This window comes from Alosa pseudoharengus, unplaced genomic scaffold (genome assembly GCF_046254945.1).
Source record: "Alosa pseudoharengus isolate Yale_2024_CS ecotype anadromous, Long Island Sound unplaced genomic scaffold, YU_APseudo_1.1 YU_APseudo_1.1_scf_10, whole genome shotgun sequence".
NCBI classification, from domain to species: Eukaryota; Metazoa; Chordata; class Actinopteri; order Clupeiformes; family Clupeidae; genus Alosa; species Alosa pseudoharengus.
In genome coordinates, this window is record NW_027468565.1 from 7,162,388 (window position 1) to 7,234,476 (window position 72,089).

Here is a 72,089-nt window from a genome sequence, read left to right on the forward strand (position 1 = left end):
TCTGCCTGCAGTAATCATTTGTCATTGATTTTAATCATGTTTGAAATTGCCGTTGCAGAAGGGTAATGCATTCTTTGTAACACACTGTGGTGGGAAAATAGCCTCTTTGTGTTGTTGACAGATTATTTACGTTTGCCTCAGATGTAAATAGATACCAAAGTAGTGGTGTAAATAACCAGTGTGATATGGGACACTGGGACTTGTACTCCATTGTGGAAATGGGGCTAATTTTACACACAAGATGTCATGCACGGTGTCTGCTGCTGGCACTGAGAACAAAAATTCTGAAGAGAAAATTTTAGGACATATATTTCCTATTTGCGGGACATAAATTACTCTGCTTCAATCGTGGTTCCCAATTTTCCAGACTGTCTTTTTTTTTTGTCTGTCCACTATAAGCCATCGAGATTTCACAAGATATTCAGCTTCACAGAGCACAGTGCATTGTGTGCAGTCTATACAGGACACATTTGGTGCAGAGATGTTTGCTGGCTCACGGTGGCTGTGTACTCTCTACAAGAGAGTGAATCAATGAACCAGGGAGAGGGGATGAGGGAGGGGAGGAGAGGAGAGGGAGAAAGAAAGAAAAGCAACTACAAATAAATGAACACCTGTTTCTCTGGCAGCAGAGTTGTTGGGGTCTTGTTTTCTATTCTTGAAAAACCCAATTGTCAGAACTTGTCAAAACAAAACTCCCATCGTATTGAATGCATCTGACTGCCAGGGTGCTTTGCTGTTGATGAAACGTGTGACATGACTAGCTATGGGCTTTTGCTATGCACAATTAAGGCTTGTGGTTCCTCTTTAATAAATGGCCAAAAATCTCAGTTCATCTGTCTCTGACAAGGCGATTTAAGGCACATCAATGAAAAACATAATCCACTTATTTCCATTGTAGATTAATGTGAGGTGGTTGTCACTTCAGGTCTATACTTTGACTAATTTCTGCTTAACACCCTGCTCATGGGAGTCACTCCACTGTACATTTTCCATCATATGCACAGTTTCAAGCATTGATTCATGTCCTAAAATTGAATCTCAATTTGATATGTGAGGTGGTTAGATAAGGCATTATAATTGGCCGTTAGGTAACAAACTAAAACTACCTTTAGATGAATTTTGTAACACACACGTTTTTTAGATACTCCCATAAATCACATGGACCTAAGGCTTAATTCTCTGCAATGATGAATGAATGCTGAATAACGTGTCATTACAGGAGGAAGAGAACCATCTCCTTGGTGTCCTTGTCTGACTGTCAGGTTAAAGTGAATTGAACTTCCTCTCCCATCTGAGGCACACTTTGATTATTTCTATCTGAGACAGAGAAAAATGGCATGAGGAAGATAGAAAATGGCATGACATTGAAGACAATGTCATCACAGGGTCACAGTGATTTTCAAGGTTATATTTAATTGGGTCAGGAAGGAGTCATCCCCACATATACAGTTAAAGACACATTCCTTAAATAATTTAATTTGTTCAATTCCAATAAATCTAAATAAGATTTGGACATAGACTTATTCTCATTTCATACTTTTCCCCTTAGTGCCATTAAAATTCAAATGAGGTCGACATGTCAAACAGGTCTCTACACAGACACACAGTAGACCATAGGGACTCTGTTAAGCCAACTCTACTGGCAAAGTCAAGAGATGAATAGCCACCAATGCCTGCTATCACTGTGTATGTTTCCCCATTGCAATCAATAATTACCCTGTTTGAATAAACACTTAAAATTGCACACAGGAAAATCTGGAGTGCACAATGCAATACAACTTAATACAATCTACCGGTAGGCTATGTTCATTTAACAATTGCGTGAGACCATGCTCTCACAAAATGCACCCTGCAGGCAGTTCATATCTTTCTTTGTGATAGTGTCGTAAAACCTTGTGCAACACCAGATAGAAATGGGACAGCATTAGGCCTGTTGCGATAACTATTTTTGCTGGATGATATATTGTCTCAGAAAATTTTGTGTAAACAACATTATTGTCATCTTAGACCATTTTTCCCATCTGCACAATAATGTAATCACAAGTCCTCTGCAACTGCAGTTTTTCGTTCCCAGGTCAGAAAACTGGATGTGATGATGTTTCTTAAAGCAACACCAAAGCACTTTTCCTCTGTCGCATGCTATTTGTTTATCCAGCACCGGTTTTGGAAATAATGATGTCCACAGACAAGATAGAGTGTGTTGCATGATTTTATGAAAGTATGATGTATTGCTACATTAGAACCAAGTCAAATGTGTAGCTTCCTATGTCTCATTCCATCGAACTACAGATTCGCTACCCGATCTGGCAAACTTACATAGTGCGGTTATAGCCGATAGAGGGTCGCAAAGCGAATGCAGAAGTGCCGTTCATCCTGTTACGAGTTGATGAACCACTGAAATGATTTTGGAAACATTATTTCAAGGTACAAAAAACTCTTTGGTGTTGCTTTAAGTTAGCTCACTTAAGAATGTTTTATTGTCATACTTTCTTACTCCTCAGACACTGAAAACACAGCAAAACGGTCTTTGCCGAAGTCAAGATTAGCAGGATGCAGAGATACTATTTTAAACACCAATAGGTGATACAGCTTGTGCATATCTGCAACAACAAAATAAAAATACTTTGGAGACGATGAGGCGCACGACCACAGTACACTAAGGCCTTTAAGTTAGTCGTTGCAGACACCACTTTAAACACAAATGAGCAACAATTATGTTGAATATGATGCAATGATGCTATATTGGACAATTGTGAGGTCTGCAGAAGTTATTGTCGATACAAGTTTTATTTATTGTGCGATAAGGCAATAACGCAATTATTGTAAGGCCTAGGCAGCAGTGCTTAAGATATTGATGCATTGGTTTAATGTACATTCAATAATGTACACACACACACACAGACACACACACACACACAAACGTTCATTAAGAGACACACACACACGCACAAACACACAAACATACACATGCACATACACAGATGCCCCTGCACTCTCACACATAAAGCATGACACTTGTTCGTGGTCAAACTCAAGGTATAATTTTCTGAAAAATAATTTATTCTGCAGAATAAAATAAAAAGATATTTGCCATACAAAAAAGTATAAGAAAAAGGATACTGTCTACCATTTTACTGCAGAGAAATGTTTAGTTTGTAAAACAAAGTGAGTGTGCTATCAAGCCTTAAAGATGTATTCAAAACAAATATTATGTTCATGAATACAGTGACTGCCTGATGAAAACTAGTTTTATATCCCAAAGACAGTTATGTACCTTTAATACTGCTGCAGCAGACTCACCTATGGCTGTAACTCAACTGTAGTTTGCAAATAACTTGCAAGATTTAAAGAGAAAAGACACTTTCTCACTAAGTTACAGAAATTTACCACAAAAATGTCATAATTTCCTTTTACCTGAAAAGGGCTAAACATATTGTATGTATACACAGAACTGTGACGCCATTAAAATGACATCTTTCATTCCATTCAAATTATACTCAAATACATTTCTATTCTGCTGGACACATACTCTGTTGGAAATACAATCTACTCCAACCTTTCTCTTCTGAAGAATAAAAAAATATATACACACTTCTATTCCCATTGATCTCTCCACCACATGTGTCACTGCGCCAAAATATCCTCTAATAAACCAATGTTAATCTCAATAGCCATAAATTAATAATAAATGACATTTTTTTTGCTTTTACAATACAATATGTCTTCCCGCTCATCTGCCAAAACAGCAATATATTAATCATTTCTTTTTTTTTTTTTCTGGACAACCGTTTACAATTAAGACATACTAAGGTTCAATAAACTATGTAAAATATGAGCATACGGAAATTGCAGGCAGAAACCAACATAGAGATCCTTGATAACTCCATTATGTAATGCTAAAACGAACGTTAGCTGATACAGGTATCTGTTTAGAACAATGCAATGACAGATATGAATTGTAGGACGGAAAGAACATAATAATTGCTAAAAGTAAAAAAAAAAAAAAACAGAAAACACACTGTGACTTGGCCTCAAAGTTGCATACTGCGCAGACTAAGACACAGGAAACAAAGGCTGCTACTTTGTTATGTGTGTACAGAGGTCCAGTATAGCATTTGCCTATGTAAATGTTTCCATTTTTATGAAAGAAAGTGACACTGAAATAAAAACAGTAAGACAGTAACTCTAATTTGACACTTTTGTTGTAACCTTTAAGCACAGATGAACATGTTCTTCTAGAATTGACTGTTGTAGTCAAAATAAAGAAGAAGAAAAATGGCTTGTGACCGATCAGCTAGCTATGAGCCGAGGATCAAAACCAAACAGTACAGTAGATGTCTACCACAAAGAATCACGACAGAATTTACTGGAACTGAACAACACTCCTGCTGATATCACCCTTACAGAACAATATGGACCCTATTGAATGACTTGATGGATTCATAGCAAAAAAGTGCAGTAACAGTCTTCTCTTGCAGGGTCCTGAACCATAATGTAATTTTTTTTAAATAATCAAGATTTTGCCATGAAAACAAAAACAAACCATCTATCCTTTAAAAAGGAAAAGAAAAAAAGAACATGAATCAAGACATCAAGATAATGAATGAAAATCAAGGATGTAGCTTGTATCCGGTTTAGTCCTGCACCCCATCCCCAAACCCCGACTATAAAACGGACTCCATGTTCTCACACCACTCATGGTCCTCTAGGTTGTAAATAAACTTTGTCCTGCTGCCTGTGCCATCCTTGGCCAGGCCGTCCATGTTGACGTTGGAGTTGTTGAACATGTCGGTGGGGCTCGGGTAGCCCTCGCAGTTCTTGATGTATTTCCTGTAGTTGTGGCGCAGGCACTGCCACGTTGTTGTGTACAGCAGGAAGGCGATCACCTTGAGGACAATCGCCATGCTCACGTATAGGCGCCGGTAGGACACATTGTCGTACAGCAGGCAGGCACCCCGGGATTCGCACTCCGTGCTCCAAAAAAGGCAGGTTGAGTCGATCCCGGCGCCGAAGATCAGAGGAGGCGGGATAAAGCCTGTAGTAAACATGCAAAGGTCAGAACGTCAAAACAACATGGGTGACCACCAGGGCAAAGTACTGTGCCCATTATGGAATATATTGTGGAGAGAGTCCAACTTGGATTTGAAGACCCAACTCAAGGTCTTCAATTTTTAATGGTGTTTCTCTGGAAAATATCCAAACTGAATTCTAAATAAGGTTTTGACTTCCCACATTTAAAAGAGGATTTTTTAATAGCAATGATCCAAAGATTGTACTTGATATCTTGTGCACTGGCATTACATAAACAAGGACATGAGGACATAAAGGATATGAGGACATAAAGGATTTGGTAACACTTTACTTGACGGGTGAGTTCATAACACATTCATAGCAGCTGTCATAAACTGCACATAAAGCATTCATGACTGTTTCATGAGACATGACTCAACATTCATACCAAACCTTTCATGAATGTGGAAGACAGAACGACAAGAGCTTGTCAAAATAAAAGTCCAAAGTTGCAAAGCAGCATTTCTGTTTTTGGTCCAAACCTCTTACCTGATCATGTCACATCTGAGTCAATGGGCTACTCCAGTGCCAAAAAGACAGAACATGGTCAAGCAAATAATTTTTGTTTCATAAAAATATATTTGTTTTATGATGTAACCTTTGCAGATGATTTCTCATCTTTTGCTACTGGGAATGTCCAACTGTTCCAGGTTACACAAATACGGGTCAGCTGAATGTAGGCTAGTTTACCTCCCAGTGTTAAACTCAGTGATTACAGTAAAGTGACATTCGATGTAGACTTCATAAGATATTCATGAAATATTTACAAAGATACACAAATACGATGTTGGACTTTTATTTTGACAAGTTGTCGTCGTTCTGTCTTCCATATTCATAAAAGGTTTGGTATGAATGTTGAGTCATGTCTCATGTGCAGTTTATAACAGCTGCTATGAATGTGCTATGAACTCACCCGTCAAGTAAAGTGTTACCAAGGATTTTTTAAATGCAGATGATGTCAGCTCACCCAGTAGTCGCAGCAACAGGAATAACACTCCAAGGGCATATGACTTCAGGTCTGGGCTCACCGTCCTAGAAGAGAGGTGGAGATTAAAACAAACCTGCCTTTTCATCAATCCCACAGCCTGCTACTTCCAGTACAGTTACACAGAAAGGAGGATTGCATTGCACATGTGAGTGAGACTCATACAATTATAGAGAAAGAGTGTTGGTGGTGGGTGTTGAGGGGGAACGAGCACAGGAGCAGAGAACATCTTTGATTAGAAGCATCTTGACCTGTAGAATGTCACTAACTACAATGGCAGTGCTGAAGTCTATGCATGATGAACATTGCTTGTTCTCTGACAGACACAGCAAGAGAGAGAGAGAGAGAGAGAGAGAGAGAGAGAGAGGGAAAGAGAGAGAGAGAGGAATCCTCAAAGGATATAGGAAGACACAGGGAACAATCCAAGCAAAGAACAGTGCTTGACATTTTGTTACAATATGACAGCTGGTTTGATGCATTGGGGAAAACCTTCTTTTAATGAAAATGGCTATTCAGAATGTCAAGCAAGCTTCATTTTCACACTGTATTCCAAAGATGTGTCATTCAAAAAAATGTCATGGGTTATGGGTTCCTATCAACACTTACACATCATTTGCAAATCTATGTAAATGGCTTGGCTGTGAGGACTACATTTTTACGTACCATACACTAAGGCTCAAATGACCCAACATAACTCATAACTAAAATTCTACGGATTTCATTGAATTTCATTGTCATTCAAATGAATGTGTGGAACTGTCAAATCCTATCATGGCCAGATCAGAGCCAGATCAGAGCCAGGTCAGATTCCCAGTGAGACAGAGCTTGAGAGTAGTGCTGGATACCTTATAAGGATGATAACGGAGGGCGTCTGGGCCATGGCTCCGATCATGCTGCATGCACAGATGACGCAGAGGAAGGTGAGGAAGGCCTCCTTGCAGCCTGGACTGGGGCATTTCCCTGGAACCGCCGTGGCCAATTCGCTGTCACTAGAGACGCACGAGCACCCCGACAGGTTCTGGAAAATTCCAACCCATAAGACACGCAGTTAGGCACACTGTAAGGCACATCAGGAATGCACATTTCTCAGTATTGGTCAGTGTGGTCTCAAAAAAGGTGTACAGTTGGTTTCAGATTAATGCAACACCACAAAGTGGATTATAATTCGAAATATCACAATAATTCAAGCTAAAACTGAGATGACTCAAATCAATGGTTTAGCACCATTGTACACCCCTCCCTGCTGAATTACAATGATCCCGTATGATACTTGTACGCAACAAGTGCACTGTGCACACATGTTCCATGAAGACGAACATGAGGAGAATGCCTTCTCTTCATCTGTGACTAGCATCAATATTAAACAGCTTCAACCAAAACAAACAAACAAAGAAACAAACAAAAACTAAGCAAACACAGACAAGACAAAAAAAAACATGAAAATCTCTCTCTCTCTCTCTCTCTAAAATTGCCACAGGTGTCTGCCTTCGGAAGCAAATAAAAGACCCTGGAATTTCGTCTGTGAAAAGGTCACTTGTCGGCCTCTCTAGAATCTCAGGCTGATAAGGCCCATGGAAGGTTCCAGTAAAATGCCTGTTGCTCTTGCTGACTGTGATATGTAAGGGATAACGGCCGCCAAGGTGTCCTGTTATACGGAATTAATGGACGAGGGCGAGGGGCAAAAAACTCCCCAACGCGCAGCGGAGGCAGCTTTACAGTGGCAACCAGGCGATAAGCGGGATAACGGGATAACTCGGGCGGAGGCAACTCCCCTCTGCTGCGCGTTGGGGAGTTTTTTGCCCCTCGCCCTCGTCCATTAATTCCGTATAACTGTACACACCTCGAAGGCCGTTATCCCGCTTATCGCCTGGTTGCCACTGTAAAGCAAAGGAAACACCGGTTCCGTTTAGCTTGTTGTACAACTTTTGTTGGCCCTATAACAGCGATAGCATGGACAGTTAGCTTGTTCACAGTTGATTCCATTGTTGCGAAGCCTGCAACCGGCAGACACACAGCTGTACCTCTCAGTCAAACCAAACATGCATTTGTTTATTTTGTCTTGTGTACTATACTGTATACTTTTCCTATTTTCTTTTTTTATATATATATTTAGTTAAGTTTGTGTTTGATAGTTTGTAGTTGACTATTTTATCATTATTATTATTATTATTATTACTATTATTATTATTATTGTTATCATTACTATTGTTTTGTTGTTTTGCTTTGTTTTGTTTGTTTGTCTGTAGAGCACTTTGTGCTTTGTGCTTGAAAAGTGCTATATAAATAAATTTTATTATTTTATTTTTATTATTATTATAAAATTCAGGGCAATTCAGGGCCCTTCAGGGCGAAGCAAGACCAGTCCAGTTCACCCTGTCGGGACATATTTTCCCAATAATGACCGGCGTTCTATACATTATCCCTTACTTAATGGGACCCAAAACAGTTTGGGGTATAAAGCAAAGATGTAATATATCTAAAGATGTAATGGCTAAAATGATGATGATGATGATGATGTGTAGAATAATACATAATGTGTGTACATATAGTGTGTGTGTGTGTGTGTGTGTGTGTGTGTGTGTGTGTGTGTGTGCATGTGAATCCACCAAGGACACCATATTGCACCATGCCATTAAAAGCTCATTAGACAGAACACTGTGTCCTCCTCCCATGATTCATAGTCTATGGTGGCGCCTCATTGTAATGGCTCAAGCATATGCAGCACCGTAGACAAACCTCCATCTCTATCCATCACAGATGTGCAAAGAGAGAGAGAGAGAGAGAGAGAGAGAGAGAGAGAGAGAGAGAGGGTAATGACCTGAGACAGAGGGGGAGGAAGCCCTTTCTTGGGTGAGACTTTGGTGCACCCGGCGAAGCAGGACGATAGGTACGTGACGCCGTTGGAGCCACACACAGGACTAATGGATGAGGTGAGGCAGTTACAGTTACTGAGGCAGGCAGGCTCTGGTTTCTGACCCACGTTCAAGGTTCTGGAGGAACAGACGCAGAGAGAGAGAGAGGAAGGGGTTATATCAGCATGATATCCAAAAACAAAACCCTCAGTCATGAGGCATGAGATAGATATGAAAGTAGGTTGTAAGTAGGTTGTAAGTAAGTTGTTAAGTAGGCAAATTCACAATCCCCATGTGCCCACACATCATAATGTGCCAGCTTGTCCTGGCACAACTGCTGTGTAAATGTGCTAACTGTCAGCCCTGGTCCAAAAAACAAACAAAAAACAAACAAGGACACTGCCTGTCCTTACTCGTTGCCATAGGCGACAGTCACCCCGGCGACAGGTACTGTGTCACAGCCCAGGAAGAGGAATGACACGTAGCAGGCAGTGGAGATGAGGTTGACCAGCATGGCCATACGGATGGCCCCTAAGGCCGACAGATTCAGCTTCTTCACCAGGAGCCCTCCGAGGAAAATCCCCAAACAGGCACACGGAATGGCAGTCATACCTGAGACACAACACAACACAACACTTGTTTCAGACATCCAGTCAACACTCATACTTGATACGTGACATTTGTGATAATGTCAGGTGTATTGTACAGTATTGTGACAACAACATTTTATGAAAATCTGCCTTTCTCCCCAGTTAGCGGGGGTGAGTTAGCAGTTCTGGAAACACCAAACTCCCCTCTAAAGGAAGGGACTTTATGCAGAGTAATTAGCTGGCTGATCAAGGTGAGTGATATGTGTTTTCTAAAGTGACAGAACCCACACCAAACTGATAGAAAGATATTTCAATGAGGAAAAAGACTTTAAAATTGCATATAGGCCTTGACGCTGGTTTCATGAGTGTGTCTTGACCTGAATGACGAGTCTTTGTGCCGGCTTACCAAGCAGCTGATTGGCTGAGCTTGTGGTGAGGTTGAACTGCTGTTCCAGGTACTTCCCCAGGAAGGCAGCGAAGCCGGCCACCACTGCTATCTCCATACACGCCGCCAGGATGATGCAGGTGAACACGGGGTTGGACAGGAGGTGCTTTGTCACCTTGGGGATAACTAGACAGAGAGAGAGAGGTACGTCAGGTGAAAGCCAAAGTATGGGTGCTTTTTAGTACTCAATGCCCATTTTGTTCATTAAGACGGGGATCACATCAGCCAGCGGCAAGCGGCAGCGGCAAACTTAATGCAACGCTCAGACCATAATAAGTTTTATCTCGTTCCTAAGCAACACAAACGGTTTGTCAATTGAATACGCTCGTGTTGCACTTTGAAAGTTGAACCAACGCTCAGCTTGTTCAACGCTAGCGTTACGCCAGCATTGCCACCGTTCCGCTGCCGAACCATAGAGAACAATAGGAAACCTGCCACTTGCCGCTGGCTAATGTGATCCCCCACTAAGGCTCATACAGTACATGTCATATATGTTCTAAAGACATTTAGAATTTCTCCATCTGCCTCCATCTGCCTCCACAAAGGCATCTAAGACAAATTGCTGCTATGCCACTTTACTTCTCCTAGCCAGATATTACCCCAGTGACAAAAAGACAGACAAACAAATGCAGTTCAGCTTCTGACAGTATCATTGCAGTCGCAGTACACTGACATGTGACAATCTGTCCACGATGTGACAGCGTCACAGATAAAAACACTCCTCAAGATGGGCTTCGCTACACTCTGTCATTCAGGCTTTAAAAGGACACTGAAGTTAGTTGTTTATCCTAAAGACTGCAGATACTTCAAAATAAGAAAACTGTCTTCTGCCATTCTGCCTGTGTGTTGGTCTGTTAATTTCCAACATGAACATTAGTGTGACATGGTCATTTACTTTCAGACTCCCTCAGGAGGTCCATCATCATCACACTTTCCTTCACCGCAGTGATTCTCTGCGTCTGGGCTCAATTTAATTCTCCTGCTGTGCATGGGTAGCATGCGTCTAATTGGCCTCCCACACTTTCCCCTCTAAATTTAGACTTTTACAAGAGCCACATGTGACAGCCAGTGATGTCCATGGCTTTCCAACACTAAAGTTTGTGACTGTTTTCCATTCTTGTAAAAGCTCTTTTCCCCTGTAAAGATGTGGCTGTGAGACAAAGGATGAGGCCAGAGTCACATATGCCCTCACTACATTTTCTTCAGTTAAATGTGTAAGGCAGGGTAATGTTTTCCTCCAACTGTGTGGTCACTTCATTTGGGCAGACAAACTTCAAAAGTGATCTACAGAAAGTAAAACTACTTTCATAACTGCTGTCATTACCCCACAAGTCCTCTTTCTCTTGCTCTGTTGCTCCAGATTTCCAATTCAACACCACATTGTTCCCCAAACAAGAATCATCCAAATGAGCTAATCAGCATGGGCAATACAAACTCCTGCAGTGGACTTCATAAATCATAATAACTTCATAAATCTGGGGAGGCTCTGTTACAGCTGTTACAACTGCTACAGCGCGAGCCCAGCATCATTCATCATCAGCTAGCAGCGCACTCTGCTGTGGGGCTCTGGGCCAGAACTCAACCTGATCTGAGCCAGAACTCAACCTGATCTGAGCCATTGCTAGAACTCAACCTGATCTGAGCCAGACCCGTCGACTTTCTAGAAAGGTTGGAGCCAAACAGGGTGCTATTTGAAAGGCCAGCAAAACCTTAGCCCTACAACCAGCTTGTGAAGGATGGAGAACGGTAGCTAACAAGACACATGAGACCAGTGGAGAGGTTAATACTACTACTTGTAATCCAGCAGACAGAGAAGAGAAGGCATAGCACGGAAAAAAGGAATACTGCCCAAGTCACTGGACAGACCTATTTAATGTTTCAGTGACTCTGCCAATTTTTCTCTTGGGCCCATTTTGATTTGGTTGATTTTAGGCAACAGCTACTCATTATTTCATTGATGATTTTCACTACAATGTTCTCTACTTTTTTGAGTGGCTTACTACTAATCTTAAGCACATCTCGTAACAGCATGCATTTCTACAAGGGATAAATTATACTAATTAATTGATTGAGTAATAATAAGCTCCTTAAGAGTGCAGGAGTGGGCATGTTTTCAAAATGGTGGAGCAGGAGTGGCAGGAGACAAACACCTCTGAGCTGCTGGCAGCAGGAGGGGCTATTGCTGTTGTCTTGGTGTCCGGCAGCGACCCCGTTGCTCGGTTTGTGCTGGTCATAGTCCTGCGACATGCTGGGCGAGAGCATGGCCTGCTCGCTCTCGGCCCTGGGCTCCCCATCGTGCGTGGGTAGGGACTGGGGGAAGCCGAACATGAAGAGTGCAGAGAAGAAGAGTAAGGCACCGCACAGGAGGAAGCCCCCCCACCACGCTCCGATCCAGCGAGGGTCATCAGGGGTGATGCCCAGCTTGCCTGGAGGGGACAGAAGACAAGGACACAATCACACACAAATACGCACGAACAGCCAGAGAGACAAATAGAGAGAGAGAGAGAGAGAGAGATAATGTACGTGTGTGTGTATGTGTGTGTGTCTGTGTGTGTGAGAGAGAGAGAGTGGGGAAGATAATGTATGTGTGTGTGTGTATGTGTGTGTGTGAGAGAAAGAGAGAGAGCGGGGGAGATAATGTATGTGTGTTCGTGTGTGTGTGTGTGTGTGAGAGAGAGAGAGAGAATAGGCAAAGATTACGAGTGAACACAGACTCCCTCTTCATGCTGAGAATATTCATAGCCCCCATAACAAAGTATACGGCTAATCTGCATAAGACTTAACATGGACACAAAGTGAATTTTCATCCTCTCCACACTGAGGGAACACAAAGAATTTGGTGGACTCGTCTCATGCATTTATCCAACCTAATTGTCAGAGACAAACACTCACTCTGTGGACCTCATCCAGCTGATTTTCCACTCTAATCTCTCTCTGGCTTTTAGAGCAGACTCATAAATGGAAGAGGGGCCACTACTCAGTCATCCGCTGCGTTAATTGGCAAATGCATAATCAAACATGCACAGCATGACAGGACTAGGAACATTTAGAGCAACCTAAACATAACCTGGCCAGGCCTTTAAGTAACATGAGGGATGATCTTGAGCTAACATGTCTAAGACAAATTATGTATGCCAGATGCCTTTGAAAAAATAATGGCATGTAAATAATGGAACTATTATTGTAATGAGTGAAACATAAGAAGCCGTATCCACATGAGAGCAGTCAGCAGAACAGACAGGCTGTCAAGGCATCGGCGGGTGTAATTGAAGGGGTATTAGTTGTGCCTTGCTGTGATGCTTCAGCGTGCTGTGAATTGATGCGCAGGCGAGGGAGAGGCTGGGGAACTCACTGGTGTCGATGAAGATGGCGTCCACATAGAACTTTGTGCAGACGGACCCCAGGATGAAGCCGCAGGCTGGCCCAAACACCAAGGTGGAGAACAGGATACCTGCAGGACCACAGGGGAAAGGAAACGGAACATGGATTACTAAGAGAGCAAGATGGACTGTTGTTAAAGAGAGAAAATAGAGCGACAGTGTTTGTGTGTGTGTGTGTGTGTGTGTGTGTGTGTGTGTGTGTGTGTGTGTGTGTGTGTGTGAGAGAGAGAGTGAGAGAGAGAGAGAATAAGAAGAAGAAAATAAGAGCTTTGCCCGCAGCGCATCATCACACTTTCAATAAGCTGCAAATGATGAACAAACCACGTGTGACAGAGGAAGATTCTGTTAACGTAGTGCATTTGCAATGGGATCACTATGGGAGGAATGTTTTTGACACTGCATGAAAAGAGAACAGTATAAACACTGTATGTGTGTCTAGCAGTGTTTCCCATACATTGACTTTTTTGTAGCGGCCCACCACAATATCAACATTGACCACCACACAATGATTTTCTATGTTGTACTAATCTATATGGGATGAAATCCTGTATATGATATCCTAAATAAGAAGCAGTATCCCTACGCTAACGTTAGAATACTGTTGGGTTGTCGAGATTAGCACACTGTAACATTACAGCTATTTCTCAATATTGACTTCTCGTGCAAGGCAAGTATAACTATAGGCTATTCATTTTATTGACTCCGACACAGAATGTTTGAATGTTTGCTCAATACTCAATACCCCAACCCCCCCCCCCCCCCCCCCCCCCCCCCCCTTTACCTACCACCACAAATACATTTCAATTCTGTGGAAAACAGTGTGCAGGTGCAGTGTTGTGCCAGTTCACAGCTTTTCTGAACTAGTTCAAGTTCAGTTCATACATGCTCAAAGTGAACAGTTCACGTTCAAAGTTCACAATTTTAATTCTGAACTAGTTCAGTTCATTTGACTTTTTTCGTGAGATATTCAAATAAATACTTTTTTTCACACTACGAGCTAGAAATCACTATACGTTCTTTGTAGCTGCTCATTGTAGACATTTGCTCATGACACTGCAATTGTGGGTTTCTTACCAGGTGATGAAACTTGCAGCAGTACAGACAAGGTAGACCAGTCTCCGTGCCATCACTTCCATTAGCCATTTTTTTTTTAAATTGCAGCGCTTTCTCTCACTCTCGTCATTGGTCTGTCTCTCTCTCTCTCTCTCCTCCAGCCCTCCGCGCTCTCGTCGTTGCCTGCTAGGCTGCTACGCGGCGTTGCTATGCCTACCGCTCTGCTGCAATTCATCACGTAACGTAACGTTGTGCGGAAGCCAGTATGCTATTCAACTATTCTCAGCCGGACACTACGTTGCCCGCAATGCATTGCGCACAAAACCATTTCTGTCTGGTGATACATGATTTAAGCGGCACCAGCGAGAATACAGGAGGGAGGAACTTTCTCTCGTTGCGTTTCAAAAGAGAAAACAGATGTCACTCAGTTTTCAATGGAAAACAAATTACAACGTTCATTTACAGTGATGTAAATGACACATAATGTGAACTAATTCACGTTCAAGTTCTTTAAATGTGTTGCGTTCAGTTCAACGTTCACGAAAAAATGAGCGTGTTCAATGAACGCGTTCTTTTGAACTCGTTCACGCACAACACTGTCCAGGTGTAGCTTATATGTTTGTACATGGCTAAAGTGTAGGCTAGGATTTTCTTTTCAGACAGCAGCAGGGTGTTAGCTGCAGCCGACCACAAGACAAGGAAATAAGTGGTACTTAAAATAAATATGACTATTATTGTTATTATGTTATTACTTTATTTTCTTCTCCAGCTCACTCACAATGCCCCTGAGATTCTGGTTCCTATAGGCATGATAATGCTTCCTTTCTCGAACACACAGAGTAAAGAAAAAGAAGGTGAAGAAGGAGAAACAACCACAGAAGGTCGACTCAAACAGATAATGATATGACCAACACACCACTTCCCTGTTGCAAAATCTTCGAAGGTGAAGACTGCCAACATACTGATACGCTAGCTTCTGCTGCCACCTTCTGTTCAGACCTTTTCAGTAACATAGTGCAACGTTGATGCAGGCAGGTTGTGGACAACAACTCGCGCCTAATAAAATAATCAGACTTTAAAGGCTAGAGCGGAAGTAAGACAGGGAGAAAATGAGAGGGGAAAGTGTGTGTGTGTGTGTGTAGGTGTGTGTGTGTGTGTGAGGGAGGGTTTTGAACACTTCCAGAGATGCAATAATGAGTTCCTATTCAGCCACTAGGGGGCAGTATCTGTCAATGAAAAAAATCAAGCCTCCCCTCATTTCATGTGCACTTCTCTTATTTAAGACTGATACAAAGTCACCAAACTCAAGAAGGTGAAAATGACAATACAGTGTACAGGATTATGTCAATGGTTGTGTCGTGGGTCCCAAATTAAATGATTCAACAATAGAAATCATTAGAAATGTGGGTAGCCCAGAGTGTGCCCACCGTGGCCCAGCAACTAAGATCTGAACACAACCCTGACCTTAGAGGAGACTTGGCGGAGTCTTATCTCTGTCTCACAGTGCCCCATGAAAAACAACAATCAAACATGACCTTAAGATCAGTTTATGTATGACAGAGCCAACATTTCAACCACTGATGGGCAAAAGACCAAAATGCAGCTTTTGACCACTACAAACACTGACACCTCAACCTTAGAATATCTCAGCTCCTGTCCAAATGACTGAAGACTACCAGCCGAGTGAGACTGCTCTCTGAGACATTGTGCGGCCTCATGTGACACAAACACAGACCTCCAATCAAATGTGCCGGACATCTAGGGCAGAAAATGTGTCCACAAATCCCCATTAATGCGTCGGTGTCCAAAAGCATGACAGCGGCCCAGTAAAGAGCCACACGCCGGCCATGGCTTCCCGCAGAGATTACGCCGGCTTCATTCACTTCACTCTCATCATCCCTTCTGGGCCAAAGCTCTCATTAAACTACACACCATATTGCTATTGTTCTGTACTGTACTCAGGATGTGTGTGCAGTGTGTGTGTGTGTGTGTGTGTGTCTCTGTGTGTGTGTGTATGTCTCTCTGTGTGTGTGTGTGTGTGTGTGTGTGTGTGTGTGTGTGTGTGTGTGTGTGTGTGTGTGTGTGTGTGTGTGTGGAGTGGGGAGATCTGTTGATAGTGGTTTGGGTGTGAATGGGCTTCTTCTTCCTCTTCTTCCTTTACCCTCTTGTATGACCGTAATAAACGTTAGTCAGACTATCTAAAGACGTCTAAACAAGACTGTTGCATGAAACACACCCATTACTGTTTTAAGTACGTCAGAAAGCTGAATAAAACCACAGAATTGGTGAGAGAAATATTGTGATGAAATCTTTGACGTTTTGGGGAATATCTGGTTGTGGGGTGGGGGGGTGGGGGGGTGAGAGAGCAGAGCAACCGGCACCTTGGCAACAGTAACATCCCCTCACACTGCCTGCTCCGCAGCTCCGCTTGGTCAGAGGGAGATGGGCGATGCTAAAATGATGTCCCAGTGAACTATAACCATGTGTGTGTGTGTGTGTGAGAGAAAGCTAGAGAGAGTGTGTATGAAAGGATGTCATACTGACACCCCCCCCCCCCCCCCCCCCAACCACCCCAAAACACACACAAGTGTGTAAGTAGGGTGAGAGTGTGGAGTAAAATGCCATATGATGACTCACCACTGATGCAGCACCCTAGCCACTTTCCCAAGCCTACTCTACCACTCTGACCCAACTGCAGTAAAAGGAGATGTAATCGTGTGTGTGTGTACTGAATCTCTGTCTTTCTCTCTGTCTGTTGTGTGCATGTACTGTATATGTGAGTATGCGTATAGGGTGTAAGTGTGTGTATACTGTATGTGTGTGTGTGTGTATGTGTATGTGTGTGTGCAAGCGTGCATGTGTGTGTATGTGTGTGTGTGCAGAAGGTATGGGGAGGGGTAAGTCATGTCTCTATGTGAGATTCACTGGGTCCATATTACTCCCCCTGCGGGCTGTGGGTCGTGGCTGGCAGTGGGGCAGAGAGGGGGGGGGGCATGTTCGCTATGGCAGATGTTCCTCATGTGCCTGCAGCAGCCAGTTAATGAGAGCGCAGGGAAAAATGAGTCAGTTTTCAAGCACACACTAAAATACCATGCCCACTGATCAAAGCCACTCTACATCACACAATGTGTGTGTGAGAAAGGGAGACAGAGAGTCTTTCTCTCTCTTTGTGTGTGTGTGTGTGTGTGTGTGTGTGTGTGTGTGTGTGTGTGTGAGTGTTTATGTGTGCATGCGTGCCTGTTAGAGATAGAGAGAAGGGTAGAGAGACTTTGCATTTGTGTGTGTAGTGCATTTGTGTGTGTGTGTGTGTGTGTGTGTGTGTGTGTTTAAAAATGTGAAAGACAGATCCAATATGTGTATGAGAGAGAGAGACGTGCGAAGGGAGATGTGTGGTTTGGTGTATGTGTGTTGACAACCGAGGTATGCTTCCTGACTTCACCACCCACCTTAAATGCAATATTTAGGGGTTGGAGGGGATAGGCAAGCATTGTCTACTCATTCAAACACCCACTTACACCCAACCACAGACACACACCCACACGCACATACACACACATACACACACACACACACACACACACATGTACATGCCTGTGTATACCCATGCACACACACCCACACAAACATAGTAGTACACACACAACACACACACACAACACACACACACACACACACACACACATACACAGCTGCACACACATACTGTACACACACACACACACACATGTACATGCATGTACACCCATGCAAACATACCCACACAAACATAGTAGTACACACACAACACAACACACACACACACACACACACACACACACACACACACACACACACACACACACACACACACACACACACACACACACACACACACACACACACACACTGCAGGAAATAGGAATGTGATGCCTCTGTGGGATGATGCTGGCGCGTTGGCCACAGCGTGCTGGATTCCACACAGATTGGACAGTCTCCTCTCCTCTCCTGTCCTGTCCTGTCCTGAGGGCCAGGCAGAGGAGACTCACAGCACTACACTAATGGTGTGAGAGAGATAGAGAGATAGAGAGAGAGAGACAGGAAATGATACTGTAGATAGCCTAAAAAGAGAGAAAGAAAGACATAGTGAGAGAAAAAGAGAGACAGAAAGCAAGAACCAAGAAGCAAGAGGGAAAAGACAGAGGAAGAGGGAGTTAGTGATAGAGAGACAGAAAGAGAGAGACAGAGAGAAAGAGAGATAGGGCTCTATCTTGCGTCCCAGCGCAATTGACTTTGTATACTCGCGCTTTTGTCTTCCTATTTTGCAGTCAGCGCATATTGGAATTTTCCCTCCACAGGTGCCTAAATACATGCCTGTAAATTAGGGAATTCGATTGCGCCCATGGGGGCGGTTCAGCGAAAAGACGGGGCGTGTTCCGGCGCAAACGTTCACTTTTGATATTTTGCAGTTTCAGAAAACAATTCCGCCACAGACCAGGAACTCCCTGGTCTAAAGTCTGTGGCGCAAATGCAGATGCTATTTTAAGGGCGCATGCATGACCACAGGCCTGCATGAATGAATGCGTTGCACACCATTTGTCCATTTCCCGGTTTTGTTCGTGAATTTCATCAAGCCAGTACCTTTCCGGCAATAAGACTCCTACAGCAAAGATGGCAACATTTCCGGAAAGGTACTGGCTTGATGAAATTCATTCTGGACTCTCTATTCGACCACATAAAGACCTCGGGATACTTCGGTTTGGCTTTAGGGACACTCTACTCACTACCACGTAAGTGTTATGTTGTTTGGAACTGTAGAAGAGGTATAAAAATAGCGTTTTGTAGCGGCGAAATTGAAATGCCCTGCTCACTTCCAGGCTACGAGTTGTGTGACTGAAAACGGTACAATCGAACTTTCTCAAAACACATCCGAATGACATGATTTTGATGTCAACTCAACGTATGTACCCCCAAAAGTGCATTTTACTCCGGATAATTCCTTTAACAGAAAATATTGTAAATAGCCTACTGTCATGCAGTTAATGGGATACTGTGCAGAGTTGAAAGTTAGGTCAACTTGGAAACTGTTTCTCGTTGTTGAGTTTGCTGAGGGTAAGGAGCCCTTGCTTGACCGCCTGTGCTGCACAACGCACACGTCGCTCCTCTCATTTATACATCGTAGTTCCCATTTCTGTAAACCATACATAATTTCAAAGAAAAATATTACCACTCAAGGGAAATCAGTGTGGTGTCCATTAAGATGTGAAAAAATAAGCATATATCTAGCGTGCACATTTTCACGAATCACGGATGTATTGATGACATAAATTAGGAAATATTAGAGGACTTAAGGAGACGTGATGTTGAATTGCATGCCGATGCCATTTAACCCAAATGCCCCAGCGGCAGCACGGGAGAGTATGTTAGATTACATTGTTGCAAAAATATCACCATGCATTCATAACCTCGTGATTCAGTGAGAGTGATCCCAAAACATCGGAAAGTATGTCTTTGTGACAATTCTGCATTACATTTTGTCAAGAGGAAAAATCAATAGCTAACTGTTCCCAACTGAACAGTGATTATAGCGCTGTAAATGCTCCTGGCTGCGCCTGGCAAATACGCCACCATAATAGCAATCAGCTATGGAACAAGCGTGCCTGCTGTTAAAGGGAATGTGAGATGACTCTCTGATTGGTTTATTGCACTTTACGCCCAAACCACACCCATGAATAATGTAGCTACTACAGACCACCCCATTTTAGATTTGCGTCGGGCGCAACAGTCAATTATCCCGCCGGTAAAATAGCATCAGCGCCCAAGATCCGCCCACAAAGTCACTTGCGTTTTGCGCAAACACACTTCCATTTCAGACCATTAAAATAGAGCCCATAGAGTGTTGGGCTCTGCTACAAGGCTCACCATCTTTTCTGTTGCTCCCTCTCTCCTGCATGCGGCTGATGACTCACTAATCCACATCAGAGCGGTGCGGGCAGGGCAGAGCAGAGCAGGCCAAGCCAGAGCAGGCCAGGGAAGGGCAGGGCCAATGTAAGGTCAGACCTGAGGACCTCTGGGCATGCCAGCGCAGACTTCTACTCCACACCGCTCTACTCTGCCTTGATGCAGCAGAGGAGGGTGGAGATCGGTAGGGGTGGTGGAGGCGGGAGGCTGGATTAGACTAATAATAGCACTGTAACCTATACAGGCGCAGAGTGAAGTGATAATCTTATTTACCTGCTGTCTTTGTTGTGCTGGAGTCTATCGGGGGGCTTAGCGATTTAGTCTTTTAGCAGACGCTTCTTGCCAAGTAAGTGAATTATGCAGCAGAGGTAGATGCATGTGGTGAATGAACATTGACTGGACCACATGTGCCACACTGGGGACAGAACCTCTGACCTTAAGGGCCTGTGTCCACCAAATGCGTTTTTTACACCGATGGCGGCTATTTTCTATACAAATTCTATGAGGTTCAGCATTCACAGTGCTCAGCGCCCTGCCGCCCTCGGTGGAAAAAAGCCCTCGTCGCTGACCGTTTTTTTCCGCAGCGCTCAGAGTGCTGAGAGTTGAAATCTGCTCAACTTTTAGAACATCAATGTCACTTCACTCTTGCTTTTTGGTAACCTAGCAACAATAAACACTTGACCAAAGCGCTCTGAAAAATGAGGTTGAGGGCGCTGTCAGCGCAAAAAATGCGTTTGGTGGACACAGGCCCTAAAGGCCCATTCACACCAAGAACGATAACGATAACGATAACGATAATGATAACTATAACCATAACGATAAAAGCGTTCATACTGAACAACGATAAACAAAGTCTCTCCTTGTGTTAATGAATGTGACGGCTAAAATTCGATGGGTTCTGATTGTCTATAAGCATTTTATCGTTGTGAAAATCGCTCTGAAAGTGATCCCCAACGATATCGTTCTTCATGTCGTTATCGTTATAGTTTATGTGTGAACGTCATCATTCATATTAACGAGAACGATATTTATTTATAGTTATCGTTATTGTTATCGTTCTTGGTGTGAATGGGCCTTAACTCTGCAGGCGCCATTAGCAAAGGATAGGCTATACTTCGGGTCACTACAAAACTACTCAAGTCAGTTGTTTGACTGAATACATTTTTATTGAGGGCCTTTATTGGTGTCCACTTATTTTCTGTGTAGTCTACTACAAACAAAGCTGACGGACTGTCCTGCAGAACACCCATAGATATATATACTGACTAGCCTTGACTACTGCTGTTCATTGGAACGAATGCGTCAATCGAGACGCCATCTTGCCGCGGTGATCCACTCTAGGCAAAGATCTAACGAAAATAAAATCACCATAAATCGTCAAAATCTCAAGCAATTATCTGAGATTTTTATTGGGTTGTTCCAACTGACAGGCATGTATTTATGGTCGAGTCTAGAGAAAACTAAGCTTTTGACGATAATAAAGATACATTTTACCCGTCTAGCCCCATAGACTCCCATTCATTTTGCACTAGCTAGCGGCGGCCCCTAGAGGAACAATGAATGAACTGCAACCAGGTTCGACAATGAAAGGATATACTGGCTCTCTGTAGACAGGCTCTGGTTGAGGCCACACACGTCTCGTTGACTCATGTAAGTTGTAATCTCACCAGAAGTTGCTGTAGATCTGTAGAACATTTACTTCCGTGCTTTACATACATTTACTTTTATAATCATGGGTTAATGCTTTGGGCGAACGAGATGTAGCTTAATTCACAAATGAAAAAGCCATGAGAAAGGTGATTTTCTGACGTTTCAACAACGAAACCGAGTTTGCCATCATTGTGAGTTCCGAAATTTGTCGCTAATCGCTAAAAAGGTTTTCTATTGCTGGGGATGGCCAAACGTCGCTAAATAGGTAACACTGACAATACAGGAGAACTAGTTTAGAGCTTCAGATCCCCGCTCCAAGATGGCAGCGGTGTTGACGCATGCTGAGAAGCAGAAGGCGACATCTAGTCCGTACAGTATATATATCTATGCAGAACACCAAGATGATATAAAAATATAGGAGTGTTCCAGCATTGACATGAGTTTATGTAAGAGTGGTCTTCATGGAACAAATCTGTGCTCAAAAATAGATAGGATAGAGGATAGAGATGCTTGTTTAAAAAAAAAAAAAAAGTTTTTCGACAGGGCTGGACAATAAACGTCTTCCTCTGCTCATGACAGGCTGAGGCCTCATGGGAGCCAGCTGTGGAGTTTCCATGTCAACTACACTCGCTTGTGCACTCGTCGGGCATTGGTGGGCGTGTTTCAGAGTGTTTCTTGAGAGACGGCATAATGTTGACTGCTCATAGCAACAACACCATCACCACAGGAAACGTCAGAGAGGAAACTACCATCGTGCAATTACCTTACAGGGAATGACACTCGGGTAGGGTACACATACACACACACACACACACACACACACACACAACCACTCTGCAACTCAGCAGTGGAGAAAACATTCCACCAACACGCAGTTTCCTTGACAACAACAAATATACCCTGTCCTGTTACAGCACAGAGTGAAGCTCAGAGAAGTATTGATACTCTGAAGTACAACACTGACAAGCTTGTTTTCTTACTTACAGCTCTTTACACAAAGGGGCTACAGTAGTTCTCTTTTTTCATGTTTCACAAGCAGAAAACTGTTAATTTGTAAAAGATAGATAGATAGATAGATAGATAGATAGATAGATAGATAGATAGATAGATAGATACTTTATTGATCCCCAGGGGAAAAGATAATGTCTTGATCAGGAACTGGGAGGTGTATCAAACTCATCAACTTTCTTGTTGTCAACTTCATGGCCTGAAACACGTTCAGAACAAATTGGACTATAAACAACACACTTGGAACACTTTTGTTTTCAAGAGTTTGAGTTTGAGTTTGAGAGCAGAGCCTCGTTGTTTACAAAGCCTTTTTGACTCCAGGTCTGGCTCTGACACGTCCATCCTTCCTTCGCTCTGTCAATACAGAGAGTGTTGACAGGCTAGAGTAAACACAAAGCTCCTGAGCCAAAGTCTGCGGGGCTCCGACCACATTCCTCATCTCCAGCAGATGTAATGAAGGAAGTGCCAGCTCGACAGACTGGCGACGGTGCTAGACTTCAAACTAAACCAGCAGCATTGCAATGACATGATGTTGTTAGAACACAAACCTGTGTCACATTCTTATGATTTCTCATCGTGTGACTGTGAGTTCCTCCTCACCGACCTCGACTTGGATTCTAAAACTCCTGTCTGAGATTGAGGAGTCTAGTGCTGTTCCAGAGAGCCATATCACCTCTCTCTCTCACGCGCGCGTGTGTGTTGTGACGGTGCAGAATGCTAACCGTGCGTTAACACTTTTAAGGAAAGCTTTTTAAGGAAAGCAGTCTGACAGTTTTGGATACCACTCCCCTCTCTCCACCCCCCCCCCCCCTCCTCTGACAGGGAATGGGCATCTGTCCTCCTAGCTGTCGGTGAGTGTCTCAGCTTCAGAGAGCGAAAGAGGCCAACACTCAAGTCAAGGGGAAGGGGAAAGAGTATTTTTAGAGTCAAGCATGCAGCAGGAAGATGACCAGGCACACACAGCTCTGGACATAAACAGATTACCGGTACACATTATTGTATTTTTGAAGGTATCTGATATAACAAATATTCGTAACTAATTTTGGCTGACTGCCAATGTCAGTATCAGCAAATACATGTACATCTCATTTATTTAATTGAAAACATGAAGTCTCATCTGTACTCTATGAATTATCTATTACTCTTATTGTAATACAGACAAAACATGTCCTTTGATGTCTTTTATTTGGACTAGATGTAAAATATACCACTTTTTTTATTAATATTTTAATAATAATAGAGTCTAACTGTTATCCTACTAGTATTATGCTTCCCTGAGACCTTACTGACCAGGCAAATGGGCAGAAATATGCATCTATTAATGGCAATAATTAGTTTGTTTTTACTGATGTCATGACAATATTCTCAGCATTCTTATACCCTGTGTGTGTTACAAAGGCATGCTGCAACAAGCGTTTTGGACACACACACACCTACATTGTAGGTTTCTTCCTCTCTGTATCCCTCTCTTCCCTTCACCTCTGTATTTCTCAGTACCTCTCTCTCTCCATCTTTCTCTCATCTATTTGTTTCCTGCTCCCTTACTGGGGCAGCAGACAGAAGACAGCTCTCACCCCCCCTCCAACTCAATCAGGCTAGTGGTGGAGCAGCAGTGCTATTTGGGCTGTTTGACTGTCCTCCTAAGTGAAGTAGAGCATACATGCCTGCTGGTGTGATGTGGCTCTCCAACACAAGCACCCTCCCCAGCCCAGCACTCTCTCTATCTCTCTCTCTCACACACACACACTCGTTCGTTCTAAAGTGTCCCATCTCTTCATGGCCTTAGGCTGCTGTTCTGCAGGTACAATCTTACATCGCAGCAGCCCAGCACACAAACACACTCACCTACCCCCCCCACACACACACACACTGCTCTACTTTTCTCTACCTATCTCTACTTTTTTGCCGGTATAACCCCCCCTACCCCTCACCCCTCACCCAACCACACACACAGAGAACTGCATTGTTTTCTTTCTTGTGGGTGATGCTGAGAAGCATTAATGGTCATCACTGCTCAGAACCATTGACAGCGGTCAAACCACAACCTTCCTGAGAATGAGCACATAGTTCTCTGAAACTACACTGGCCTACATTGCCAGCCTTGGTGACTTGGTGACCTGAGAACAATCTGAAGGGGCTGTTACATACTTGTTTGTAAACATTTATTATTAACGTATAAGCATAAGTATATATACTCTTTTGATCCTGTGAGGGAAATTTGGTCTCTGCATTTATCCCAATCCGTCAATTAGTGAAACACACACAGCACACAGTGTACACACAGTGAGGTGAAGCACACACTAATCCCGGCGCAGTGAGCTGCCTGCATCAACAGCGGCGCTCGGGGAGCAGTGAGGGGTTAGGTGCCTTGCTCAAGGGCACTTCAGCCGTGCCTACTGGTCGGGGTTCGAACCAGCAACCCTCTGGTTACAGTTCAGAAGTGCTAACCAGTAGGCCACGGCTGCCCACGTGGATGACACTACAACACTACCTCTTTGCGAAACAGTAATAAATAAATACATTAAAATTTAAAATACAGTAAAATACATTAGAAATACATTCAGACAATAAATATATTGATACAATAACAATATAAAGCTCTAAATGAGCACTGATGATGCTTGCTGGAATGAATGAGAGAGGGATCGTACAGCATTACAACCATGGCACTAAGAAATGTATTGTACTTTTCCATCCAATCATTATGATGCAGGTAATTAAATAAAAATGCTGAGCAAATGCAATGGCTAGCGTTTTCCATTTTATGACAAAAAATCTTCATTACAGCCAAGAGGGCGGCAGCAAGAAAACGGCTGTGCTGGTAAATGTCTATGATATCCTCTCTAATTGCATCTGAATTCTGCGTCTCTCTCTCTCTCATCATTATAGAGTGGACACTAAACAAACTCATTTCTTGCAGGACATCAAGAAGACTTAAAGTATCCTGTCCTCTGCACAGAACATTGTAGAGACAATTTGATCATAAAAGTCTTTCTGTGTTGCCTGTCTCCTCAGTAATGTGTTTAAAGACCAGGCTGGTTGGTATATTGGTACAACAGAGCAGAATGACATCCACTCAGTGTGGTCTGTCCCCTAAGTCAAGCTAATTATCCTCTACATCTGTTCTCTGATCTATTCTATTACAGGGTCAAACACTGCACGTGGATTGTGTGTGTTTGTGTGTGTGTTGGGAAAGAATCCTGTGAATGTATCCTGTTTCCATGGACCATTCAAGCCACATTTTCCAGTAGTGCTGGCGGCACACTATGTGAGCCTGTGTGAGACAGCACGACTGCCTAAATTGTCTACTACTCTTTGCCATGTTCATCTCACAGTGTTGCGATGGTAGGGTCCCAGCTGCAACAGGCAGTGAGTTATTGCAGGCCTTCTCAGCCCAGGCAAAACAAATCCATACTGGTCACTTTTGTGGCCAGCAGGTTCAAGTGGATAAGCGGTTTCTCTCTCCAGCCACATGTCAATGAAGCAGCGGTCAGGGACCATCAATCTTTCGTGTCCTTCCCCTCTCTCTCTCTCTCTCTCTCTCTCTCTCTCTCTCTCTCTCTCTCTCTCTCTCTCTCTCTCTCTCTCTCTCTCTCTCTCTCTCTCTCTCTCTCTCTCTCTCTCTCTCTCTCTCTCTCTCTCTCTCTCAGAGGCAGACGGTAAAGTTTAATACACCTCCAAATTAGGAGTAAAATGGGATGTTTAAGGTTACGATGTTACACTTGCCTCAGGTAATGTGTATTCAGTAAAGCACAGCACAGGGACTGAAAGAGCTGTCTTTTAATAGATGTCTCTCTCCGAGTCCCACAGCTCCGAAGCGCACAGGTGAAGATGTAGGCCATTCCAGCTCCATCCCAGCCGGGGACGGCGCAGTAATGGGGCTCATAAAAGGCAACCAATGACCTTGTGTCGCTCGCTCCGTGTAATATAGATCACTGTTACATCGAGGGAAACCTCCAGAGGAACCATTTCAAAGCAAAGTGGCCTTTCAGTGCCGGCATATGGCTCTGTAGGCATACATGAATTCCTGCTTATCTATTGAACCCGGAACGAGTTAACTGTTCATTTTCAGTCCTTCTTTTGTTTGGGTCTCAGGTTTCTGATGCATGATCAACAAAGCCAGTGCAAAAATAGAAGGATAAATCCAATTTACAGATACTGATGCAACTAACGATTACTTTCATAGTCAATTAATCTGCCGATTATTTTCTTGATAAATCAATTAGTTGTTTGATCGATAAAATGTCAGAAAATTGTGAACAATGCTGCTCATTGTTCCCTAAAGCCCAACATTACAAATGCCTTCAAATGTTTTCAAAAGCCTAGTCCACATCAAAGACATTTAGTTTACTGTTATAGAAGATAAAGTAAAGCTGAAAATATTCACGTTTAAGAAGTTAAAATCAGAGAATTCAAGTTTTTTTCTTTAAAAATGAAACAAACTGATTAACCAATTAACAAAATAGTTGGCAATTAATTCAATGGTTGACAACTAACCGATTGTAAATAATTAATGCTCCCACATGCCACATGATAGCTATAGTTCATGCACGAGGACTTTGATTGTTTGAGATTTTGCACTTTCCACTTGGTCTGCCCTGCCCTTTAAATTAGGGCCAAATGTGCTATTCCCTGTGTGCTTCACTATCAACATTAGACCATATTCAAATTACAATCAGTCATTTCATCTCCAGACATCCACTCAATGGAAATACACAGTGACCTGAGACCCGAGTCACCCGAGTGAAACTGAAAGTAAACTGATGTGGTTCTTTCAAAAATCCCCAGTCTCACATCTTCCTCCCCTTGCCCCGGAGATTCCTTGCAACCTTGTCATTAATCCCACGCAAGCTTGCTAAGCACATCAGGGTGACTAATCCCTGGGCCCGAGCTTATCGAGCACATGGAGACGCACCTAATTGGCCCTGGCCACAAAATGACTCCCCTCATCCCTTTGGCGCAAATCTGCTGGGCACCTGGAGCCGCTTGGAGATGCTCCTCCAACCAACCGAGCGGCGGGTTAACCGTGGGCGAAACCGCAGGTGTCGGGAGAGAGAGCGATCGTGGGGATAAACAGCAGATTTGGGGCACCTGCCCACACGCCAATGACGCCACATGTCAGACCGCAGCAGGTAGCCTACTTTCTGCGAATGTGGGCTCACACAGGCACATCCATTTATCAACTCCTGCAGAGGTAAAGTTAACAGGAGGAGATGGGGGTTGGGGGAGAGGGGTTCGCTACAAAAACTTCAACCTCAAATTTTATGAAAGGTAATGAGTGCAGCAGTGGAAGAGCAGTACTGCTGACAGCAACCAGGCGCGGGAACACGATAGCCAACACCAAAACAATCGCAGGCGATAAATCCAATGTCCTATTCAAACAATGCCCTTTTTATCCTCACTGTGCAGCAATAAAACATTTTCGTGACAGGCCTCCAACCTTACAAGTCTAAGGGGAGACTTTCTGGAGTGAATGCGGTGGAAAAAGGCCCTCACAGGCGTGAAAGGTGGGGGTGTTGGTGGTATGGGTGGTGGGGTGTTGAGAGTGCGGGGGTGTTGAGGGTGTGAGGTCCGCTGCACTCGCTCTTTGCACGGACTGTTCTCGGCATGTCGACACGGAGGTAACTGACAGCGAATAACATCCGAGCTGACAGGTTATGAATCGGATGGGACAGTTCGGGGTGGTGCGTGCCGCGAGAGCAGCCAAGGCTGCTGCCGGGCGTGTGAGGAAGGGATGGGTGCGGAGAGCTGACTTAGCCATGTGCTGTGTGAGGTGATGCAGCCGCTACACATTACGTTGTGTTTTTTTCCCCAGATACGTCTAAAACAATGACCACTCTGACTTCAGCCAGTACATTTCCTGCAGCTAATATCTCAGATGTTTACAATACAGGCACTTAAGAGCAAAGGGAGAGCTTTTTCTTGACAGGACAATAGCGTGGGACTGGTTTTATATATTTTTTAAATGTCTTTTGGAACATTTGACCTCCACTTGAAACAGCTAGCCAACACCCCTAATCAGAGGGGCCAAACAATGAATGTGACCAGAAGACTGCAGAAATTAATGGGGTGCTTTTTTACAATTGTTCCAGAATTCCCCAGCCATTTTGATCAAAAGCAAAGATTTGACAACTTGACTCCTATGGTTTCCTGCTAGAAATAATGATATTTTCTTCATCAACAAAATGCTGACCAGTGTTATCAGAAGGAGTGTTATCATTTGGGAGGCTAAGTACAAACGTAGCAGTGAATTCTGTGCTTTTGAAGCCTGTGGTGCTTTTGAACTTGCAGTTCAAAATGTGAACTTGCAGTTTTATACAATGTGCTTTTACAATCGTGTGAGCTCTTCTCATCACAGGGTGGCTAAGTTAAACCAGGCCAACTAAAACACTCCATCCCTCTCCCCAAAGTTACATGTATCTTTGATGCTGGGTGTACACAGGTTTGAGCTGATAGACACAATCTATCCATTCACCACATGTACTGTGGTCAAGTCAAAGACCCTGCTTGAAAGCTGACATTCAAAACTCAAAAATGTCATTGATTTATAGATTATTGTTGACTTTTCTGATATGTAAGGGAAAAAAACAACTCTGTGGAGGGAAAGAGTGTAAAGCTAAGTCCCAGTCTGGACAAAGGTGGCATTTGAGCCTAGCCTGTGTTTGTCTCCACAAATACACGTTTTATCCCCTTAGCTTTGTGTGCGGCCTTCGGACCTGGACATCCTCTCGGAGTTAATGCCGCGAGGTCAGGCAGGCTTTCACTTTCTGCCCGCGCGCGTTAAAACCGTGTGGCTTACACAGGCAGCGGCCGACGCCCTCCCACTTCCTTCAGACTTCCTGCTAAGCAGAAGCGGGAGCCAGTTGACAGTTGGAGCTGTCACCACACACCTCCGGGGGGGTGGCAGGGGCACACTTACATTATATAATTCACAAGCAGCTGTCTGACCCTTCGTGTGAGGGTGTGTGTGTGTGTGTGTATTTTCACTTTCTGTGTGTGTGTGTGTGTGTGTGTGAGTGAGTGAGTGTGTGTGTGTGTGTGTGTGTGAGGGTGTGTGAGGGTGTGTGTATTTCACTTTCTGTGTGTGTGTGTGAGTGCAAATTTCCCTTTCTGTGTGTGAGTGTATGTGTGTGTCTTTTAATAGAAAGTGACTTTCTGCTTCGGACAGCTGGAGCCATTCTGGACGTTCAATAATTTCTAATGTGATCATTTATTAATTTAAAAAAGGTAGTGTGGCGATCACATGGTGATGATGTCACTGATGATGTAACTTGTTGTCACTGAATAGTGACAGGCTATGAGCTTTCCCACTCTTTCTTTCTTTCTTTATCTCTCTCTCTCTCTCACACACCCACACACACACACACACACACACACACACACACACACACACACACACACACACACACACACACACACATACACACACACACAGAGGCAATAACAACTGAATACACATCTGCACAAACAGTCTGATGGCCAAACTGGAGGACTCCCCACCTTTCCCTTGTGAAGTGAGTGGTGAGTGGTCCAGGGGGGATCTGGTGTGTGACAGTGCTCTCCTCTCCCTGAGCCAAACACCAGAGGAAATCCAGCGGCGTAATTGCAAATCCAATGAGGAGGCTTCGCCACAGCGGAAGGTTAGGGTCAAGCACACAAACTCAGCTCGCATTAGCAAAATAACATCTGATGTTGCCAGGAAGGGATAAGAGCCTCCCTCATCTCTCTATACCTACCCCCCCTCTCCTCCTCCTCCTTCTCCTCCCTCGCTTCTTCCTCTCTGGCCTACCACGGAGAGCAAAGCCATCTGACAGTAACAGCGCACTTCATCAGACATCGATTTCCAATGGCTACCTCTCACTTCCAACAAACCTACGCGCAAACAAGCAACATGGCTGCCCTAACCACTGATCAAACCTATGCAAATGGACAAGACTGGACTGGGCTCGGTCTGGGCAGCAGGCCACGCGGCCGGCATCTGGGTCCACTCTCTCTCTCTCTCTGGGGATTCGCCCTTTATGACAAAAAAGGGGAAAACTATATGAAGTGCTTAGTTCCTGAGAGGCCCCAGGACAAGACGCTTTGCTGATGTCAAACATTATCCGTTTCCAGCGCTGAGCCAAGGCAGAGTTAAAATAGATAAAGTAACTCACACGGACGACCACGGAGCAGCATAGACTTCCTCCCTCAACACTGGCTTATCGTTCTAATTTAACATTAACATTAGCACTGCCGAGTGAGGCATGAATCGCCCCAATCCAACATACTGACAATACACATATACCCAGAGGGGGAGAGAGAGGGGTAGCGAGAGAGAAAGAAAGCATGCAATGATGATAGTACTCTGCTAAAATGAAGATGACATGCTCAAACACGCAACCTTGTGTCCTTGACAAGGCATGTGGGGAGGAAGGTCTTTCTAATGGGTTAGGGAAATCCAACAGTGTACACCACAATGTCAACACACACACACCCACTCTCCTACACACACACACACACACACACACACACACACACACAAACACACACACACACACACACACACACACAGACACACACAGACACACACACACACACACACACACACAGACACACACACACACACACACACACACACACACACACACACATACAAACACACCTCTGACACACACACACACACACACACACAGACACACACACACACACGCACACACAGACACACACACACACACAGTTCCTCCTCTGCTGTAATCTTCCCCTCCTACTTCAACTCCGTGTCCTCTCTCATAGGTGCTGTGTGCCAGTAATAAGGGGTTATTTTAACGGCACTTTCAGCACGGAGCTTTACTGAAAACTGCCCCCAAGGGCAGGTCTAGTAAGAGCTGTCTGAGCATGGCGTCTCTGAGTCTACAGACACTACTGCCATATATAACACAGTAGTATAATTACCTCACACATTAACAAAGAGGAACTGACAAATATTAATATGACAAAACGGAGCCTTCCTCTTTTTACAAAAACATACAGAAGTATTACACATGCAAGATAAAACGCACAATACTCTACACACTGTATATGGATTTATTTAGGGTTTTTTCCCTTGGTCTTTAAGGTACTGAAAGAAAATATTTTGTATGTCAATAAAAAACAGAGAGAATACATATATAAAGAGATCAGAGTGTGTGGCTACTCTGTTTTGAATTTGATAACCTCCAGGCCAGCACCCATACTTGAGTGTACATTCATCCTCCTCGCTTTTGCATGTCAGAAACAAACACACCTTGATCTGTTCAGGCAGTGTTATTACTGTAAGTTATTTTTGGAATTATAGAGAAGTGAGGAATGGAAAGCCGCTTCAGCCCAGTTTCTTTTTAGTATCCAGCTTATTTCCTGTTGTGATTAAGACCCAGGATGTGGGCTATTAGATAAGACGACCATCCAGTTCACTAGGACCATCAGTAGATTTGCCCTCTACACAAGCTCAAAACAGACACATCCACATTGGACTCGAAATAGGTCCAGGTAAATGGACCATTGGACCATTAGCAATCCAGACTAGAAACAATAACTGGTGGAATCTAAATGCATGGGCTAAAAAACACACATAGAACTAAAAAGAATGAATAGACACACACACAAACAAACAAATTCAGGCCGACCACGTCAGCAGTGTTTAAAACTGACGTATACTAAGACTGCTCTTGGGGTAATTAGGGTCTGCTTGTTAATAAACTCTCTTTCATAAGCCTAGGTGATGTCAGGCCTCCATATTGACCTAAATAACAGAGCAAAGCCACATGCCGCTAAAGTAGCTTCTCAACTCAAACTGTCAACTGCCATTACTGCAAAGATCATCCTTCTTCAACCTACCTTCGGCGCTAACTTTTCAGGTCAGGCAAACACGTGGTGCAAAAATGGGACTTGAAAACACACAAGAACTCACAAGGACAGCTTACCCAAAGAACCTGTTTTCATCCCACCAACCAAAACATTCAGCATAACTCATATTCCGCACTTAGGACTGGGAGTTTGCATTTGAATAATAAATACCTCAGCTGTTTCAATGACAGAGTTCATTTAAATTAAAATTTTGAACAAAGAAAGTAGAATTAAGATACAGGGTTTTAGGGTGTCCAAAACAAGAGAATTATTGAATTACTATTTACCATGCCTGTTTCTGGAGGACATAAAAAAAACATTAGATTCCTTTTGTTTTGACTTTTGATTGGGACAGCCAAGGGCTGGATCGTTGAGTAATTCAAATAGACATAATTGTAAAAGAGGTTTATCTTGGTGTCTTTCGGCAAGATGAGGGCAATGTGATTTTTTTTTAAATACTACAATTTATATCATATAATAACAATAACTGCGTCATAAAATAATCAGACACATCATCAATAATTTGTTTGTTTTGATTGGCTTGATTACCTCCTCTTCCATATCTGACATGGAGCCAAGCTGTCTTGAGAATGTCTACTCAGTGTACTTCCCTTATACGGATAAAAGAACCTCAAGCTAAGACAGTACACGGTGTTGCTGTGGAACAGTACCATAGGAATAGATCAAGAATAGAACTGGGAACAAGAATACAACAGGCAGCAAAGATCTGAGCTCCTCCTCCTCCTCCTCCTCTAGCCCTGAGAGCTGTGTCGTATTGAGTTATGTCCCAGGTCAGTCTACACTTCCACAGGGCAGTGACCCACACCACAGCTTCAGTGCCAGGCTGGGCACAGGGCCCCAGCTTCTAAATGCATCGCAGTAGCAGTGTGGTGCATCCCTGCTATTTTAATCCCCACTCTGCACTTCCACTGCACACCTGGCTACACACTGACTGCACTAGAATGCATACGCACGCACACACACACACACACACACACACACACACACACACTATCACACACACACACACACATACACACACACACACACACACACACACACACACACACACAGCCAACACTTTCAGCTGTGCCTCTCTCCCGTCATCTCATAGGGAATAATGGCCTGGGACAGGGGACAAAACACTCATGAATATGCCATTATTGCTATTGTTTTGTGCAGTCAGCCTTGCTTTCCCTCAGCTTTTGCGCTCGAGCCAGCAGCACAGACACCCGTGCCATAGTGCCATAGTGCCATAGTGCCATAGTCAGCGCTCCGTGATGTTACTGCCCTCTCACAATTAAACTCACCATGAAATGACTGGCTGCTGCACATCTCATCTCATAACAACTACTACAGCTGATTATCACTGAAAGCGCTACAGTAGCATATTGGCTATCCCCCTCCAAAGAATTGACAGCCTTTAATATGTCGATGCTTATGTAAACGTCACTTTGGCTGGACATGATTAAAAAAAAGCACAACTCCACAACATTGTACAGCAAGATAGGCAAGGTTAAGAGATGGCAGGTGGTAACACAAAACTAAACACTCCTTGCATCTGTAAACATACTCCTTTCCTCGGCAGATGAATTCCAATAAATCTTCATGTATCATTTACAACAGAGCATACTGGTGGAATCAAACCGAAAACTCAGATGCACACAAAAGCCCAGATAATTGCAGAGTTTCAACAAGAGCTCACTAGGTATACCTTTATTGAGTCAGAGGAAAAGATAGATGATCCACAGAAAAATGAGAAGAGTGACTATCGAAAAACAAAGTAGGATGTTTCATGCAATTTACAATTACAAGAAAAATCAGGCTTGACAGACATTAGCCTTTTAGGCCTACTTCCCACAACAGCTTGAGAGGCGCAATAAATCTCATCCGCAGTTTAGGAGGTATGATTAAAAAAGTCATCAACATTCAAGAAAAGCAATCTTGTTTGGGTGTAAGTTCCACAATTTCCTTTTTCCCAATGCAATGTGCCTCTGTGTGGATTTAAAGGCCTTAAGCTCAGTGGGGCTTAACTCTCTGTTTGGCGAAGATAGAACTTGACACTAAAAATACGGCCCCGACTTAACCTTCAACGGGGACCATTTAAGGACAAAAGATCTCTAGGGAGAGACAGGCCAGGCCAGTCCTCTCCCCCCATCCCCATCCCTCATCCTCCCCCCCAAACAAATCTGAGATATGGATCTGTGACGAGTAGCGCTTTCCCAGCCTGCATCCAGTGGACCGGAGAGCCTGGAACGGCTGAGAAAGCACAGACCCCAACGGTAACGGCAAGCACGCCCTTGCAGGCAGATGTTCCCCTGACACAGCAAAAAATAAAATAATAAACAAACAAGAGAGATGTTTACACATGGTCCACTGTCATGACATGATTATGTGACCATGCAGTTTGTATTATACAGTACCAACGCAGAGAGAAGAAGAAATGGTCAGATCTGAAATGAGAAAACAGCAGCAAGAGCAAAACAGACTCACTGAGCAGTCTTATTAATACTTGGCAGTTACAACTCAAATATGAAAGTCTTTAAAAAGAATGTGTTAGAAACAACACAAACTGTGTTGTCCCTATCTGGACATAGAGATGTGTTAAAAACAACACATGTTATTTTCAAAACATTCGTTTTAGGAGTGTGGAGACTTAATAATGCTACTGAAGAGCCTGTACAGTAAAACTGTAAAAAACATTCTCACACATTGTAAAAAAGCTCAATATACCCACAAACTAAATACGTCTATCTTTAAGCAGACATAGATACTGTATGCAGATAGGGCAAACCAAACATGTCACCAGTTATTTGGGACTAATGCATGCTGGGGCACTGGTCTGCTTACTATTTTCAGAGCAAATACAGCCCTATATGGTCTTTGTATGTGCTGTAGGCTGATGGTTTGCAATTATTTTAATAATGGTGCATCCACTATGGTAATGATAGTGTTTCAGCGTAGCAGGGTCGCATAAACAGGTCTGATGTGTTTGCAAACAGCCCAAGCAGTGATGTGGAACAACTATGTCGGTTGCCTTCCTGCCTACTCAGGCTGGCTAGGGTTTGGGGGGGGGGGGGGTTGGGAAAGGAGTGGGGAGAGTAAAATGTCAGGGAGTGAAAGAACTGGGATGAGAGGGGGTGAACAACATAACTGAAAAATGAATGAAAGCGGGAAGTCAAGAAAAATGACAAAAAAAGGCAAAGCAAATGAGGCAGGATGACAGGGAGATGCAATCTGGTCTGGTCTGGCTCCTGCTCCCTAGCCTCCTGCTGGGCCCCCTGAGTTCTCAGCGTGGCTTTCCATTCCTGGAGAGGCCCTGGCTGAGCGCAGAGCGCAGAACACAGAGCCAGGCACTGGCCACAAAGCTGAGAGCGCCTGGGACAGTCAGGGCCCCACGACCGCAGTGCTCTCCAGCTCAAGTGCTCCCAGCTGCACTTCTCAAAGGAAAGGAGAGGAGAGGAGAGAGGGGGAAGAGAGAAGGAGGAGAGGAAAGGAGAGGGGGGGAAGAGGGGAGAGGAAAGGAAGCAAGATGAGAGGAGAGTCGTGGGGAGGAGAGGAGAGAAAAAAGAAGAGGAGAGTAGTAGAGAAGAGATAAGGAGTGAAGAGGAGAGGAGAGAAGAGAGGGGGGGGGGGGAGCAGGCGACGATCTGGCTGCAGCTGCCACCGGCTGCCTCTCCTTCAGCAGGTGGTCTGGCCTAATTGCCAGGGCAGGCAGGCGGGCGGCTGTGCCAGTGGCGCGTGTCCAGACCCTTCCCGGATGCAGCCGAGTGGGAGGAGGTGCACACCAATGGCATCACACATCTGGTTAGCATAGAGCCTGTCCTCCATATACTTGCAATTAGACGCTGATAGTGCCACTTCCAAAGGAACCAGAACCCTGTTCTTGTTTGCCAATTGGCAGGGCTGCGATAGAGATACAGGTAGTTGGGGCCAAATGGGAGCCAAATTGCACTATCATCTGTTTTTTATCAGAGGCCATACAAATAGGAATCATCGAGGAGTGGGCTGAGAGTAGGATGCGAGGATGATGTATTGCGCACCTGTGATAGCTTCCAGCAGATAAACTGCCTGACACAATATTGATTGTGTATTTAAGCACCGCAGACACACAATCCTGCCATTTACTTTGAGCAGAGCGCAGTGGACTGAACAGCGGTTCACAACCTGAGCTTTTACTTCCACTCTGATGCATTTTAAAATGCGATACCCTGCTACAAATAGACAAAACAGCCATTCCTCAGCTTCAATGTGGCCGAACTTCGCTCATGACACAAAGCCCCAGAGAGCAGAAGAGACTCAGGCCTCGCCTAATAAAAGTTGACTCAATTGAACAAACTGATCGTTTGTAATAATTACAGCTGGCCCTATCGATCCGTGTCCATTTAATTAAGCAATCTGCTCCGTCTCTCCCCGCGTTGCACCGCGGATGCGCCAGATAAAGTGCTGAACATGCTACTGGGTAATCCTGGGAACCCGCAGAGCCACTGCTTACAGACCACTCAATCAATGCAGTCAGGGATTTGCCCTAATGCCTGGAGAGGGAAAGTGGATCGGCAGGCTTTTCAGACAACCATCGCTCCACTCCGCAATGCTAAATTGAGCAGCAGGGGCAACGTGACACAATCACACTGTGGGCCTGTTGGAGTTGTCCGAGAGAAAAAGGGGAAAATGCAGGCTTTTTATTTTCTTTAATTTGTTTTGTTTTCTTGTCCTTTCTCCTCCTGTTCAGGCCGTGGCTCTACTGTATAAGTAAAGGGTTAGAGAGATTCTGTGAGCTCCCAGAGCGCTACGGCAGCTGCATATTTCCCAGCAGGCAGTGGGCCAAAGATGAAGAGCAGAGGCAGCCTGGGAATCCCTGACTGACTGACAGACTGCCTGACTGACTGAGTGAATGACTGACTGACTGAGCATCGCAATCCAGTAGAGGGCATGGGGGGGAAAAAAAGACAAAACACGTGTCTCCATGGAAATGGCCTACTGATGTTGTTAGGTTTGTAATGCTGCTGCTCACCCTTCCCCCCCCCCACACACACACTTCACTCAAAAAAAATCCCTTTTTTTAATCAGCAGAGACGGGACATGACCCAGATATAGCGGCGGGTTTGCTAGGGGGTGAGTATGGCAGACAGGCTGGCTGAGGGGAGCAGGGAGGTTGCATGGAGGGTGATGGACTCTCCCCCCTGTCCCTGTGTCTGCTATACCAGGCACCACGACTTCCTCGAAGGCTCAGACAAAAAGGCTCGATCACAGCGAGGAACCCAGTGACCTAGCAGGACAGGCAGGCAGACAGACAAGGCCGATACAGGGGAGAGAGGCTGGAGTCCTGGCTTTCAAAATGTCATGTCTTTTTGTCTAGTTTGTTCCTGGTTTTAGACAACCCCCCATCCCCCCCCCCCCCCCCCACACACACACACACACACACAATTTTATTTAGTTCATCTCTCTCTCTCCTTCGCTCCCCTCTCTGACTTTGCAGTGTTGTTCCTGAGGTGGAACACGATAAGGAGGATGTGATGGGGGGGCCTGTGGGCCTGAGGGAGCAGTCCTGCTGCTCGCGCCAGTGAAGTGTCAGGCCCTTAGGGTCTCTGTCCCTCTCTCTCTGCAGCTCCTTGTTCTGGGCACCAGCCCTGACCCACTTCAAAGAGCAAAAAAGGGGTAACCCATTTTAAGGGCTTCTCCCCCAAAACCCAACAACCGTACCCATCACTCTACCTCCCCCTCCATTCTCTCTCTTAACATCTGCGTAGCGCTCCTCTCTCTCTCTCTCTCTCTCTCTCTCTCTCTCTCTCTCTCTCTCTCTCTCTCTCTCTCTCTCTCTCTCTTCTCTCTCTCTCTCTCTCTCTCTCTCTCTCTCTCTCTCTCTCTCTCTCTCTCTCTCTCTCTCTCTCTCTCTCTCTCTCTCTCTCTCTCTCTCTCTCTCTCTCTCTCTCTCTCTCTCTCTCTCTCTCTCTCTCTCTCTCTCTCTCTCTCTCTCTCTCTCTCTCCAGCAAGCTGTACAGTACAGCTGCCACGGTGGTACTCATCTGGAGTTAGCCTAGCGTACCTCAGCATCCAGGGCTTAGCATAGGGCTCAGGAGCTCTACCCAGGGTGGGGGGAGATGAGGCGGGCATGAGGAATGTAATAAGGGGAGACTGGTACCTGGGCTTAATTTCTACAGACAGATGTTGTGACTTGGGTACCCACATTCAGAGTATACTGTTTTCTTTTCTGCAGCCATGCAAGGCTCTGCATCTAGGCTACATCAAAATATCAAGAATAATCAGACTGACTAATCAGACGGAAATTAACTTCACTACAATACTGTCTGACAAATTACAGGAAGATTACTGTCCAGCAGGAGCATTTACCAATTTGATGTTAATAATTATACAATAATTACAATATTACACAACCACATTTTATTACACAACCATATTTCTATTTCCTGCCTGGGACAAGGGATCAACTCAATGAGAACAATGACTACACCCTTTGTAATATAAATGCCCATCCCTGTCATATTGACCTCATTATGTGTTTCGGCTCATATTATAGGCAATGATTTGCTCAGTCCACAGTGACACTGGGGAAAAGTTATTGAGGAATAGCGCTGTGACTCTAGGCCAGTGGGCCAAAGAGAAATGATCTCTGAGCTCTGGTTACACCGCTCAACTGCAACCTCGGATTTTACACAGCCATCCAGTCAGGGTGACAAATTCATGGGGCCATTTGTCATTTATTCATGGCAGTTCATATTGTCACAGCCATACCCTTGAGCAGATGTCATGGTGAGACAGACATCTCTTTCCCTCCTATAAATTCTCACTTATTCTCTCTTTGTCTCTCCCTCTCTGTCTGTCTTTCTCTCTCCCTTTCTCTCTCTCTCACCCTCTCTTTCCATCACTCTCTCTCCTCTGAATTCTCACTTATTCTCTCTTTCTATCTCTCTCCCTTCCTCCTTCTCTCTCTCTCTCTCTCTCTCCCTTCCTCCTTCTCTCTCTCTCTCTCCTGCCTCTCCGTCTCTCCCCTCTGTTTGAGGATAGAAGCCCAGCCGGGTGGGCAGAGGCGACGGCACATCCAAAGACGCTCAAACGAGATACACTGAGACTTAGTGGCAGCATCTGACATTTGACTAAGAGCCCGTTTCCAAGCTGCCAGACACGGTCTGCAGCAGTCGAGCTCTGCAAAGGCCAGCTGCCTCCCCAGAGCTCCATCCAAATTCACTGTTCATGACCGATGTCACATTTCTCTGGGACCGATTTGTGAGAGCGCAGAGCAGGAACTGCTAATTTTCTGCACCAATAACAACTCCGATGTCTAAAGCAATGCGTTGTGGTATTGCATTTGGGTTTTTCCTGAGGCCACAATGGCTGTGGTGTCCTTTCCACTGTGGAAACTGCTGGGAATTCTGAAAGTGGGAAAACTGAATATACTGATACCATGGCAATTACTGTAGGCATGGAGAAAAGAAAATAGCATAATCATGTATTATCTAACACACAATTGTTTGTGCTTAGAAATTCTTCACAGTGCATCCATGGGCAAAATAATATCTGACACAACGTCTGTCAACAACAGGTATAATGATGAGGTGTTATTTTGAGGCAATGACAACTGACAGACATCACTGAAGTCGATTCCAGGATAACAACTTTACTGCTCCTTTAACTACAGCTGCGGTGAAAAAGAAAAAGGCTGTTTTATATATATTTAAAATTCCACCAAAGGCCAGAGGTCCGCTAATTCTACCTAAAGGCTTATGAAGCCACTAACAAGCTGATGTTGTAGATGATCCTGGTAAACAGGTGCTTGCCGTGGACGTCTAGTCTGTTAGCCTGTTTGTTAGCGCTAGGGACAGAGTTGGCAGGTGGGTGGGACAGAAGGCTGAATGGATACTTGTCCTCTGAGTGACCACACCCAAGTAGTTGGTCAACCTCTAAAAAAGCAAAACACTGGAAAACACCATTTAGAATCTAATTCTTGAAGACACTATAGGTGCAGAGTTTAAGTGGCCCAGCCCAGTCGAGGCTACTGAGTCACATTTAAGGTGGGCATGTTGACATGCCTCTGAAGGACCCGTGAAACACCCACAGCTAAAGAGGCATTGGCTAAAGACAGAAAGAGACAGAAACACAGATAATACAGACAAACAGACAGTCAGACAGACAGAGTTGTAAAAATGTACCATTTGTGTAAATGTCATACATGTTCCATTCTGTTCTTATGTCCTGTAATGATTATTTATTGCATTTTTTTGCGTGCACCAAGTGGAGTAGCGCTCCTAATTTCGTTGTATTGTAAAGTGCAATGACAATAAAGGCATTCAATTCAATTCAAGACAAAATAGCTAGCTATCCAAAGAAAAAATTGTTGGAGATGGAGACACACAAATAAGGTATTACTTAAGCACCAGGCCTCACTGGCAAAGCTAAAATTCCCACTGAGGCACTACAAAGTAACTGGGCACTTTGACCGCTGTTGACATGGGATGAAAGCCCTAGGTACAGTAACAAGGCTACCGCTGTACTGGGTAAACACTGCAGCCAGGCACACTGCCACTGAGGAAGGAGGGGAAAAAAAGAGGCTTTGCAGGACTGAATAAGACGATTGTGATTTCTGTGCATCAGCTGTAGGCCGTCCCCAAGCCCCTCTTAAAGCCCAGGCAGGGGAGAAGACTTGAAGCTTTGTCTCCCTGCCTACCTCATCCCCGTCAGCAGGGTCTGCGTGTCGTTTCGGGTTTGGCGCAGCGCAGGATGACAGGGCACAGAGCGGGCGGTGGGGTGGTGGGGTGGTGGGGTGGTGTTGGACTGGACAACAGTACAGCACAGCATGATATGTTCACAGGCCAGGGGACAACAGGGACAGGCCAAGCATTCTTTACTGGGAATGTGCGTGTGTGTGCGTTCTGCCCCGAAACCTCAGCAAACACATGAAACATTCCGAAAACACACACACACACACACACACACACACACACACACACACACACACACACACACACACACACACACACACACACACACAAACACACATTTCTGCGCATACAACTTATAAAACTGAACTTCATAAAGAGATCATGATCATGGTATATGTCACCCTTTCCATTTAGATCTTCCATAGCCCTGTCAATCAACTCCAGAAAGGCTTTTGAAGAAAAAACGTTTTTGATAAGTTACAACATGTTAGGGTTATCTTCCATTAGTGTGTCAGAGAGCATCAAATGTGGTATGGTTAATTAGATGTCAGGAAGAGCAGATACTGTACATCATGCTTATAACCCTGCCTCCCTTAAAACATTAATCAAACATTAATTATTGCTCATTTTCTAGATCTACTCCTCACGCATCCAGCAGCAAAGAGGGAACACTCTTAATTAGGCACCTCGTGGAACAACAAACTCGCACTCACACACACGCACCTCCAAAACTAACACAGTCCTCTGAGTCGACTCATAGGCGTCATGTTACAGCACATGACCGCTGGTGTTAAAAGGCCTGTGAAGCAAAGCAGAATGAAGTCCTTCGGGTGGGTGTCATGCATTATTGAGTGCCATAGTTCAACCCCCCCACCCCCCCCCGCTCCACCCTGCTTCATGTATATCTGTATATTTATGCAAGCGACAGTCTGTGGGGACGTGCCAGAATTAGAAGTGGACCATAAAAGGTCAGAAAGTGCTGGGAACCAAGTGCCTGTTGACTCAAGGCCCTTTTCTTTAGATTTCTTTGCTTTGGACAGGAACGAAAAGAACCAAACAAAAAAATAAAATAAATAAATAAAAAAGAGTCTAGACATGGAAACAAGTTAATCTTGTAAGTGCTTTGTTTATCAGTGCAGGGGCAGTGTATGAAGCAATCCTAGTCGGCAGGCTAATTTTAGCCTGAGGTGAGGGGGTCCTGACTTGCCAATCCACCTCAGCAAATGCGCGCTTACAGTGTCTGTTTGCACTGTACATACTGTACTTTATGTTGAGCTGTAACAATACTCTCCAGCAATGTGTAGGGCAAAAAAAAAAAAAAACATAAAAACAAAAATAGGAGTATCAAAGAAGTCTGCAGGGAGCGGTTACTAACCCACTGTTCCACTTTGCAGCAGGAGCGAGGCACTTGAACAGTTGAACCCTCTCGACTGTTTTTATATTTGGTGCAGTAGAGTAGCTCCTCGGAGCCGCGGAGAGCTGCAGGAGCCCGCTGGTGGTAGTTGTTTTTCGTAGAGGCCGCGGTATGTGCGCACGGCTGGGGCCGTCCAGACCCACCTCATTGCGGGCTGGTTGGCATTCCAGGCACACTCTGTAATTACCGCCCCACTCCTACATCTCTCTCTCTCTCTCTCTCTCTCTTTTTTTTTTTTCTCCATCTCCCTCTCTCTCGCCCTCTCTGTCTCTCCAGTCCTGCGAGTGCATTTTTAACAGTGCTCGGTTGCCAGTGATGTAATGCTCTCATATGGCACGGGGCAAACGTTAAGCGCTTCCTGGCATGCCTACTGACTGACTAAAAAGCCCCCCCCCCCCCCTTCAGCAAAGTGTCTAGATAACTAGATAACACAGCTGTCCTGTCATTCTAATTTGTTCATTCTGCCAATGAACAACATGACTGGTAGATATTTCACTAGTGCTTTCAAAATAAGAGAAAAGCAGAAAGTCCTAACAGGACAAGCAGCTCGAAGCCTTACAGACCCCAGTCTCCTGCATGGCTTTGCAGTGGTTCAGACTGTGCATGAACAGCATTTGATAACAAAAGCTCATTAGTGGATAATGACGCCTTATTGGGGCCAGACTGGAAGTTTTTCTCACTCCGGGAGCTTTTCGCTCTCGGCCCGCTCGCTCGCTAGCTCGCTCGGTCGCAGGCAGATGAAATATGAATGCTGCCGACGCTTCCAGACCCCGCTGTGCTGCGCTGCGCTGGGCTGCCTGACTGTAAGGTAGCCTGCCGCGCCGACCGAATCCACTTCCTGCTGCCAGCTGACACGTGGATCTATGGGGGTAACCTCGTGGTGTCAGGGAGTAATCACAGCAATAAATCGCCCAGGCACCTCTTCTCCCTTAGCAGAACATACTAGAACACAGTGCACTTGGCCTATACTGTTTATGCCAACTACTACACAGCACAAATTATCCCTCCCAGTTTTTCAATTTCAAAAGCAATTCAGTATGCAACTGGCATAACCATTTAAAGGAAAAGTGTTGCCAAAGCGTAGACTCTCACTATACCTTCTCTCACATAGACACAGCTATGCAAGCACACAGGTTTTTTTTCCCTAATTTTTTTATTTAGATATGCCTATATGATGTGCACTGTATAACTTACAAGGAATCATCAGTGAGGAAGCACAGCTCTCAGTTTCTCCATTGTGAGAAGTGAGAATACTCCAGCCGTTGCCATGGCTTAACAGGTGGTGAGCATCCCGCTCCACATTATCTCCCAGCTCTTGGCTGAATGTAAACACAAGCATCGGGGCTATTTCAAATTCAAAGCGATGACGAAAGCTGTTGGGAGTCATTTATGAGTGGGCATTTTTCAGGAAAAGATAACAGCTGACAAACCAGGAGATTGATTACACAGCCAGACAAGAGAGCATGCCTGGCGCCACAGTCACTCATTTCTTCCTCCCCCCAAAAAGAGGTGGGTTGGGTTGGGTGGGTCTTGTTCCCCACAGATTATTATTGAACACAGCCCATTGTGCCTCCTCACAGACATCGACAGTGAGATGCTGGGAAAGGCAGGGGTGACTTGTGCACTGAGAGAGCGCTAGGCCAGAGATTAGTGTTAGCAGAGGCTGACGAGCAAATGCAAAGCCCTGAGCAGATAAGATGGCATTGCAAAGTCTGACAGGGAGCGCCATGACAAGAGACACAATGCAACTGGGGGCCAATCAGCACACAGACGTGGCTCATTTAAGTCATCACACTGAGAAAGTGAGGGAGCAAGAGAGGAGGAGAGAGAAAGGCAGAGAGAGAGAGAGAATGTTGCAGTCCATCCATTAACCTTGATGACTAGAGGCCTTGGGGTATTAAACCCAATTACAACTGCCATCTTAGCTCATTGTCAAGCATGAAGCAGCCATGCTAGTGCTAGGTAGCCACAGAATTCACAAGGAGCTGTGCCAGGCCTGATATTGCAATGCCTTTAAACAGTACGTCATCCAAAAACAAAAACAACACTTTAATAGTTCATCTTTTGCAAGAAAGAATATAATACAGCACAATGACAAATAAGTTAATTTAATCACTCCAATACAGATGGTAATATATCTAGGCTTGCACCAATCCAAACTTTTGTGAGAATGCAACCCTCTCCTGATCCATCATAAAGGCCTGTATTGTACCATAGAAATAAAAAGGTAAACAAGAATAACAAACACTAGCATGCATACACCACTGTGTACTGAATGTCTGCCCAGTTAGAATAAATTACCGGTTAAGAGAAAGAAAATCTTAGAGACTTTGTAACAATCTGGCCCATTCATTGCGTCCACCAGCACATGACGCGCCTGCGGCCGCTGGATTAGAAGCATCAGCTGAGGCCGCGGCCCTTGCAGTTCAATGCGACATTGTTCTCCAACCCTTGCCGCGCACTTCCCCTGTCGCCCGCCGCGCAGCTTATCGGTGGAGAACAGCTCCAAATCTCCCCTCCCTGAGCCTGCCAAACTTTAATCAATGTGAGTAGATTTCCTCGCGCCGTACGCTGTCAACAAGCAGCCACGGTCACCCCCGCCGCCAAAAGCTTTTCACTGGGCCCTGTTTGTTGTTTTTTCGCCAGTGGCCAGCCCAAACAAAGAGCCACGACAAATGGCCGTGGAACGACATGAAAAGAACAAAACCGTCGACAACAAAAGGGGAGCTATAAAGATTCTAACGTGGGGCCAAAATCGCACAGAACGGACAGAAGAGAAGACGCCTCTGCTCCTTGATTTTGTCCCTGTGACAATGACGCTATTAAGTGTCACTTTGATGAGTTACTGAGACAGAGAGCGTGTGAAAACACTGTGAGAGTGACCACATTTCCTTTCCCCTAATGCGCTGTAATGGAATGAAACTATTGCAATGGCCTGTTGCTCAACATGATGACATCCACCGCCGCCATATCACAGGGGAAGGAAGAAAAAGGCTGTTTCTCATGAAAGATAGCTAATTTACAATGAAACTGAAACTAAAGGATATTAAGGGCTACTTAGACCCTTTCTTCCAATGCCCTGGCCCTCATTCATTTCTCTGAACAAGGGCGGCCAAAGTTGAAACCTTTTAAACAGGTCTTTTAAGTGTCATCAAAGGCCAGAATGCATATGCCACAAATGAGTCAATGTCAGGACTGTGGTGTTAAATTAGGAAAAAATGTGCAAGCCTTGTTAAGGGTGAGAGCCTGTATCTACAAAGATAACAGCCCTCATTATCACCGACAACATGCAAGCAAGCCAAGGGGTGGTGCGGATGTGCTGTATTATCACTCAAAGCTTTGCATCTATCACCTTGACAACTGCAAAAAAGTGAAAGATATCAGGAAAGAGCTTGTTGATCACATGTTTCCTTCAGTTCACATTACAGAACTAAATCCTTTATTCCATCATTACAAATTATGGCTCTTAATCACACCTGCAGTCTGCAAATTCCAGAGGCCTACAAAAGCATTGGCTCTCTTGAACGTACTATTTTAATATTGCCAGAAAATCTAAATTAGCCATTTATTAATCATAAGTCATGGTATTTTTGGCCAATACTTGTTCTTTGTCTTGACATGACAGAACCTATTGAAAGACATGCATCTCTTTCATTACTGAGATGTTTCCATGACTTTACGGGCAGCAAACTATTTCAAACACAGACAGGCTGAACAACTGTTTGTTCAGGAAAAAAGGCACCTACACTACAATTGAAGGCTTAGAGAGACACGCATGCATCCATAAATTTCCTGGAGAAAAATGTTTACCTCAGGGCACATTCACAAAAAAATAATCTGCTCCTTAAGGTTTGCTCACAAAGTGCTTTCTGGGCAATGCACTCTCATACCTAAAACCGCCAAGTCAGCAGATGGTCAAAAGCGAGAGAGAGAGAGAGAGGTGGGGGCAAAGGGAGAGTTGGAATGACAGAGTGTGTTAGAGAACTAGGGACTTAAGAGTGAGAGGGAGAGAGAGAGAGGAAGGGTGGGGGGTGGTGGGGTCAGAGAGAGAAAAGGGAGAGGGAGAGGGAAAGGAGAAAGATAGAAAGAGAGCGCTGACTTGCCAATCTGCCCTGAACTGCTTTCTTCATGTGCACCTTCATGTGTGTGTGTGTGTGTGTGTGTGTGTGTGTGTGTGTGTGTGTGTGTGTATGTATGTATGTAAAGCTCCCTCAAAAGCCCCATTTCATTTCCCCATTCATAAAGGCAATTGCAAACAGGCCTCTTACCATCATGAGGTCAAGGTTACCCTCTGAGGAAAGGGACAAATTATCACAGAGAGCACATATCCAGACTACAATGACACAGAAGGTACGCACGCAAGCTCATGGCACTATATGCTAATAGGTAAACACGGCTTTCCGCTTTGAAGGTGAGCAATTTTTTTGTTGCCTTGGAGCCCGTTCCCATCGAACAAATCACCTTGATAACAATCTGCTTTTACGCTATTTTGGGGCTTCAGGGGGATAACAAAATTGAATGTTGTTCATCGTTTACTTTGGGCAAGCAAAGTAATAAATGAATACACCCCTGGCCCAATTTTCAAGAGTGATTACGTTCAGTCACTTTAGAGGAAATCAAAGCACCATAAATCATAAATGCCACAGGCCATCCCCCAAAACACACACACACACACACACACACACACACACACACACACACACACACACACACTAACACACAAAAACTCACCTATGTACAGGGAGGAGTCTTTCTTTTTGACGTGGTCGTCAATGTAGGACACCCCCAGGGGCTGAACAGGTGTGGCTCCAATGCCAAGCAGCACCTGGGCCCCGATGAGCAGCAGGTACATCATATTGGTGTTAGCTCTGTTGCTGCAGATCTCCTCTTCGAGCTGGTCGTCGAAGCTGGTCGACGAGGCATTGGAGCAGATGTCGCGGCCTATATCAGTCCGGCGCCACGTTTCGCCCGTCTTGAACTCGTACTGGTTGGCCAGGAACTCGGGCAGCGCCGAGAGCAGCGCGCCCAACGCCATGACGATACCGCCGCAGCCGATGAGTCGGGGCCGGTGGGCACGCGCCCCGAAGTAGCTGACGAACAGGATGAGGGCTAGGTTGCCAATCTCAAAGCTGCTGGCGATCACACCCACGTCAGCACTCTGCAGGTTGAAGCGACGCTCGAGCGTAGTAAGCACACTCACCTGGGAGACAAGTAAATAATATATGTAAAATATAAAGTAACATATGACTAACTAATTACACAGATATACTGTACATAGAGTAGGCCTATATCAAATGCTACTCCAGTAAGAAGGATAAATATACCTATTATATATTTTACACAATTTAATTTTAGGTGGCAGATCTGGCAATGCAATTATATATCTTTATAATAATAACTACAAAGATATGAACTGAAATGTAACACTGTTTTAATAGGGTGAATATGCTAGAGTCAAAGTCAGCTCTATCAGTTCCCAGAAAACCAGTCTATTTCCATACAGGGCAAACAGATAGAGGCCCTGACCCTGACAATCCGAAGTGGGATTCGGAAGTACCAGCTAAGGTAAGTCAAAGGGGAGGAACGAGATATTGGAATCTCAGATATGAGCACATTCATTGTGATCAGGAAAAAGAGACAGAATCCAGAACAGAGGGAAGAAATTATGTGACATCTCCATCCTGGAAATCACCTAAGCAGACTGGTATGGTGGCATAGCACAACAAGCTCAACAGCATTAATGACACATGAAAGTAAAAGTAAACAAAAGACTATGGACGATTTTAAGAAGTGTACGTAATTTACACTGAATTAGATTCATATTACTGGATACAAAAGAGAAGAAAAATTTAACATTTTATCATTGGGACCTCAAATATAGATATTGCCCCAGGCATATGAGGCCATTTATGAGACACTAAATCCAGCCATTCAGCAAACCCATTTTTTTTCCATATTTGCCAGACAAGTATGAGAGAAATACTGTGCTGTGTATGAGAAAGGGCCATGCTATTGAGGCTGTGCCCTCTACTCTAATCGGTTTCCTTTAGAGTGCACTGACTTCAAGACTTCTCTCTCTCTCAGATGCTATTCATTTTGGTCCCAGCTGAGATGCTTTTGATAAATGCTGTTGCAATGCTGACTCCCCGTCTTTGTGAAAGTGGACACTACTCTGGTTGCTCACTTAAAAATATGTTATCTCTCCAAATAGATGGTGCAGGTTGTTAATGCCAGTAGAAAAGAAGGAAAGGAACATAACACACACACACACACACACACACACACACACACACACACACACACACACACACACACACACACACACACACACACAACAACTCTTTTCTGTAAGTCTGCTAAATGTCACTGCTCTGACAGAATCCCCAGTGTTAGTGTTACACATATACAAGTTATGCAATATTACCCAAACAATATCCAGTCAAGAATGTAGGCCTAGAAATGTCATGGTATACATTTATATGAGACGTAAACAAATGTTCTTCCAATGACTCAGGGCCCATAAGAAAACATCCATTCCTCAGACCTGCACAACTACTTACATTTCATACTCCACTTACAGTGATGATAAACAATAGTTGTTCCTGTATACTATACAAACTGTTCCCTTGTCATTAGCTTCATAAGTTATTACAGTAGAAGATAAGCATAATTGTATGGACGGGGTAAAACGTTGTTATAAACTTGGACTAATTCATACAGACCCATTAAAGCAAAATGCTCTAGTCTTGAAATATGTATACAGAATAAGAAGTCAACGTCCGCGACACAAAGGACAAAATAATTCTTGATGCTGACAGAACAGATCTTTTAAGTATTGTGACAGCATAAAGAGATTTAACAAAAGTCTTCATTGATGCCCCACAAAAGCCCAACAAAATCCAGGCCTCACAAAGGGTATTGTACCACATGTTCACAGAGAAAATGGTAAGACTATTTTGAGGTTTGTTCTAAATGTCCTTGAATGGTAATGTTCATGCCCAAATCCCAAAGCGCTGTCCAACATTAACTTAGGATAGTTCTGGCACTGTATGTTCAGAGCGGCAGACACCAGAATAGAAAAAGACCAGCCATGGAAGAGACTAAAATAATCAAATAACGGACCATGGGAATTTTAGTCATTGGGATTTAGGGTAACATTTAGGTAGATAAATTATGCTTTTAGATAGTAAGGGTGCACAATACTTCCGCATTAGGCCTAGGCCTATATTTTACATGAGGTCAGCTGTCATTGAATTTTAAGAAGATTTTCATTTGAATGATTTGAATTTAATTTTAGAAGATGACATGATGACATGATCCCACACATCCCTCTTATACACTCATTTACAGACAGCGTGTAAGAACCAGGCTGTGATCTGTGTGTATGTGCTTGTGTGTGTTTGTGCGTGTGTGTGTGTGTGTGTGTGGCGGTGTGGTGTATGATAAGATGTGTGTGTGTATGTTTGAAAATGTGTCTATGTACTTGTGTGTGTGTGTTCATGAATCACACGGCCCTGACTCAGTGCCTTGTTTACCAGGGCCCTGTGTGTGTGTGTGTGTGCGAGCATGCGTGCGTGCGTGTGTGTATGTGTGTTTGTGTGCATGTGTGTGTTTTTTTGTGGCTGACCACCAGTTCTGGAAGCGTGAGGTGAGGGGTCTGGAAACATCGCCATCTGTTTCCGTTTTCCAAGCGAAACCCCCAGCAACCTGTTAATGGCGTAGCGCGAGCTCCTGGCATAGATTGGTTTAAGCTCAGGGTCTGTGTCACCTCATCACACCACAGTGGTGGCAGCTGGTCAGAGTCGATAGGCCTCTTCCCCTTTCAGGTTATGTTCAGGTGACGGATGGCTAAGCCTAAGTCTCAGGTAGTGAAAATCACCTTCACCACCGCCAGCGCGCCGTGCATACATCCCTATCTGTCAGCGATCCAAACACCCCTTTCAGGTTCCATGGTGAGAAATGCAATTATTTACAACAAACATGAAAAAGAGACAGGGAGAGACAAAAACACCAGATACAGTTTATGAGAAGCCTAAATGTTATTCAAACAGGCAGAGAACATTCCAGAATGGGGAAAAAAACCTGTCTGGTTTGTTTGAGATGGGGTTGGCTTCCTGAACCCAGTGTATTTAAACACCTCCCTGGAGACTGCTTTATTTAGTGCCTTACCGCACATCAAACTTGTCTGCAGGAATTTACATGAACGGCTTCCAAGCTTCCCCATTACCTCACCTGTTTAGAATGCTGAAAGGCTAAACCCACCCGGACCTGTGCCGCTGCTTAAATATCCTGTTTCAATGGACAATCTTGTTGTAAAAAGCCTCAGTCTCCTGTCGGGGAGATCAGATCAAGGAGCTGTACCCACAACTAATGCTGTTTCTGCCTAATACTGCTTGGTTGTCTGGGCTGCAAGTCAGAGTTGTTTACCTGAAGTACAGAATCAAAGCTGTGCCATCCCCGTTCAACAACAGCGGGCCAGCAAGTCATCAGAGGCGGACAGAGTACACAGCTTCATTACTTAAGTAAAAGTACAGATACCCTTTGCTAAATTTTACTCAAGTACAAGTAAAAGTAGAGTCAGATGTCTACTTAAGTAAAAGTACTGAAGTACTTGTTTTTAAAAGTACTTGAGTATCAAGGGTACAAGAGTAGCCTACATTTTCTAAATATACTGCCACAGTGCTTACATTTATGTACAGAAACGTCCTACGTGGAGATATGAAAAATGTTAATACCTTGGAGAATGTAAAATGAATTGGAAGTAAAATCAAGTCATTTTCATCTTTTTACCATGTTGCCAGGGATGGGCAGTATGTCTAATACATGTATTTAAAATACATATTTCAAATACAAAATACTATTTTGTAATTGAAACACTTGAAGCGAAAACTATCATTAACTTGTTCAGAAAATTGAAATAGTCTGGCGAGGTGGGGCCACAGGTTGGCACACTCCATGCTGACCATGGAGTTGACTTTGGCGGAAAGCTGAAGGTGATTGCTGATAGGCTGTCCCAATCAGTGGCGCCTGCACAATCCAATCACGTTTGAGAGGGAAACAACAAATTGAGGGTTTCAGAGATTTTTCTTTTTTCCTTTTTTTTTAGAAGTAGTAACGGGTACTCACGGTTATGGATAGAAATGTAGTGGAGTAAAGAGTACAATATTACAAAATATTTGGAGTACAGATCCCTCAAAATTGTACTCAAGTACTGTACTCAAGTAAATGTACTCCGTTACTGTCCGGCTCTGCAAGTCATGGGAAATTCATATTAAGGCACCTAAAGCGCTGTGTAACGTCACTGTTGGGATTTGCCTCAGTTTAGATTTAAGGACCGACTTTTAGGCCAACTGTAGCTGTATGTTAAACTATAGGGAACAATTTGAAATCATTCACTCTGCTGGCTTCTTTTTCTCCACTAAAATAAAATTAAAACAGTAGAGCAAGGCTGACACTTTATCAAGCACGGTTATCAAACATGTTTGAGTGAGAGGTGAGGAGCTGTCATTAAACATCCTACTGCTGTCAGGCAACATTATTTGCCTGAAAAAGATATGAAACTTGACAGCCAAACCACAGGCCCAGTTATCTACAAAAGTGTCACCAAACACAATACATGTTCCCAAGGCTTAAGAACAGATTACATGCAGGTCATTTCTCTAGAACTGAAGATAGGGTTTGTTTTATATTTCCTTTTTTTTTTTTTACTTTTACAGGCCTAAGCCAACCCGACGCCTTCACAGTCATTCTCAGTGGTGACTCATTGTATATGGATCTAATGGATGACCTATTTAATTTATTACACACGTTTCCCATTCCAACAGACATTTGCAGTGCAATTCACAATTACACCTATACTGATGGAACATATCCACAGCCTTGCAGATTCTCAGCTGCATTCTCTGACTCTGCGTCCACATCCCCTTCCACACCTTGTATTCAAATGGCAGGAAACAATGGGAGCTTAAACACGACAGCAGGCCCCAGGAGGGGTCAGGCCGGTGTCAGGAGGCTCTCCCCAGGGGTGGTGCCCGGTTTCAGGGGCTTGCAAAGTGAGCAGGTGAGATGTGACTGAGGAAAGCCACCACCACAGATGAGGATTGAATAGCACTGCTTTCGCTTGGAGGGGTGTCACGTGACCCTTTCCCAGGTCACACATTTGCAAATTTACAAATACTGGCTGGGGTGTGTGTCGTGTGTGTGTGTACGTGTGTGTGTGTGTGTGTACGTGTGTGTGTGTGTGTGTGTGTGTGTGTGTGTGTGTGTGTGTGTGTCTCCGGTCACTGTCAAAACATGTAGCATGTAGCATGCAAGCACACACACCCAAACACACACCCTCGCAAAATAACCCGTTGTTAAAAGCAAACATGTTCTCATTTACTCTGATGACTTGTCTGTGAGTAAGCCAGCCGTTCCCGTAGCATGGCCTGGTGGAGGACAGGGCCTTGTGCTGTAGGCTACAAGACGCACCAAATTAGGACAGAAATCCCAAATAAATGACAATCGCAACTAGGGAATTTCCAGCGCATACAGATCCAGATTCCCAACTCTTTCCATCGTGGCATCAGAACCTAAACATAGCAGAGGGACACACCCCAGAGGCATGCATACTGGGCGCAGCCCTCCACACTTTGAGTCAGCATGAGAGAGAGAGGGAGAGAGAGAGAGAGAGAGAGAGAGAGAGAGAGAGTGAAGGTGGAGTGTAGCTGTACTTTGGCTAGATCTTCCTCTGGCTCAGGCGAGCAGCTTAGCATGGCTCAAAGTGAAAAGGGATTCGTTAAACGTTTTGCTAATACCCTTCCAGCAGAACCATGACAACAACTCCATGACAGCCCTATCCACCTACCGAGAAGATACTGCTTAAAGAGATTAAATAGCTGTGGCTTAAAAGTGTGCTTCAAATTAACTGTTTGGTAGAGAGGGCTGACTTCTGTCTGTGCAATGAGGCACTGCTTGACAGAAGACTGAAAAACGTCAATATTCTGTCATTTAAGTTCCTTAAGCCTGCATAAAAGCTACCAACTACCATAATTGCATGGTCCTTAAACTAAGCCTGCACTGTCATTATGGACATTTTGTTTGATGGTCTTGATTTGTGGTTCTAATAAGCGAACTTCAAAGTCAGGGCATGCAAAGACAAAAGATTCTGTTCCAAAATTCCACATAATCTGGGAAAGGCCACATACCATGCCCTTCTGTCATCATTCCCATAACCAAAGTGGTTTAGGGGCACACAACAAATCCAAACTATGGCTAGAAGACTTTCCATAACTTTTTGCCAACACATGGGGTTGGTAGCTTTTATGTTTGCAAACGCAAGTGGAACTTAAAAGTTTAAAGTTATGTTATGACCCATGTTGACATCTACTATACTACTGGCATTCTGTAAATAGTTGGTAGCTAGCCTTTAAGTACTGTATGAATACTTCTTCGCATAACGAGGCTTCTTCACATAACTGTACCGCATAGCATGCTGTAGGCTACTCAAGACTACATTTTTCACACATTGTTTTTTGATGTTTTTGCACCATCACTGTAGTGATATTAGATTGATATAAGACCAGACAAATTTCTAGGTCGTGACTGTTGTTTTTTTTCGTCCAAGACGGAAAGAGTTATTTTTTATACAGGACTTGGTTAACATCTACAGATGTAACATGCACATAGCGTTAATTCTGATTCAGAAAATAGTCAATTTCACATTCACATCGACATCGACATGAAGTTTAGGTCCGTTTTGATGTGCCGGCCGGGCATATCCTACATAAGCGGACACCCTTATCCCAGGTTGGATGGACAGGATGGAACAGTGGCGCATTTCGCTGACAGGAGCGGACAGGGGACAAGGTTAAACAGGGAAAGATACCTGTTATGGTAGACTACTCCTCGCACTAATCTTAACTAGAACGCAATGTAACCTTGGTTCGCAGGTAATTGCATTTGACTATTTTTAAACTGAGTCAAGGACTAGCTGCTATTTACCTTGTCAAGTCAGCCACCGCACATGCATCAGCAGCAGCAAGCTAGCAACTCCCATAAACATAGCCTACTGTATTAGCCTACTTCAGAATCAAAGCAACGACCTGATGCTACTGGAGCTGATGTTTGAGCTACCCTAAGTTAGACACAATGTTGTCAGCAATAGGCTATATCAAAACTAGCTGCAAAGTGAGAGACTGACTGAAAACGTCTTACTCACCAGGTATGCTCCAACCGTGCCCTGCGCCAACATCAGTGCACATTCCGACACGAGGAATATCTTAATATTTGAGAAGCATGATTTCTTTTTCTGCACGTCATCTCGTTGCGTGTCCTCGGGGCTCCTTTCTGAGGACCGTTGTTTTTTTACTTGCATTATAGGATAATATAAATGCCCCCAGTACCTGAAATCGTTACCAGAGGCGACAGTACGAGAGCAAAAGCAGCCCGGTGATAAACATTAGAAGCCCGTTGACGTGTCTTCTGCCGCGTGCTTGTCGCGGTTACCCGGGGCTGCTTTTCCTCGCCCCTATTTCTCACAAATGCAACTTGAACTATGACTGTAAATGTACAGTCAGACTCCAGCACGCTGCCTTATGACAGTTCCTCCTCATTGCCACTTCGACGTAAAGCACAGGCACGCAAAGAGTCCGCAAATCCCTGACGATTTAGACACGGAAACACTGGAGAGATCACCGCTGCTGTTACTTTTAAATGTCATTTTTATTGTTTCGGAGTTCCTTTCCGAACGTTCCTCTTGTCCGTAACAATGCCGGCAAGATTCGATCACTCTCGAGTGCGCGACTGACGCAGCGTTACTGATCCATGTTCAGCGGCGCTGTGTGTGAATGTACTTCTGTGTGGTCTACTGTTTCCCAGACTCAACCCGCCTTGTGTGGCGCTGTAGCATGCACCAAACAGACACACACCTCCTCTTTTGCTCGCTCTCTCCCCTTTTGATTTTACTCTTCATTTAGCCTAATGCACCCTACAAGGGGTAGCCTATATATTTTACTAATAATCCAATAGATCTAGAACTATGAAAACATTAGCCTACTTAAGTGTATAGGCCTGATTCATTAATTCACTAATTTATTCGTGTTTTTGTTTGTTTTACTTCACCTTTCTATTGTTTTTATCATTCTCTATGTCAAAGTTGGTCAGTTTTGTGTACAGACCATCTCTTTGCTTATAATGTGACACACTGAATAGTGAAAACTTGTCTTTAATGTTCTTCCACAGAAGCATGGCATGTCACACCTCAACAATTTATAACACGAGGACTCAATAGTCAGTCAGATAGTTTACATGACTGACCCCCATAAAGCTTGGCTCATGCCTCAGTCAAGTAGATGAGAAAATGCAACGTAAATGCTCACCTGCCTGTCAATCTATTGTGCAGACACATTACATTGCAGGAACTGTCCAGTGCAGTGGGCAATTATTGTTAATGTCCTAATTATAAATATTATAAATTATATATACCTAATTACAATAATGGGAAAATCAGTGTTTCCACAGTGCTTCTACACACAGTGACACCTCTCAATCCACCTGAAATTGAAAATTCTCTCACACTGGATACTTTGCATCTATGAGTCTATTTGGTTGCTTTTTTTTTGTTGTGTGCTTTTTTTGTTGAGAGTGTCTGAATAATGTACTGATGACCCTTTTCAACACCTGACATCTTTAAAAAAAAAAAAAAACTCTGGTCTAAAACTAGCGAGCTAACTATCTAAAAAGAAAACAACCCAGGTGGACCTAATAAAACCTTGTTGCGGTTTCACCGGTGTCAAGTCATCGTTCGGAATACAAAATGACAGGAAATATGTCTGGAAGTGGTGAGCACTGTTTGACAAGACTTTTTTTTTCATATTCATTTTGCAGCAACGTTATCAGAAAACGCCTTTGGTCTGTGAATGAGAGGTCACCTGTGTTATGTTACGTTGTGTAACCAAATGAGCATGCCTCCATTAAAAAATTAAAAAATAAATGGCCGGGGAGTTTGCATCTATCAATCAACCAGCACAGTAGGACCTCACAGCACAATAGACACAGTGCCCTTTGATGGCAATGTCACGCGTGCATATGTGGGAGTGTTCATGTGTCTGTGTGTGTGACTGTGTGCATGTAAATCCGTCTTGAAGGTCAGATCTAAGGCTGTGTCTCACATTGTTCTCCTTTGATTAGCCCATTTGCTGGTGGTGAAATGTAATGAGCCCACAGACGAGTAGATTATCAAGGCAAATATGAGTTATGGGGCAACTGCTGTGCACCAATGTGCATGGAAAACATGGGAGGTCCTCTGGCTTCTTAGAGAAACACTGCTAATTAGAACATTTTCTTTTGTTGGAAAAGGCAGGTTGTATCAATGCATTTTGAGATAAATGAAACATATTTAAATGTACATCATTTCATTGATGGCCACAGTCTGTGCTACTTATTCAAAAAAGTTCCAGGCGAAACACAATGTCATCCAAAGTAAAATGCAGCTTTTATGTAATATAAATTCTTGCCATTGTGGTCTTTCTGCACTGCATGCGATAAAGATAGTTAACCTCAAACTCAACACACTCCTGGCAGTTGTACTGTATATCTTAAAGCAACCTACCTCAGTAGAAGTGAGAGTTAATATTTTAGCAGCGCAGGATCTGCAGAACTGTGCCAGTTACGGATTGTATTAATAGTGCAGGCACAGGGCTGTTACACCATTTGGCTGCAACCAAGGACAACAGACTCGGCGGCTGTGCTGTCAGGGTCACCAGCCGTTACTTGGATGCTATTCCACCATGTCAGTTAAATAAGACTGCTCATGTCACCAGTGGTTAAGGTACACAGCAGGTTTCCAAATTCCTTGCATGCAAAGTGAGAGAGAGCCAAATCATCTCAAGTGGAGGAGAAGTAAAAAATGTCCCACATTATTGAACCATGTGTACATGTAGAATTATCATTTCAAAACATTTATGGTGCTTGTCCTTGTCTCTTTTCTTGTATTATCTACTTTTGTTTTTATTACTACATTGGATTTTGTTTGTATTGTTTGTAGTGTTTGTATTACTTTTATGCTGTGTCTGTCTGTACAAATATGTTTATTGTCTGTATTTCATGCATAGTATATTGTATTGCATATTGCGTACAGTATATTGCATTTTTCTGCACTGTTACAGAAACAACAGAAACAACAAAAATAATTCCGTGAAAATGCATGGATTCCAGTTGCTGCTGGAAGCAACTGAATCCATGCATTTCCACTGAATTATTTTTGGAATCTGATTCCTTATCATACCTGTTCGTTTGTACTAGTCGCTCGACTTATCGTGACTAAATTCAAGATGGCGTTGAACTGTAAAATTCCTTAAGGTACTGTCTGTATAAATCGTCTTGTAAATAAACTACCAGTGCTTTTTTAAAGTTCTCCATGTCTTGTTTTAAATGTCAAGGCCCTTGGAAGTCTACCAATGACGTATGGAGCTACTTTGAGCCTCGTAAATGGTGTAAAACAGTGATTTATTTGCATGGCTAGGCCGATGCCCGAGGTACCACAACGAAACACTGTGTTGGTAGCATTGGCTAACTAGCGCCAGTTTCTGATTGCAGGGGACAAGCCGAGGTGAGCTATGAGACATACGTTCACATTCGGTATCATGTTTCAACACACTTTAGGTCAATATCACACCGGAATCCTCTTTTAATAAAACATTTAGTCATAATGGTATATGACCATATAGTTTGATGATATATTTGCTGTATGATATACACAGATTAAATACAGGAACAATTCTATTGTAATATGACTTGTATATGGGTGCTTGTGTATCGTGTGGGTGTGTCTAATGTGTTCAGGCTTTTTTCCCCTGACAGACTTTCAGTGACCATGAGTCAGAGTGAACACTACAGAAGTCTGTGGGTGGACCAGTCTACAGCCAGGAATGTCTGAATGAATTCAGAGACATCTGAGGATTTGTGTTGTTCCCTGGAATCGCTGTTATTTATAGGCTTTGTTTGGGAAAGGGTGGACTGCCAGTGAGAAGTCGAAAGCCTCTGCCAGGACTTATCGAGAAATGGGAAAAGGGAAACGCAGAACAATGGGCACAGAACAAACACACACAGCAGACAGATCGAGAGGCACCCAGTGGTGACGTCATCACAGGACAGAGTGGCACTCAGAGGAGTAAACAAATAAGGGCGAGACACACATATTGTTGCAATAGGCAATGTGATGCTTATTTAACTAACTCAATGATGTGAAAACATTTGACTTCAACCAACTAATACAGAAAACAATAATCAAGAAGATGCCTTGCTTATGTCCACATTGGTCCCATCATGCAGTTGGCAGAGACAGCATTATGGCACTGTAGGACACAGAGTATGAGACTCACGAGGCTAAAAGACAGTCTGACTGGAGCTTTAAAATCCAGCGTGACCGTTTTATTGTTGTTTGACGTCCTAATGGCCATGCCACGTGATCGCAGACGCAGGGCATTAGGCCACAATGATCCGTGATACAAACCATGTCATGTCAGAGTTCCCCGAGTGCAATGATTACTGCAATTATTCATTTTTCATGTATAACATCTTACTTAGGTTTCAGAGGGTGATTCAGAGAACGATTACTTTATTCTCTTCAGGGCAGAACGACCTCATGAGGGAAAAACACAGGTATGGGTAAGTTACTGACTTGAAGCCTTAATGTCCTAATTCTTAATAACATCTTGAGAAACAGATGCCTGTAAAAATGTTGTGGAGAGTCACTGGCAATAGTCGTACTACATGGCCTGCCCCTGTATTGGTCTGGCATAGAAGAAGTGTGTGGTCCATGATTCTTTGAGTACCGTTAATTGCCTCATTAAAAGGAGCCAATTGCCCAGCATGAAATGCAAGCAGACATAAAAAGTGCTGTTCTCACAATAACGGCGGCGACCTTTTGATGCCAGTCCATATGGCCCATGCATATTTCATGGGGACTGGACGGGGTTGACAAACAGTTGTCAAAGAGGTGACAAATTGCTTTAATTCTCTGCGGCCTCTAGTCCACTTTCATGTCCACTCATTCTTTTTGCTTTAGGGACATCAGACATTCAGAATTATGTCCCTGAGACTGGTAGACATGTGCTACCACGCATACACACTCTTGCACACCCACACACACACACACACACGCACACACACACATGCACACACCACACACGCACACACACACACACACACACACACACATGAACAGTGTGATGCTGTACAATATTTACCTAACTCACAGGCAGAGGCTTTGCGTTCAGCCTTTAGTGTGTGTCAGACAGACTAGATGAAAAGTCTCTGAACTCTACTCCACTGCCCATCCATCCCCTTCCGAAACAGTCTCCATAGCAACTGCAATGGTATTAGGAAAGAGTTGGGGACTTGCTGCAGGATGCGTGGATTGGGTGACAGATGAGACGGGGATTTGCAGCATGTCGTATTTATACGTATTACTGTCACCAGGATGTGCACAGACCCCAATGACATCCATGCCAAGGCAGCGTTCATCAGAGGTTCTCAGGAGCAAGACATTTGCCTCTTTGGTCCAAACTCTAATTCGGTGTGTGAGCTACTGTATTAATGACTTAATCACACTCCACAGCACGGCACATTGGTGTAAGTATTTTGAGAAAGGAGAAAATCTTACAAACATTATGGACCCCTGCACTCAAAATGAAAAAATGAATGATCATTAAAAGCAGCTGTTACAATTACAAGCACCACATATATTCACTAATATATCGTTTATTGGTAATTGCTGTATGTTACAATATATACAGTATATATATATTTATATTTCTTTTGCATGGGGTGAGGACAAGAATAATAGGAGTAATAGCAGTGTTTGTGGTGAGTATTTGCGGTGCATTGTGTCTAGCATTTCTACTTGTCTTTTGTGTCTTTGTCATACCATTAAAAGTAAATTCTCATTTATCTTTCGGCTTGTCTTATTGCTGTGCTGTCTATCTCCTTTCAGGTCGATGTAGCATTTTCTCTGAAAAGGAAAGGAAATGCCAAACTCATAAAACCTGTGGAAAAAGAGAAGAGCAGTTCCCTTTGTCAGTCAGCCATCACCATTTGAAAAAGATGGAGGACATTCAGCAGATCCCTTAATCCTATTAGCAGACAAGCGCAGACACACACTCAGACACAACAACAGGGTAATCATTTCTCAAAAACAGAAATTAGTCTCGGCCACAGCTGAGTTGCAGGGCGTTGTCATATAATTTAGTCATATTGGTGGAAAAAATGTCCCTTGGACATTATTATTTCACTTTCAACATCACATGATTCACACAACAAAGGCTGTATTGCTGGTGTGTGTGTGTGTGTGTGTGTGTGAGAGAGACAGAGAGAGAGAGAGAGAGAGATCAATAGGACTTAATTTGCCTTCATCTGTGCAATAGTCATCTTTGTTTGCTTAGGGTGAGCACCCGTGCCAGTTGTTTTCAATGGTCCTCACTGTATCTCCTCTCTCATGTTAGTCATAAGATTTTCCATCGCTATCAAAAACAGGGGCCAAAAAGGACCACGAGGTATTTGTAAATGGTGGTCATTCAGCACTTTGAAATTAGTTTTCAACCCTGGATGTTCCCAATTACTGTGTTCACCTCATGTGAGAAAGCTGGCATTCACACTTGCTGCCAGCCAGGTGCATGCCACACACACACAAACACACACACACACACACACACAAACCTTGTTATGTTTTTGTTTTGAGCCTGGTTTCCATGGCGGCACAGGAGGCAGGCTGCTGTGTGGCAGCTGAGAGAGCAGACTCAGACAGGGTGGGGAGACGAGGAGGACGAGGAGGAAGAGGAAGATCATTTTACTATCCCGCAAGGCTCTCGACACCAGGACATATCCCAGATCCTTGGATCTGAACAAACAAACACGCAAATCAACAAACAACAAATGGGACAAATATCCTTTCCTATTGCTTAGCCAGTGCAGTGGTCCATGATGGGTCCCAAACGCCAGTCCCCCTCCGAAAGTGCAAGGTTCCCAGAACTCTTTGTATCAGTCACATCAGTGTGTGAAGATTCTTCACCAAAACAGATCTTCGTTCAAGCGTTATTTGGAAACAGATGCTGTTGGTGCCGCATTCACTTTGAATTTAGTTTAGGTTGCAAACACAGTTTGAGGCTTAAGCTATGCATTGCGTATGCATACTTTGTACGCATCCTGATAATCCCAGAGGTCATGACACACTCACCCTCAACTGATCCTTGTTTGTTTAAGGTGTAAAGGTCTGTTTACAGATGTAAATCGATATCCGATATGGCAGAGGCCACGGTCTGGATCATAGACGTGAGATGAGGTTTGGTAAGTACAGTCTGTGTAATGAATACACTTGAAGGAGATCCTGACCTGTCCTGAGAAACTGCTTTCTTTTTTTTCTTTTTTTTTAAGTATATTTCTTTTGGCCTTTTTATGCCTTTAATGATAGTGAAAGTGGAGAGTGACAGGAAGCGAATGGGAGAGAGAGCAGGGGTGGGATCCGGAAAGGACCACGGGGCGGGAATCGAACCCGGGTCGCCGGCGTACGGTGCAGGTGCCCCAGCCAGTTGCGCCACAGCTGGGGGCCGAAACTGCTTTCTAAGCACCTCCATAGAAACCAAACAAATGGTGTAGTGCAAAGAGTGCAATGGAGAGTGCATGTGCAAAGACACACACACACACACACACACACACACAAAACACATTCTTTGTCTATATGCACTTTTTGATATATTTTATAATTGTTGAGTTCCTATGAATATGTTTTGATGGACCCTACACTTGATGGTAGCACCTTATGAACTTATGAAACAGATCGATCCATCTCACACAGCATTCATTGACAAACTACCTGTCCTTAAAAGCTACAAATCAGCTGTGCACCAGAGTGCACCAAATACTGAATATATCCTACAGGGCCCTCAACCACATTAGTGTAAATCTATGGCCATCAAGCCTTCTGACACCCAACAAGGAGCATTAAGGAAGATGTGGGGCGTCAGCACTCCCCAGTCTACGCTAATGGCCGCTCACAGCACTGTGCAGTCTTACACATTATACTGATGTGCTCGGGGGCGCACTAACAGAATGATATTATGATGCCATTACCGGTGGCATGAAATGCCTCCACACCCAAATGGAACAACATTCGGATGACATGCCCAAAAACACATTTAATCAAGCAATTACTCAGATGGATGGCAGAGTGTAAATATGCAGCTTCAGATTGTCAGTGAAAGTGTAAGCAGGTATGTAAGCAGGCAGACAGGCAAAAAGTGCTCTTTTCCCAGACTCAATCGATTGCATAGAAGGTCAAACGGTCTCGGATTTGATGAGGCATGGACAAGAAACAAAGCAACAAGGAAATGAACGGCGTGTCAAATTTGTGGTGCTAATGTGAGCTGTCTGCAGAGAGGGATTACATGGTAAATTAGGCAGGGGACCAAAACCTCAAGGCAATGAACTCTACAACACATACAAAACCACAAATCCAGCATCGCAGCAGCAGCAGTGTGTGAGACTCTGGAGCCGAGGCGAGCACAAGCAGAAGTACTCCTCCAACCCCAAACGTCACTCCCTGAGCAGCCAGAGTTATGAAAGCTTTCACGTGTGAATGCACCTCCACCACCACTCTAGCTTGTGCGTGTCAGTGTGAGGTGTGTGTGTGTGTGTGTGTGTGTGTGTGTGTGTGTGTGTGTGTGTGTGTGTGTGTGTGTGTGTGTGTGTGTGTGTGTGTGTGTGTGTGTGTGTGTGTGTGTGTGTGTGTGTGTGTGGAGGGCTGCATGAGAGCAGGGCTAAGGCCTTGACATCATAAATTACGTGCAGTGGGCTGTCGGAGTGGCTCACACACTCGTCCCCAGACCCCTGAGCTGTCACGTCCTGACAGGTGCATGGTCAATCTGGCCCCAGGCACTCCTGTAATCAGGCTCTACAAGCCCAGCCGGAGAATTTCTCCCGTAATGAGACTGGTGGGTGGGTGGCAATGTTGTGGGCAAAACGGGGAGATCGCAATATGCCAGGAGTCGTTCCAAGGTTGACCCCAAGTGGGACACGCTGACAAGAAGGGCCCCTCTGACAGCGCAATATGCTGCAGGAGTCCACTCCGCTCCCAGCCTTCTCATCTACCCCCTCTACCACCCCTACCACCCCTACCGCCCACCCCCCACCCCCCCAGCGCCCACCAGCGCAGAGACACTCAGTGCATTTAAGCAGCCTCGCAGCCTTGTGCACACTAAAGAGCCAGTGAAGGAGTGAAATGTGTTATGCTAAATTGCATTTCGCATTCTGCCCGAGGCGCAGTGCCAGCTGGACAAGCGTGAACCGTTTAGTGGCACGTCTCCGGGCGTCCACGGCCTCCACCGGAAATGCTGCCATCGCTATTCAAAATCCCCCGGAGAGCGCGGTAGCTATTCCCACACACACACAGACACACACACACACAAGCTTTTTGCAAGTCGGGCCGGCATTGCATCATGCATGCAAACTAAGAGACAAAACAAAAAACAGCTTGCAGCGCGCTGAATGGAAAGGGTGGCAGCCGACTTAAAGAGGGAGGAAACATAAGTAGCAAAAATACTTTTTTTTCAACTTCAAACTCGTGTTCCTACGAGAACAAAAGGTTTAAGGAAAGGGCATGGCTCCACTTCACTTTTCAGAGGTACTGTAGGGACTTCCAGCCCAGACTTGATAAACATCTAAAGAATGGTCACTGACTTTCCTGTCCAGTGCCCACTCATCCATTAAGTAAAAGAGATATAGTAGTAGATATACTGTACAGACTTCAGATAATTTAGTTCTTAACTATCTTGAGAAGGATGATCTTGGTACAATGAATTCTGGTTATAATAAGCTTTGTGAAACCGGCCCCTTATGAATATTTACAGCTAAGAGGTGACTGCCATGGCTGGTGCTCTTTTCATTAGAAGCCTCCACGGAAGTGAAATGGGAAAAATATCAGGAGACTCAGTCTTTGCCCGTGAAGCTTGATGTGGCCCTGTTATAAATAATGCACTTGTGTCTGTTCGGTGTTCAAACAGGCATGCTCTCAGCCTCTGCCGTCTATTTATAAACGCTGTATCAATGGAGAGGGCCGGCGACTGTGTGTGTGAGGCCAGCACGTGCCTTTGAGCTTCGGTTAGGGGCATGGCAAACAGAGCATTTCAAACATAGTGCTGTAAGCTCCGTATATACAGACTCTTGTGCTTTGATATCCCTCCCGGGGGGAAAGAGGGGCGAAGAGACACGAGCCTCAGGTTTGCGTTTATTTCCAGATGCCAGGGGCAGCAGCTCCGAGTGCACATCACGAGGTTTGGGGTTTCACTCATCAGGCCTGATCTATGGGACAGCTTCTCATGCGCGGCCTCTCTGGTAATTCGCTTTTGGAGGGGCTTTTGGCTGCACTTTCACCAACAGAACAGTCAATAAACGAGTTTTGGATCATGGCCTGGGCATTGTGGACCCACCTGCTGTGATCTGATGGTGAGCATTTAAAGGTGAATGACAGGGGTGGGGAAGTGATGCTGATACAATCAAGCGTGAAGGAAAAGTGCTGTGCAAATACACCGGACAGGACAAACAAGTTAAGCTGCACACACACACACACACACACACACACACACACACACACACACACACACACACACACACACACACACTGCAGGTGGACAGAATACACACAAAAGGAGATTAGCCTGAAAGAAAACACCTGCGTGTGTGTGTGAATGTGTGTGGTGTGTGCTTGATGGCTAATTTAATCATTTGCTGAAGACACGTGTGCCCACAGAATAGGATGTGTGTCAAACTGAGAGCAACGGTAAAATTTCAGGTTCAGAAATAGTTTTGTTGAAATGCTTTCCTTTGAATGGTGACATACTGAATTGTACATATAAATGATGAAAGTGGCATGTCTTTGGCATTCGAGGCAGCGCAGCGCACAATGATAAATGAACAAAAGGCTCACAGTAGGTTTGTTTCACTGCCCTGACTTGTGGACTATTTACAACCTTATGTCAGGTGAGGTGCAAAGTTCAACCAGATGCTGTGGGTAGTTTCATGGGATACACAAACAAACACACGTTGAGAACTACAGTATCAGACAATAAAAATAAACATGTGTAGATCAAAACAAAGGATAGGAGTCATATATGGTTAGGGGTTGATTCAGATGCCAGTTTTTGTCTGACAAAAAAAGTCTTCTCTGCTCTCTCTGTGGCACACTTCACATTAAAAATGACAGCCAAGCATTACATGTTATCGAGTATCCATTGTCCTTCTCCAGCTCTGCAAAGCTCTCACCATCAGAAACCCTTAGTGACAAAAAAGAGAGGCCTCATAGAATGCTCATTACAGATTTGCGTTGTTTGATGCTTAGCTGATTGTACTGTCCCTGACCCTAATAGGACGTGTTTTAATTACTTTGGTCAATTTTCGAGCAAGTATTTTCAGACTGTCAACCGATTAGCAATCCTCAGGGAAGTTTGGCACCAAATATAATTGGGCAATTGGAGGCAACAGGCCTAATCTTCATTCCCTTCGAAGAACTGTGATCAAGGGTGGACGACAAGGGATCACACACACATGCACACACACACACACACACACACACACACATACACACACACACACACACACACACACACACACACACACACACACACACACACACACACACACATGCACACACAGACACAGTGTGAATATGAGGTTATTACACTCTCATACTGATGAAAGAAATTTGCCATAATGTATACCCTGAACAGTGGCAGATAAAAATGATTAGGAGTGTCACACATTTATTGCACCAATGGCACTCCTACAACATGGATCTTGGACAAATTGCCAGTTTTAAATATCAACAGACCAATAAATAAACCAATAAACACTCCACACCCCTTCTGTGTAAGAGCTGGCAGCTGAGGAGCCTTGGCCTTAAACGAGACGTCTCCTCAACCATCTTGCAGGGAAACTACAAGTTAAAACTCTTCATGGATTTCATCAGGGCTGATGGAATTACTTCACAAGAGGGTGGGATTTTGCCAGCAGTCAGGCTAATTGACACATGGTTGACACAGATTAAAATGTTAAAATCAAAGGATTTTTAACACACTTATGTAATACTTCATTGATCATTTCACAACAAAATACCACAGGAGATGTTTTAAGTTGAAGTATTAGTAGTCTTATGCAGGCTATACATGTCTACAGCAGTTGGAGACTGAAATGGCAGTTCACTCTGGACACGACGCTGACATAGTGTAAACCTACTGGATTGGATTTGCAAAAACATTTTCAGTTTTTCAGTTTTCAGGAGGTTGCTCTCTACAAACATACATTGATGCTGGCCATGGGCCAAAAAGGGTTTCTGTTTAAATCAAACCATTTGGAATATTTAAACATACAAAAAAATAGAATTAAGTCATGATCTACTAAAGAACATGTCAGGATCTACTGGATCCCAGAGTTAGCTGCAGCCTGAGGAGCTCAAAGGTCTTTCTGGCATGTGACACAACCTGAGATGAGCACTAGGTCTAAAAACAACTATTGCAGAAGAAATGTAATCCCACTCGACAGCCATTGTATTGATTCATGTTTTATACATTTTAAGAGATATAATTGACTGAACTTGTAATGTTGCACCACACTGAGCCATGAAGGGAACAGTAAATGTATCTGTGTCTGCTGGAGCTTTCCTGCCTATTTGTGTATACTGCTGAGTCAAAACAATGAGCTTAAATCACTATCGCGTGTGTGTGTGTGTGTGTGTGTGTGTGTGTGGGCGGGGAAGGGGGGGGGAGCCTACTCACGTCTAAGTGGAATCACTGCCTGCATCTACATGGAGACATCCATGTGAACGTTAATGTGGATGGGAACTACTTCACCTCACCTGTAGACTGGCCTTAAAGGACTATTCAAAGTTTCCACTCAATGGGTAGGTGAGGTGAGATTATGTGAGATATATCTTGAAGGAAAATGCTGTCGCAGAGCCTGGAAACGTTGCCTGGAACCATTCACTCTTTCCCTGGAAGCACTGCCTCGTTTGGCATTTGCTTGATCTTTAGCATTATTGGCCATTCAGGTGACACACACACACACACACACACACACACACACACACACACACACACACAATGATAATGGAAACATAGAGATTCCAAAATGTGCTGAGGCTGACATTGGAGGACCTTAAAAAACTTTAATATTGAAAATCAAAGCAAGAGAAACTGAACGATAAAACATGCACTTTGGGATTCAACACACCCTTAAAAAGGATATTCTTTGCATATATGTTTGAGAGGCACGTGTATGGACATGCACAAATATCTAAATGCATTTGGAAATGTCAAGTAAGTCTAGTAGGTAAGGTGTGTGAATGTCATTTCAAGTTAGGACCTGCACACTTAGTCTGTTTTACATATCTATGAATCCTGCTAAATCCTCTATACATTCCTATTCTAGTAAACTATGCATCACTCCCATGTCCCCTTCCCTAAAGGGTGCAGGTTCGAGTCAAATGAGAGACTATGCTTCACACAGTGCCAGAGGTGGACAGTAACTAAGTACATTTACTTGATTACTGTACTTTAGTACTTACTATTTTTGAGTATTTGTACTTTACTTCAGTATTAATATTTTTGGAAACTTGTGACTTTTAATCCCCTACATTTTAAAGACAAATACTGTACTGTTTTGACTCCACTACATTTGAAATATGAGTATGAAGTACTCGTTACTTTTAACCACATTTGATTCTTTAAATGCTATAATGTGATAGACCATCATAAGGTTAATTTTTTCAATAGTTCAATTTGAACTTGGCTGAATTGGCTGCGGTAATGATGATGACAACAGATTCTTCATCAGAACATATAGTAATAAACTGTATTAAAATGTGTGTGATATTTTATACAGATTTTTTTTAATTTTTTTTATTTTGGTGGCTCTTGGCAGCTCTTACTTTTAACTCTGTGTGTCCCTAAAACACTTCCATAATCAGAAAGTCTATATAATTTTTTTTAAAAAGTGAAAAAGGTTTACATCTCATCCAAAACTTTTCAACTTTTAGCCTGTTGCAAAACTGAATTGTATAAGATACTGTAGGGGTGTAGCACAAGATCCTGGGCCCTATACTGTACAAAGGCAGTCCTGATGGGCCCCCATGCACACCCCCCCATGCATATATTCCAGACTTTTCAACAAGGGCCCTCCCTCCCCTTGGGTCCCTGGCAAACAGTACTGGTTTTACCCCCAGTGAGTCCGACGCCCCGAGGCCTACCTTTGCAACATTTCTGCCTTCTTGGAGCACGGTGATAACACAGCATACACTTTTTATCTTAGATTACACAACTCATGTATAGTCTATGCGTATAAAATAATGGTAAGTGCATAGCATATATGATTGCATATTTGCATTTATTGAATCTAATACACTGATATCCTAGCCTGGCTAACGTCAGACTTCATCTCATTGAGATGGGGTCTGGGAACTACAAGTTAATTTTCTCGTATTTGAAACGTGGTTTACAAATGCCCAGAGCCGTTTATTGGGCGCTACGAATGTCTATCAAATGCGTCTGTACGTAGCTCATAACCGCTTCGGTGTGTCGTCATCGTCTTGCTGTCCCCCCTCCGTTCTGTGATTGGTTCCTTCGTTTAGGGTGAAAACAAAGTCTATGGAATCCAGGCTGCCTAGCAGCGTGAATAAAATCGCACGCAAGGCAGCAAGGCAGCAAAACCCAGGCTACTGATATCCAGAGCTAGGCTAAACATTTCCCAGCATCAGGTGCAGCTGAATAATGCTTTTTTTTTTAAAGGAAGACATGAAAGATGCTGAAGATTATGGCGGAAAAAGCTCCTAATTTTTGGGAGAGCTGATCCATTCACTCTGCCTTCCCCCTCAGAGGCCCATGGCTAGGGTAGGCCTGCAGCTGTTTGCTGGATGAAAAGGTTAAGAAGGAGGCATGTGGAGTGGTTTTAGCTCTGTGACTCCTCAGTGTGTCATTCGAAAGCTGTCAATTTGAGCGCTTCCTTCCTGAGATAAAAATGACTATGTCCCCTCTCTCTGTCTCTCTCTCTCTCTGTCTCTCTCTCTGCCTTTTATGGGCCTCTCCATAGCAGCTGCTTCATGAGTAGGCAAGCGCATCAGCCTCTCATTATGAAAGCTGGGGGGACAACTTCCTCAGCTATCATCAAGCTCGCTTCAGATAAGGCCATTGTTTGTGTACACACACCATTGGTACCAGGGAAACTGAAGGGCCTTTATGTGACCATGACGCAGCTGTACTGGGTTGTACATCTCCGCATGCTGCCTCATCAGTTACCAGAAAAAAGCTTTGGGTTTTTATAACAGCTGGCCTACAACGGCACATCATTGAGTACCTATAGATAGCAAGAGGCGGGTGGACCACAGGCATGATATTTAGACTGAGATTGTCAGCATCCTATCTTCCGGCAAGAGCAGGTTTATACCACATTAGTTAATACCTAAGCAAGTTACTGATGCTGAATTAAGGGTTAACGTCAGGTCAGTTTCAATAAAGTCAAATAATTTCGTTTTTTGTTTGGTTAGCCAGCAGCTGGAGCATTACACTGTGATGTTAGACTCAAAAGTAAGAAGGCAGATAAATATTGTTGCGCTCAGATGATAGTTTCTAAGTCCAGGTGCGTAAAAACCAATAATGTAAAGATGAAGCTGTAAGTGGTTCGCACTCTGAAAAAGAGACAGGGTCTTTCAAAAAAGGAGCAACTGGTTTTAATAGAGCAAGACCAGAAGTTTCAGCCATCCGGCTATTCTCAATGCTCGTAGAATCTCAAAAGTAAGACAATCTCACTAACCCTTCTCTCTTTGCTTTATGATGCATGTACATTTGGAGAATCCATCCTTGCATTTAGCCTATAAAACCTTAGCCTATATCAACCTTCTGTATAGCCTAAATAAATGTCTGTCTGTTTTTGGGCAATTTAGGTTTCGGTTAGGTTTAGGTTTCAAGAGCTGCTGACTTAGTGACTTCATGATTTATTAATTTAGTGAGAGAAATATATATACTAAACAAACAAGAAATGCAACTTTTGCACACTTACTTAAAAAGCAAAGTGTTATAAAAAAAAATCATGAACATTCAGAAAACACTCTTGGTTTATTTTTAGGACATAAATGGCTTTGATGATGATTTGTATGATTTGTTTAGGGATTTCCCTGAAAAATATAGGGTTGTGAATTTACTAAATAATTATGTGTACTACAGTTGTCTTTTGTATGCAGTTCTACTGTACCATTGTGTACTGTGTACCAGTACATACGCATAATAAACATAATAAAGTTTGCATGTTATTTGCTTAGTTGTATTGAAACAGCTGATGCTTGCTAATATATACTGCACTTCAGGTTTCAGATCAAAAGTCATTGTGGCAAGAATAGGAATAAATGGCAAATAATCCACATTTTCCCATAAAATAATAGAATCAGGTAGAAAACGCTCTTAACTGAATTTTCTCGGTGTCTTCCTGGCCTTATGCTGGCACCCAGCATTTCCTAATGTCTCTGAATATGGAGCAGAGTCACTCACTCAAATAGCATTGGCATATGTAAAATAACACCAAGCCCCAAACTCCCACACCTCTTTAAGTGATTCCCCAAAGGCATTAGCAAATGGACACACTCTTCCCCTCGGCCATGTAGAATTGATTAGTGCTACATCATAAGATGATACAATTTTGTGAAATATGTCTGTGATAGGATGTCATGTGTTCTTTTACATTTGTGTGCCTGTGTGTAGACAGAAAGGGAAATATAACCGTAACTGTACCTCAAACCAAATGTGCGACATGTAATGAGATACAGGAGATAGACGACAGGCGACAGGCACATAGTATATTTAAAGGTACTGTACATTTCCGTCAAAGCTATAAGGTCACTAGTCATGCACAGGGCTGACAGAAATACTTTTAGGTGTTTTATGTATGTTTTGATCACATAAAATCTGCACAACAAATACCAAAAATAATCAGGGGTAAATTTAAACACCAGAGATAAATTGAAAAATGACACAGGTACATCCTCAGACTCAGGTGTCTCAGGTGTCTTCGGACATTTGTCTGAAGATGACAGAGGTTTTTCTGATGCTGAGGTAGTTTTGTCTGAAAATGACAGAGGTTTTTCTGACGCTGAGGTAG

At 43.8% G+C, this 72,089-nt stretch overlaps 1 protein-coding gene across 1 annotated transcript; it reads right to left on the reverse strand.

Moving 5' to 3' along the window:
- Positions 1–3,039: 3,039 nt before the first annotated feature.
- On the reverse strand, positions 3,040–55,767 carry slco3a1a (solute carrier organic anion transporter family member 3A1a). The gene is made up of 10 exons (XM_076262393.1): positions 55,123–55,767; positions 47,655–48,123; positions 13,295–13,393; positions 12,093–12,368; positions 9,904–10,068; positions 9,321–9,519; positions 8,874–9,045; positions 6,901–7,073; positions 6,038–6,102; positions 3,040–5,035 (listed from the first exon to the last, which is right to left on the reverse strand). Exons 1-10 carry the CDS (start codon positions 55,276–55,278, stop codon positions 4,665–4,667), a joined length of 2,145 nt encoding a protein of 714 aa, XP_076118508.1. The 5' UTR covers positions 55,279–55,767; the 3' UTR covers positions 3,040–4,664.
- Positions 55,768–72,089: the final 16,322 nt, after the last annotated feature.

Bases quoted from the DNA above. Each gene is read 5' to 3' on its own strand.
- slco3a1a (XM_076262393.1), bottom strand. From the start codon at position 55,278: ATGCAAGTAAAAAAACAACGGTCCTCAGAAAGGAGCCCCGAGGACACG. The intron at 7,074-8,873 runs GTCATTACCCTC...GGAATTTTCCAG, and splicing joins TTCCTCCCCCTCTGTCTCAG to AACCTGTCGGGGTGCTCGTG. The intron at 6,103-6,900 runs GTATCCAGCACT...CCTCTCTTCTAG, and splicing joins TCCGTTATCATCCTTATAAG to GACGGTGAGCCCAGACCTGA.